Raw genomic sequence first — 62,159 nt, forward strand, 5'->3', positions numbered from 1 at the left:
TTTCCGTCAGGGGTTATGATCACCAACACATACAAAAGGTGAGAAAGAAAAAGGGGAGAAGGGTTTTATAGGGGAGAAGTGTGGGGTTTACGCTTCGTAAATATGAGAGACGGTCAGGGGTAAATTTGTAATTTTGGGAGAGGTTTACTTGGCCACCAAGTTGTGTAAGTACTTGCATTAATTTTGTGTTTTTTTCTTGCATTTCTGTAATCTGTCTGTTGAATTTAATTTCCATATAGGTATAGATGTATAGTTAAACAAAATGTGCAATTATGAATCCAGTATATCTATAAAATATACTATAAATTTACTAATTCAAACTTAAGGTTTATATACTTTTTTTATTAATAATCCTGGATTCATCATAACCTGATTTTGGTTTTCATTTGCTTTCCAAATAATTAAAAAATTGTTGTTTTATAAAATCACATGGAAGTAGAAATATAGGTGGCTATTTGACATTATTTTCTGCCTTTTAATTTCAAATTTCTATTAAAAATTAATTAATTAATTTTAAAAGTTGTTTCAAAATTCGAAACAAATATTATACTATTTTTCAATATTAGTTTAAGATTTCCTAATGAAAAATTACTTATGAATATGATACATAATTTACAAATTTCTTGAAAATATTTTCTCCCAAAAAAAGAAAAAAAGAAACATTCCCCATCCATCATATTAAATATAAACATTTTCAAGTTAATGATTTTATTTTTACTGAAATCAAATGAAATTTATAAAAAAATGGATTTTTTTTAAGCCGAGAGCCCTAAACAACTCATTTAAAAAGAGAGACTAAGAATTGTTATACTTTTAAATTTTTATGTAGATTATCCATTAAAAATCTTATTCCTTTCTGATCAATAAAAAAAAAGTTTTGAAAATATTTTTTTTCTGAAAAATGTATATCATCTTATGCATATCAAGATCTAAAGCTTTTCCGGAAGAAGGGGAGAGTTATTAAGTACAAATATATTTTGAAATTAAACTAAAACAAAAGAATGGAAAATGATGGTTTTTATGTTGATTATTATTGCTCACATAATTGTCAAAATTATCATGTAACAATTAATGAATTGAGAGAAAAAGGATGAAAACTTAACTATATAAATATTATATATTTAATATTATTATAATGATACAATATGAGAATTTAACATCAAAATATATATATATATATATATATATATATATATATATAAATTTATAAACAAAATTATTAAATGAGAAAAAAAAAAGAGTTTTTTGTTAAAATATCTAACTCCAAAACAGTCTAGGTAGTCATACATCAAAGTATCTTTGATTCTATAACAGAAACAAGACGTGAATTCATACGTCATTAATTATTGTTACAAATGAAAGGAAAAAATTAACCAAACGTAACATCCTACGTCACTCAATACCAAAAACATATTAAATTGAATAAATACTAAAAGAATGTTTAAATTTGAATTATTCATAAAAAAAAGCATTTGGGTGGCATTTTCATTTTAATATATTTTTAATATTATATCGTCATTCGTCAGTGATGATCCTGCATGCATTTTCTACATGCTCACCAACTTTACAACCAGAAATCCTGTGAGAAGAAATCAGAAATATACAAATACAAGTAAACCAGAAAACTGTAGTCATGTTAACTTGCAGAAGAGCAGAACCTATAATGTAAGGTATGATTATCACTTGTCAAAGTTACTTTTTAGCAAATGGATCTTGAAGATACCACTATATATACAAGCCTTATAGTTTGGTTCGTGAGAAATCAACAGGAAGTGGATTTGGAACTGAGGCTCTAGGTGTAAAACAAAATGAATCGATCTTTGATTGCATTATTATCGTTATTCTTAACTTGAAGTCAATTCTGGTTGAATATAATTTATCAGCTAAAAACGAACTAAACTTGTGTCAAGTTGTTAAAGGTTTCCCGCGTTCATTTCATTCAAATTGCTCTGATGTCTCTGTATTCCCCACCCAACTTTTTTAATATTTTAGACTAGGCTGTTGAGCATGAGTTTGGATTGGGCCGTCCCCCGTTTTAAAGGATCAATACAAACAGAAAACTTTCAATTTTTACAATTTGGAAGCATATTAGAATTAAATTTTACTTGCCAGGGTGAAGCATATTTAAATTGATTGTTTTATAGAATTCGATTTCAAATGAGTTTCATTGTAATACAAATATAATATAAATACTGTGATTTTTCATCAAAACAAAAATATTATACCATATAAAATATTAGAGTGCACATATATATAATTTAGGATTCTACTTTTACCGGATCGAAGAGATGTCAAATTATAAATTAGTACAATGTATAATATATTAATAATATTATATGATAGATAATTTAGGGACAGTGGTAATGGATGTAGGAAATTAAATTAAATTAAACTTTTTAAGTTTTAAATTAGGACAGGTCATACTCTTAAACACATATTTGAATAATAAATTATTATCATTATATCTATCAATCCGAACAAGTTTAAAACAGAAAACATGTCAGAGAGATGTCATGTTGAAATTTTATTCATGTATAATACTATATATGTAATATGATTGAATATTATAATTATATTGTAATTTATATATAACATTTAAAAAGTGTTCCCACACTCAAGCTTTTATCTTTACCGCCATTATCATGTCAATATTTGAAAAAAAAAAAAAAAAATCATATTTTACAGAATTTTAGTAATTACAATTATACAACTTTTACTTTTATTTAACTACTTAAATACACTTCATTTCGTGTGCAAAAGCTTGTAAAGCTTGTAAACTGAGAAAAATGATAGAAGCTTAAGCTTTCGTGATAATGTTGTGTGTATGGATGTAGAGAAAAGAATGTAATGGAATGAGGAAATATAAATGAAAATTTTGAAAAAAATTGACTAAATGCAAAATGGGATGAAAAGAAATTGGATCCTTCCCGAATTGGGCTCGTGATGTATATAGCAGAGGATACAAGGAATGGAATGGAGAAATGAAATTTATAAACAATTCTCATAACATAATTTAAATTTTATTCAATTCCTTCGAATTCATTCACCCCAATCGAATTTATTCACCTCAACCAAACACAACATAAGAGATGGTCCTCGAGGATATTAATATTATCTCTATCACTAATATAACTCGTCAACTTTTACCAGAAAAATATATTCCATACAGTTAACAAAAATGCCTAATCAGTAATCAACATAACTCTAAAGAAATAAAGAAATACAGCAGGCACTAATATTACAGAAATCGACCAAAAACGGCCTAAAGTTACTTTTAATAGATCTTATTTTACACAACAATACCTTTCATGCTTTTATAGTCCAGTCCAATCCAAGTATCTCTGAGGTATACATGTGACCAAGTTAGATCATCAACATTCTGACAAGATTCGTCGACGATATACCATGCCCAGTCCACAAAAAGTCTATATATTCTTACCGGAGGCATGTTGCTAGCCTCTCATCCAATATCATTTGAGCTTAGAGAGGAATAGACACACATTCAATCCAGCTCTCAGTATCAAGGCAGTTGTACGTTTTCGGATTTTCTGCCAATAGCATTGGTGACAGGCAGCACGAGCCAAGTGTTTCCACTCCTCTAAAACTGATTCAATCATATACTTAATACTTTTCACCATGCAGTTGGCAAAAATAAACATGCTACACATTATTATTTTTTTCAAAAGCCCAACCATGCTAATCAATTCTTCCTATTGGCAAGGTGGACAATGCACATACCAGATGATGTGAATGTAGTTTAACTTGCTTCACCGTAGCAACAAGAATGATGGAAATAATGAATGATTCAAATGTAGTTTAACTTGATTACTTCACCAGGCAGTTGGCAAATATACATATATACTATAAATAAATTTATTTATTTTAAAAACCCAACCAGTCTATATTCTTGCTATAGGCAACGTGAACATTGTAAATACTGAATGTTTTAAATGCACGAGTTCAAGTGGATGTTGCTAGCTTTTACTGGATTTTCCCCATTAAGTTGTACGATTAAACATAACATTAAACACATCCCTAAACAAGAAAAGACCTTTGTTATTTCACACTCATACATGATCACCGACTAACTCTTTTTTCCCTCAAACTTTCAAACTTCTGTTCATAATACCTGAGCAGGTTCTATGTACACCCATAATTTAATTTTTGTTGTTTACACTTTAAATTACAGGGTGAGAGTTCCAGGCTCCCAAGACATGTGGTCCAGTATGACACAGTGAGAGAGATTTATCATTAAATAATACCCTTTAGGCTAACTCAATTACCAGGTTTGTTTAAACGAAAACATAAACTCTGAATATTCTTAATCCATCTCAGTTTCTAGAAAGTAAATTTGAAGTGTAGTCCATATGTTGAGCGACTCCTTTATTGTAAATGAGAAAGATGTCTTGAAAATGATAAATTCCTTAACAAAAGCATCAAAATTAAACAAAAAGAAAATCGAGAAATCTACTATATACCACTGAAAACCACAGGATAATGTAATGCTGCAAAAAAGAAAATGCTTACTTCGTTCGGAAAAAAATTGTGTGCATCATCTTATTCCCGCTAATAATTTACTGCTGCAACTCTTTAATCGATCATATGAACATCTTATTTTGTACCTCTCTTCCATAGTCATGTTGATAACCTCTGATAACTGCATTGACACAGGATGATTTGTTTCATACCAGGAAAATTGAGTATTAGAACTAGACTGTAAAATTTGACAGCTGAAACATGCCGATAACTTAAAAAGCAAGCGTGTGCCACTAACCTCATAAATATTCTTTACATATATTGAAGTCCTATGATTACCAAACAACATACTTTCTATGCATTAACTTGAACACTAATTTATTTATTAACCACAAATACCCCGGTTTAGGAAACCAAAAATATTTATGGAGGGAATATATGCAAAGATTAACAACTCTACATCATATGAGCTTCTAATAAAATCTACCTAGCATGCCCTGAAATTCAGTGTGCATTAAAAAGCCCCAAAAATAACTTCATACACCACATATATCCCCATTTCCCACATAAAAGTAAAACCATCAAAAACAAAGGAAAGAGGAAAGTAAAGGAAACAACATAAGGCGATTACAAAAGAATCCAATCTAGATAGCACATGTAAAGCAAGGTACAATGGCTCACATCTATGTTACAATCTTAAAAGTTTATTATCAGTGTATTTAATGAGGGGGAGACAACATTTATCTCAACGAGGACATAATAAATGGTTTTAACACAAGAAATGCAGAAAAATAAACACAAAAACATGGTTGTCCATATATACATCAGCGAATCTTCACTTGTGTAAGGATAATATATGAAAGCAAATTTGTCTTCTAAGCAAGTCATGTGTCAAAATTGCCAGCACTATCCTAATCCGCAAGATCTATGATATGTTTTATGTAAAATTTGCCGGCCACTTTAAAGTGGAATGGCTAAGCAAGTACCTGTAGTTGAAGAATCTTCTCTGATATTTGCTGAATCTCTTCCTTACACAACAAAAGTTTTTGTTGAATTTTGATATCTGCAAATATTAGTAGTAGGACGGAAACAATGGCATCTATTCTACTTGAATAGCCAGTTAAATACTGTGTCCACAGCTGATTTGAACCTGACGAACTCTCTTCATTTACTAATGATCCCATTTTCTTCAACACGAGTTTTAAAAGTGTGTGACTCCGATGGAAGATAAACATGCAAGGCAGGAGATAATAATGAGTTCTCTTCCTCGAAACCATGGTGGCAGACTGAGTTTTATCTTCTGGAATGCACTATATAATCAATAAAAAAAATTACATAAGTTATGAGTTCCCAAATGACCAACAATACACTAAATAAACGAAACAAGGACCTTGAAAAGGCTATAATTGTTCCTCCATCCGATCTATGTGAGCCTTCTTCAACATTTTGCATGCACTTTAAAGGCATGTAAAATGTACCATAATAACATACACCTTAAATTGTGTGCAACCAGTTCAAAGGCTCACACAAATTGGGACGAGGAAGTATAACTGGTGGACTATCAAAAATCAGTTAGAGGGACACAATAAGTTTAAGGATACTTACCGATACAATATCAGTTAGGTATCCTGGAAGAAAACTACCAAGATTGATCATACTCTGTTCAGAAAGTCTCGTTGGTTCTGAGTCTAGTTTAACAAGCACTCTGAGCAATGCACAAATGTTGTCTAAAGGTGGATTGAGTAACTGCAAGAATAAACAAAGTTTAGTGGGATGGACTTGCCTGTTAGAATTTCAGAAAGAATGATGATTCTTTCCCTTCATCACAAAAGTAAGTTGAGTACATGATGAAGGTTAAGAGACTCACAAGTTGATCAATAATTATCTTCTCCAACATTTGAAACACAATATGCTCGTCACCAAGTTGCAACAGGAAAGAGCAGACAACGTTAGTAATTGACTTAAAAGTCCCAAAATTTGATTTTCCATCATTCTCCACTAGATCAGCACTCTTCTCTGCAAAATAATGCCCACTCTCTGTTATAAATAATGCTTACATTTAGCAAGATACACCTGTATCATATTATCATATCTAGCTTTAAACAACACGATGCATCTGGATTATATTGTGATACTCGACACTTGGACATTGGTGTGTGCACTTCAACACATATTTCAGGCCAAAAACGTGTATAAATATTAGAATGTTGCCAAGTCTCAGAGGAAAAAAAGTATTTTAGAAACTTTCGTTGGTGAGGGAGATTTTAAGGAAGCTGGGGTGAGTCAACAAGAACAGTTTGCTTTTAAAGTATTAAGCATCTTTGACAAATTTTTGTATTCGGGAAAAGTAAGAAATCTGACAATACTTGGTCAAATGATCACATCTCAGAAATCTTCATTACAAACTTGCAAAGCCTCGTAATACTAGGAGAGCCTCAGAGCATCGCCAGGAAACTTTAAGTCCCCTCTTTAAAATAAATATGCAAAGAATAGTGGTTGGTAAATTACACATTCATGTATGTATCATCTTCATAAACACTCCTTTAGTTCAATATTATTAGTAGAATTTCATACAATAAGTACAATATGAAGTGGAGATAAAGATATAGTGTCTTCTTCTATAGATTCTCATAGAAGGAACTTGAGAGTGGAAGGAGGCTCCTCAAAAATGTAAAAAGACATTACAAACTCTACCGACAAGGACAAGACATTGTCATATACATGGTCAGGATACTTTAAATGTAAAAGTAAAACTAAGTATATTGAGTGAGTGGTTCAGGAAAAATGTTGCTAGGAACTCTTTGGATTTACTTGCATACTAGATATAGACTATAAATTTGCCTTCTGGAATCACACGACATTCAGCTAATCACAATAAACTCATAAAACCACAAAATTCAGCTGATGGCTACACAGGCAAGAGGTTTTACAAAGTATATTATTCCAGTACCTGGATAAACTTTGTAACGAGCGAGTAGAGTTATAAAAAAGCTAATGTGATTAGCAATTTGTATGCGTCCAGCTTTGTAGGATGAATGCAAAATCTCTATGATCCGAAACAATATAACTGACTCTAGATTATGACCTGCAGTAATTTGGAAAAAGGAACATTAATACTGGAAACTTTTACACCAATATCTGTGTAATTTTTCAGCACAAATTTTCATAAGTACAGTTCAGAAGCAATTTCATCAACTATAGGAGGTTAAGAATAATTAAGATAGTTATGAGCATATGGGAGAGCATAATTACACACAATTCTACTGCCATTCATTCATTCATAAGCTGAACATATAAAATATTAGTATGTTACTCCTATATGCTAAAACATATAAAATGTTATACCGAACAAAATAGACTGTGGCTAATGATACTAAAGCAGTAATTCAGTATGTATTAAAGACCATTTAAAATGGTTTATTTAATTTGCATGTTGTCAATGCAAAACAAAGAGAATACTGTGCAGGAGAAAGGGATACTAAAGCCTCGAATGACTAGGAAGTCATCCAACGTGAAGCCATATTAAAATTTTGGAATTAAAAAGGATGTCTCAAACCACAAAATACGACAAGTATTGAAAGTTTTGGCAACAAAAAATTAATCAATAAAAAATCAACCAGCTAATGTTTTAGTACTCACATAGGCAACAGGAAGTTACTGACTGAATAATGGGCGAATCCAAAAAAGGGAAATAATAAAGGCAACACACAGAGAGTTCTTGAATATCTCTGGTGAGACTTACAAAAGGACCATAGCCTCCAGTTGCTGCAAAAGAAGAAGAAGAGGAATGGCATGAAACATAAGTAGCAAAATTAATGTGATAATTTTTTTAGTTAAACAACTTAAGAGGTTTAGATTTTACAATCAGCTATGCCTTTGCTGTAAAAATCTTTCAGTGTATACTGAATGTTATTGTATTCCTGCGAGAGAGAAGGATTTATCAAAGCACATTGTCCCAGGTGAAGTTGAAGAAGTAACACGGCCTGCAAGAAGTCGGTTGATATAAGGAGAAAATAGAATAGTAAAGAGAGTGACCACTTACTGTAGAGTAAAAATCATATTAGAAGCAGTTCAATTTGAGACTTAAAAAAAACATACCAATAATCTACTAAAGAACTTACCTTGGAGGATAATTGGTGTTTATCACCTAAATGGATCAGCAATGAAGGAAGCTCCCTTAGCCAAGTTATGTGATAAGCCAAAATTTCAGGATCAGTTGTCTCTAGGTACAACCAGCCTTTTTCCTGCTATTCACATGAAGAAACTTGCTTAAGAAAACTGAATATAATGAGTTTTAGGCAACTTTAATATGACTTCTGCATAAAAAGTTGCATGGCATATTAACCGAACAAACACAAGAGGGTGAAAAGGCAATTTTAGTCAATATATATACAAATATGAAGTGCTACTTTTAGTAACCCCAGCGAGCTGGACCATTCCCAACCAGGCCCAAAGTTTGTCTTGGACATGCCTTTATCTGTCATGTGCAACCTAGCCATCTTTGAGTGCTTAAAGATGTGCAAACATGATCACTTTTCTCAACCATGATCCTATGACAATACAACACATCTAGCAAGTAGCACCCATGGTAGTATTGATCCTAAGTGTCTCACTCTATGATTTCCAAAATAGTAAAGTTCACAGGACCATTTGAATCAGGATCCTCCAGAGATACCATGGATCATTCACGTCAGACATATGCTTGTGTATCTATATTCTATCCATATATCCATCTAACTATAATTATATAGGTAAATAAGACTATATCTAGACCTTCCATGAATTACTTTAAAGAAACGCACAAATGCAATTCCAATAAAGGGAGGAAAAATCTTCCATCTAGAACAAGAAACTTACTGGGTCTAAAAATTCTTCTATCGCAGAGATGCAAACCATTTTTAATGAAGATTCTGGCTTACAACTCTTGAAAACATTAGTGAAACCCTGCAATCATATTGCCACAAACGTTAAGTAAAGACTTTCAACTTACTAACTGGACAAAATTCCACATACCTGAAGAATACGTGATCTCCAGCTACCAGAAACTTGTTTCAAAAGCTTTGGTATGTATGCAACAAGTGATACAGAATGCTTATCATGAAAAACCTTGCCTAATTGCAAGCTCCCACATATCTGCAATTTGATATTTATTAGATGTATTTAGCCATCTTCTGTCAAATGTGTACAACACAATACAACACTTTAAAATACTACTACTATATACAAGGTCCATTTATAAGTATAAGAACAAAATTCTAAATTTTTCGAGCTGAATGATTCTATAGTGGGAAAAAGAAAAATATATGAGTATATCACCGTGTTATTATACCATAAACTGTGCAAGTTCTAATCATCACTCTATCTGACTGAGAATCATAATAGGTTCCTGGGAATTGAAGGACTACGAACCTAAGAAAAAATATAAAATTATAGAAGAGTTCAATTATTAAGATCCATTGATATATGGTGTTATTGGCCTACGTGCTGGACTGCTGGGAGAAATGTCGAAACAGTGATGTTCTATAATTTCTAGCAGCAATGTCTTTCTACAATAAAATCATACAGCTTGAGAAGCAGACCTTTTCTGATAATGCATTCTCGATAAACATAAGAAACTTTTCCAGCAAATCGGAGGAAGGGTAGATCCAGTCAATCAATGACAAAAAGATTTCAGAAATTATGATATTAAGAATAAAGTATCTATTATCTTCCTGCAAAGATAAAAAAAACCAAGTCAAAGGCTTAAAACTGGAGCTTCAGATGAGTTATATTATATCACAGAATCACTAATGTCTAAAAGCCATATACATACATACATACATACATGCATACATCACACACACACACACACACACACACACACACACACACACATATATATATATAATGGAGAGCCGACAAGGATAAGTACGACTACAGCGTCAATGCCCAAAAACTACATCCATCATTACCTTCTCTGAAAGCTGATGTGCTGGATAGAGGGGAAAGACATCCCATAATTTCTTTAGCATTACCATAATATTATCTTGACCATGATGAGATACATTCCGATGTGTATAAAACGATAGAGAAATTTGTAACTCATGTTGACCCTTGTCTATCCCATAAGCAAAAAACTGTACTATCAGATCTATACTTTGAAGTACGGATAGCATACAGTCAAATGATTGTGCATCTAGTTGTGGTGAAGTATGGACCAAAGGTACAAAATCGTGGAAACATCCGACCAGAATAGGCAAAATTCCATTAAGTTTCTTTGTGATGACAGAGAGCCCTACAAAAACAAAAATAAAGAGACAAAATATCAACATCAGGGGTACCCAAAAGAACCTAGAAACGTAGAAAAGGCCAGAAAGCAATTAGTAGGAACACAATAATTTGAAAGATAAGCACATATTACTCGTTATTTAATTGATTTACCAAGTATTTACATTCAAATTCCTAACAATTATGAAAAACTTTTTTAATCAATTCAGAAGAAAGGGGTGATGTTACTTGTTACTCGATATCATGCATAATAGACTGATACATTTGGGTCACTTGCAGTGCCACATGAGGAGGGCACCTGGAATATATCAATTTTGGAATTAAATATATGTCCCTAATATTTTGTAATATTTCTTCCTCTTTTACAAAGTTCATTGTTCTTCCCCTGAATTTGCAAAGTTGTAATTCTTGCTACAGCAAAAAGAGTTATGACAGATGCTAAGGTTTATCATATCAACTTACAACAGACCTTTGCAAAATACAAGTATAAATGTGCCAAAGAATCTAATGCAAAAACTTCGTAATAAACTAAAAGCAAATGTAATAGTTAAAATCATCCACCCACTAACATATTTATTAAGAAATGTATGATACCATCTCTGGCTATCTTAATCTATAAACACACAGTAGGGAGCTACTTTATACCACACGGTCAGAGCACCAGCTCATATTTCTTGCAAGGTTGCAATTTCATGCTCTATTTCACTCACTACTGGACTCATACCAACTTACAGCATAACTGTTCAAACTACAAGTATAGATGTGCCAAAGAATCGAATTGCAAATATTGTGTAAAAACCCTCGAGCAAATTTAAAACTTAAAATCACCCACCCATTTACATGTAATATGGAAAGTATCAGTACCATATCTGGCTTCTAAGAAAAAGAGTGTGTGTGTGTGTGGGGGGGGGGGGGGTGGGGGGGGGGGGGATGATGTACTTCACAATGCAGTCAGAGCACCAGTTCCTACTTCTTGTGAGCTTACAATTTCATGTTCCATTTCACTCACAACAAGACTCATATTGCAATTTAAAACATAAAATGAACAATCTCGAATCGCTAAAAGGTTAAAAATCAACCTTATATGTGTTTGTAAGTCCTTGGAACTACAAAAGCAGTCAATTAAAAAGTGTAGGATTGTCTGACTGTACACAACAAGCTATGAATATTAGCAAAACTCACCAGCAGATTCTTTAGGCACGTCAGGTTCATAAGAATGCAAAACACTATCCCCAGGCCTCTGCTTTTGGAAATTGACAAAATGAAAGATGAGTAAAGATGAGACATGACCAGCACCACAAAAGTATTGCATATAATGTCTGGAAATAGGTACTTGTTTCCGCCTTACAAGAGAATATATTGGATTAGCTAAACACCCTCACGTTTTTTATTTCTTTTTATTTGTTATTCAGATATAGCAAGCAAATTAGATCATTTTATACATACATTTGATAGAAAAGTTGTAAATCAGTAAACAGGGACAAGAAAGTACGCTATCAGTTGCTAAAGTGTCTCCTCTACGATTATGGGGTAAAAGCGATAAGCAGTATGTTATCCCCGCAAGAGCATTCTTGAGCTTGGCCTTGTCTTGTAGATAGAACTGGTTCTGTCTTAATATATCTTCATAGTTCTGAAGAATCTGTACAAATTAAACAAATAGTACATACTTAGCTTATCATTACATTTTGTAATAAGCAATATGAAGTATGACAAATAATTATAGACCAAAAAATAGTATGGAGTTACAAAGCTAATAGAAACAATTTTACTATAATTCATATTCATCAAATTCAAACTCCTCCAGAATACCACACTACAAGAAGCACAAAATCTCCTGCTAGTGCTGCTCTTACATCTAATTCATATCATATTTCATGTATGACACAATAAGACAAGCAAAAGAGAACAGACTGAAGGTGCAATAGTACTATTGATTATAACAACCAGTTCACTAGAAACTAACAAAAAAACAGAACAGACTGAAGGTGCAATGCAATGGCCAATGGTACTACTGATAATAACGACCAGTTCCCTAAAAACTAAATCAAAGGAAGAATTTTGCTTCAATTTGATCTTCCATGTTTCATTGCCAAAAGCAACTCCAATACTCAAGTAAGAAATCAGCCAAGACAACAGCATAACATGGTTCACATGTGTAACACGACAAAATTTCTACTAAAAAATACTGGGGGAAGATAGGGTACCTTTTCAGCATACGAGGAAAATGAAGTTGGGCAGTTTTGGAGAATAAGATCAAGAAATTTGAAAGCCATCAACCTAATATCAATTGCCAAATTTGTCATAGCACTAAAGATATAAACCATCATCAGAGATATGAAAGGCCCTTGACCATCCTATACAGAAAAAAGAAATATGATTAAGTCCAAGCGACACCTATAACGGCAATTAGTAACAATCACAAGGTCCAAAACACATAGGAAACAAGGAGAGTGTACAAAGCATGATCCACGATCGTATGATGACATTAACATCAAGTGAAAGCCATAAAATAGGAGAAGGCATCAGCACACTGGGTTGAATGCATCTATGCTTATCTCTCTGGAGGATATAGTCACTCAAAAGGCAATGATAAATCCAGCGGTATAAATGAAGTAATATAGTAGGAAATTTTATGCCAAAAGGTATATATATTTTTATAATAGTATACAGGCTTGAAAATTTTGGGCCATAAAGCAGTTGCAAGAAATGCCATTGTCAAAGGTTCTAGTTAACTAGTATAGTAAGGGAATATATGGCAGCTGCTACACCTACACTATAATACTTCTTCCCATCAAACAGAATAGAAGTACAAAGATCGAGATATGCATCATGCATTTGTGGACTGGAATTCTGTGTAGTAGATATTCAGAGAAACAAAATTTTTTTATTGGCTGAATGCAAAAACAATTTCCAGTTGCCATATAACTGGAGAGCATTGTACCCATTAAACAAAACTACAATGTCTCCAGTATGAGTATATTTTGAAAGAATATGGTAGACATATAAAAAAAAGTAATTGAGTTACCTCTTTGCACCCAGGGAATATAACCCCCTTAAAAATTTGATATAGTGTTTCACGAACCAGTTTATCATCATCACTGATGCGTTCACGCAGTTTCTCTATAAGAGCAAGTTTATGCAACCTCAGCTCATCTGGATTTTTGGTGAGTATGTCCTTTATACCAATCAACGCATCTTCACATGTATAAAAAATTCCTCGTAAACTTCCAAGCATTATTTATACAGAACATAAAAATTCTACAACGAAAACAAGCGATAAAAGTTTACTTTTAAACAATTAGTTTAGCCACCAAGCTTTAAACATAGAAAGAAGAATTTGAAACATATTTGGGTATTGATAAGATGTATTGAGTCGTAAATTAAACATCCTGTTTATTTTTACCTTTTTTTTGCTGTCAGTACTTCTTACTACACACATGCCAATCCTAGAAATGGAATTCGTTGTCCACTTATGAAGTAAATTGCAATGACTAGTTCACTACAAGTATATACTAACCATACCCCCACATACTTAATGATAGTTGAAATCACAACACAAAATTGATTTGCATAAAAATTAATTTGTTGTAAAATGGATGAGCATTTGTCTTTAATTTATACTAATTCAAAGGTTAACATGAACGAATAAAATACCTTTGCGAACTTTAGCATTGTGGTGAGAAGTTTGTTGCATAAGCTCTTTGAGTGTCAACCCTTTCTTGCTGACAGCTAAACCCGCCTTATCTGATGCTACACTTTGTTCGGGAAGTATAATAGCTGTTGGCAACACACAAAATTATATTTCCATCTCAAACACATAGATAACCCGGACTTCATATATCTACATATACTCATCGATGTTTTCATAATCATAATCAAAACAAATTGTATGAATAAATTATTATTTCAATCAATTGGACAAAATAGAAGACAATACCTTTGGATTTAATTTCAGTGTTGGTAGTATTCTTCGGCGGCGGTAGCTTTCGGCCAATTTTTCGTTTAATTTTCTGCAGGATATAAATAATAAAGGATATATAGTTACGAGTACTCATCTCGAAAATAAAATATGTTTGTACATCGTTCTAACCTTGAAATCGATACCACGCTTGGGCGGCTTCTTGGAAGAAGACTTGGGTTTCCCCATTGCAAGTTTGATTAGAAAGAGTCGCGAGTGAGGGATGTGTGTGTGTTAAGGGGTTTAAGAAATCAGGGTTTTAGGAGCAAACAGAAAGGGGGTGAATTTTAACAAAACAGGGCGGCCGCTGATGCCGATTGTAAACACCCAATGTCTTGCTGGCACTCTATAACGGGTGTGTGCAAAATAATGGTGTATTTTATTTCTACTCAAAAAAATGGTGTATTTTATTTAACATGGTAAATATTATTCCGTTATATGAGCCGGTTCATTTTTTATATATATTTTTAGGATTTTTGACTTTATATTTTAAATTGGAATTTTTTAAATTTTTTTATATAAATAAAAATATTTATATTATATTTTTATTCAGCAAAATACAAAAATATTAATTTTTGTTATATAGCCAAAACATCAAAAATTACGTGTGCAAGATCAAACGATTTATATAAGAGGTAACAGAGAGTATTTATTTTGCTGAATATAGCAAAAATTATTAAAAAAATTAAGAAGAAAGTGTTAGTCTTTACGAGAGGAGATGATCCTAAATATGACTTTGCAATCGTAAACTTAGTAGATTGCGGGTTATTTGGGTTAGTTTAAAATAAGTGCTTCTTACTCAAAGGGAAAAAAAAACTTTCACAAAATTAATGGTTCCACCACTTCACCCACTTTTCCAACTTTTCTTCACAAAATTACATTTTTTCTTAACCTCCGTGCCACTTCTCATATATATACTAGCCAATGGAGCCGTTTAGTTTAGCTTAAATGAAGTAATTTCTTGCTTTTAGTAAAAAAGTGGAGTAGAAGTAAGAAGTAAATAAGTTACTCCCTCCGTCCCCTTTTACTTGTCCCTTTTGAAAAAAAAACGCATATTAAGAAAATGTTAGGTGGATATCTTGTTTTCATACATATCTCTAATAAATGTAATGAATTAGATAGAGTTGTGTATATATATATGCTAGTCAAACATTGGAAGTTGTTACATTTTGAAAAAGCATACAAAAAGTTGCTTTGAAAAGAGAAGTGGACAAGTAATTTGGAACAAATTTTTTTTTCAAAAGGGACATGTAAAAAGGGACGGAGGGAGTAATAAAGTGCTTCTATTTTTTTAGATAGACGGATAAAAGCAAAAGCCAGGATTTGATTCTCAGAAATAAACACCGCCAACATGTATATAATCAACGAGACGGAGAAAGTAACCGCTTACTCTTGCGGCAGTATGTCACACTGTCTCGCGAGTAGCCCATTTGACAATGATAATAATCTTTATCTCAGGCTTTTAATTCGGCCCATGAAACAAAAGGGGAGCCGGGATGGGGGGAACAACACTCCCTCCCCCAAATTCAGACCAAGACTTCGAACCCTTAAAACCTCACCCAATTCTCACTTTTAACTCTCCAACCAGGTTTGATTATGCACATAATGTGTGTATCTATGTTCACACACACTACAATTACACATCACCAGCTGATCTTTCAAATTCTCTATGCAGGTGTTGCCCGGACATAATCACATGCTTGGCGCCTCCCTGGTCTTCAAGTCCATGTGAGTTTTAAAAGATTCACTATTTTTTTTACGATTCAAATTTTTTAATTTGCCCGCCATCATTTTTTTAATTCTCTAATTTATTTATTTTTCAATTTTGTGTACTTCTATCAATATTTTCTCACGAAGCAGTAAGCACGCACATAACTTGGTTCTACTTTTAATCTTTTGTTTATTTAGTAAATTCAGCACAATACCATTATTAGCACGGCGGCCATTAAGTTCACATTTGTGTTCAAGATTACGGTGCTCAGCAAGGCATATTTGTATGGAGGATAAGAGTAAGAGCGGCTCGAGAGGTGCTTTGGTTGTTATAGAAGGGTTGGATCGATGTGGTAAGACTTCACAGTCAAGCAGACTTGTTAAAAATTTGGATGAGTTAGGGTATCCGGCTGAATTGTTCAGGTTTCCCGATAGGAATACTGTTATCGGACAGATGATCTCGTCGTATCTCAATAGTGATTCTCAGCTGGATGATCGTACAATTCATCTACTTTTTAGTGCAAACCGCTGGGAGAAGAGGTGTGTTCCTGTATGACTTCCCGTGTTATTTCTGATCTCTACATTACACTTATTGACCGCAATCATATGTTAGTAAACATTTATTGTTAATTATTCAACCGAGAATTGGTAATTTAGTTTGAGACGACTTAAATTGATTCATGATCCAGATCTATGTGGTTCAAGCTTGTTTTGAACTAAACTCATGTTATCCATGCTCAAGTATTTTAAATGTTGAGGGTTACTCGGGCTATCTATTAAAGTCATTGTTATATCCAAAATTCCACATGGACTTAGTTGGGCTGAATTAGGCTTGATTCGGTTCGTCGAGGTCATATGGCCACTATTGGTCTACCTCTGTATGAGTTATTGTTGATGGACTTGGGCCGAGATTTGGACCTCTGACTTGAGCGCTCCAACTTTGACCTTCAACTTGGGCGTGCCTTACTTGGAAGGAAACCCCAACTTTGGCAGGAAAACTGATTATGAAAATTATGGAGTTATCCTCTTTAGATGGACTATGAAATGTGGAGCTATTTATGGCAAGGAGATGTCATCTTATATTTAGGGGACGTCATTGAGTTAAGTTGACCTCCATTGTGACGCCTTTCAAACCAGGGGTCTGGGGGTCACAAATTGACTCACAATAATATAACATGCATAGCGGAATAAAATAACAGTAATATATGACTAATGTCATATATAACAATAATAATGCATAGCGGAAATCAGCAGGTCAAGAAATTTCTTATCGTTACACAAGCTAAGAGATTGTTACATCAAAACTGCGAGGCTTGCTTGGCTAATGTCATAGATACTAATCGAGAAGTTTCACCCACAGAGAATATCCCAATGCTTAATGAGTTTTCAGATGTCTTTCCAGATGAACAGCCAGGGTTATCTCATGATAGAGAGATCCATTTGCATGCATGGGTCATATTATTGTTATTTTATTCCGTTGTGCATGTTATGTTATTGTGAATCAATTTGTGACCCCCAGATCTAGACCCCCGGTTTGGAGGGCGTCACATCCATTGCCTACTTAAAGACTTAGCTCATTATCCTGATGAGCCATACTCGTTGGGGAGTATCGAGATAACTTGAATCAAGAAGCTTTGCTCTGTATTTTAGTGAGTTAGTCATCAGGAGCTGGAAGGACTTGCTTTGAAGCCTGGTGGGTTATCCTCATTAAAGAGCAAGGATGTGTCCATGTAAGTCAGAACATGACAACTGTGGTTAATTAGGGAGAATCCAAGTCCGAGTGTAATTCGAAAGGCCTCGAGGTGATAGTCGCACCTCCAGGCCCATGTTTAGGCCTCACTTCTTGGATGACAATTACTACATATGGCTTGATCCCCGTTAATATGGGCAAGTATGCATATTGTTCATTCGACAACAACTTTTTCGAGAAACAACCACTATCGCAGATTTTGATTCCAGTTACAACCTCAAACTTGACTACCAAATTCCTATGTTAACAGACATTTATCACTAAAATAGAAAAAAGCTAAATAAATGTATACCATTATCCAGAAAAATCACCTAGATAATATTAGCTTTCTAATTTGTCAGTTGTAGATTTGACTGATCATTTTGGCACTTGTGTGAAATTCACAAACGTTGACTACTCCAATATTGTACATTGTGCAATAATATATTTATCACAATACCTTGCATTTGGACACTGTAGATGTTCTGCTTCTTTGATGATTTTCAAAAGTGAGAACATATTTGAGCTCTTAGTTGTCTAAGCCAGAAGAATACTTTATTATGGACATTTTTTTGCAGATCCCTCATGGAATCTAAGTTGCAGAGTGGAATAACTCTTATTGTTGATCGTTATGCGTATTCTGGGGTGGCATTTTCATCAGCCAAAGGACTTGATATTGAATGGTGCAAGGTTAAAATTCTTTTGTATTTCCATCAACATGGGGTTCATTATATTTTTTTGTGTGCATGATAAAACAGTGAAACACTAATGGCTTTGTGCAGGCTCCAGACATGGGGTTGTTGGCTCCTGATTTGGTGTTGTACCTTGACATATCTCCGGAGGTATTACTATAATTTCTCTACTTAAATTGGGAAAATTTAGGATGTGATTTTTTATGAATTATTACTGATTACTAGTTTCTGTAGTGTGCTTATGTTGTACTTAGTAGAGCTTTCCTATCTATCAACCTCTTCATACTGATTTTTTGAGTACTTATGATAGTCACCACATCCGCTGGTTTGTAGCGATTGGACATAGAATCAAGTCCTTGTGTTTAGGCAGAGCCAAGTGATCTTAGTTTACAATACGGCAAGATGGTGATTAGCGCTTTAAATATAGCTTATTTCTGAGATATCTCAATGACTATGGTTGTTGAGCTTTGGATGAAGTATTTCTTTTCCTTTTTCTCCCTCTTTAAAAAAAATAAATATAAACTGCGGTGTTGATCAAAGAATATCAGGCGGGAATGTCCAGATGTTCAGGAAAGACCTGTGTTACTTTTTGTCTATCCGTTACATGTTCAACTATCAAGTTGCAACCACAATGGATGCATCATGTGTGTGTCTTGCATTATGACATTTCTATATACTATATTCTTTTCCTTCTAATAGTTGTGGCTAGGAGGTTTGTTTACTTGTTAATAAATCTTTATTGAAAGTTTGAGACCCTTTTAACGGTGTGGTAGGCTGGTAGCTAAATGTGCAAAGAAACGATTCATTAGCAAGTTTGTTTGTTAATTCAAGCTAGCTTACAAACCTTGCGATGCACATTTATTTTATAATATTTTTATGATTATATATAAATTGGGTTAAATATAAGTTGGTCACTAAAGTGAAGCCAAATATCACATTCCTCGTTAAATTTACCAGGATACCATGAAAATCACCCAAGTCACTATAAATATCACACCGGTAACTTGTGTTGGCCAAGCGGGCGGTTCGAGCCTTGCCGTGCCGGTTCACAGCAGGTCCGTGCTCATTTTACCCGGGCACGGATCTGGCATTACTGGTAGGCGTGCGGTGCCGGGCTTTGAGCTGGGAAACGGTAACTCATGACCGGCACAGCGAGCCAAGCTGGGTGGGGGGTTGGCGGGTTTTGGATGGTTTCTGTTAGTTCATTTAAAAAAAAACTACCTCCGGTCCTTTTTATAAGTCAGTTAGACTTTTTGCACACAATTCTATGTCCTTTGACCACTTAGTAATTTTTTTTTTAAATTTTCTGTTTCTGAATTAAAATATGAGACATATATTTTTATTTTGAAAAAGAAAATTTTACAAATATTAATTCTAGGTATGTAGTCAAAAGGCCTAGATTTATGTGTAAAAAGTCAAAGTGACTTATATATAGGACCAAAGGGAGTATTCGTTTGTAAATTTTAACGAGAAATAGATAATTTTTTTTTAAACTGTGTTTAGTGAATTACAAATTGATTGTTGCTTACAATTTTAATAAATTTGAATTTTAAATACGTGTACAAGATAATAAAATATATTTTTAAAGTTTTAAAATAACCTCTCCTTTACAAAGAAGTACTGTTAACAGTAAGTTTAGTAAAAAAAGGTACACATTAGTAAATATTTGATACAGGGGAGTGTAAATCTTGTTTCTTGTTAGTTGTCACAAGTTTAGGCTGCAAACTGGCTGTGTCGTGCTGTGCCTATTCACTATTTTGGTATTCTCAACCCGTATCCGGCTTGGTGTATACTGTGCTTCGTGCCGCTTTAGTCCAGCCTGGTTTACTCATTTTTAATGTAAGGCTTACTAGTATGATATTTATACCAACTTAAGTGATTGAAATGATTAGTGATATCTTGCCTCCACTTCTGTGGTTAGTTTGATATTTAATTCTATATAAATTTTAATGATATTCTATTATAAAAATTACCTTCTCCGTTTCAATTGACATGTCCACTTTTGAAAAGAAAAAATGTTTTAAATAGTTGTCTACTTCAACTTTAAATCAATGTAGTTCATTATTTGTATGTTCAAGATTGACTTTATGCCACATACTTTTAATTTATATTTCCAAGATCAACTATATTCCAAATATTATATTTGGTCAATGCAATAAATATTACTATAAATAGAACCTCTACAGAAATTGAATTTTCTTAAAATATGTGTGTTTTAAAGTGGACATGCAATTTGAAACGGAGGGTGTAATTTTTAGTTGAAGTCAAATTTTAGTGTGAAGAATAAATTGTAATTTTAATAGGAATGAAATATAAAAAAATTAGTTATAATACAATTATAATATTGTGTTGAGAGTATTTAATCTTTAAATATTCTCATCAATTTGTTTTGAAAGATGTAATGGGTTGTTAAAAGGGATGCCAAAAACAAAGGGTTAACAAAACAGAAAAACCATACCTATGTTTGCTTATTGTAGTTTGTTTATATACTTAGGATAGATATGTAAATATAGTAGTGCACAAATACTAGCTTGCATTATAGTTATATGGTTCAGAAGGGCTTTGCTTAGTTATGAACCTTGCATGAGGAAGAATATTTAATGACATTCTATAAGAAATAACCAATTTTCAGAGCTGTGGTATGCAGGAATCTATAGATCAGATCAAAGGTTAAGTAACATTTAGCATTCTAGTAGATTCTAATTTATTGTGCTTAGCCTGCTTTTCTGTCTCTTTGCTCCTATTCCATAGTTTAATCTATTTGGCTAATTGGTAAAAGCTAATTGAAATAATCAGAAAGCTTCTGAAAGAGGAGGCTATGGTGGTGAGCGATATGAGCAGCTTGAGTTCCAGAAAAAAGTTGCCCAGTCATACCAGGTTCTTCAAGATGCCTCGTGGAAGGTAATATGTTCATTGTATCTTGTCTTCTGTTTTCCTGTTCTGTGATGTACGACTTCATCTTATTATCAAACTTAGACTCTTTTTCCTGTAGTACTATATACTACAAAACCCACAGGCAAGATCTAAGTTGAGTTTGGTGGTTACAAATGACATCCAAAGCAGAAGCCTTTAACTATGCAATGACTTTATGTTAATTACCGCAGATAATTGATGCTAACCGTACTGTAGAAGATGTCGAGGAGCATATGAGGGACATTGTATTGGATTATGTGAAGACATGCAGGAATGGAAAATCTCTCTCCCAACTCTGGTTGAAGTAAACCACCGGAAGAATCAGATACCCAGAAAATCGATTTACTTTTCAATTTTCGTGAATTCGAGTTGTATTAGTGAATGTTTTTGGTTTGATAATGGCTATTCTGATTGTTTTCTCTGCATCAACAACATTCTTCTCTTTGTTCTAAAGTATAAATTGTTTTGTAAATTTTTAAAGATATTATTTTGCAATTTCAGGTCTATACCAAGACCATTTATCAACTTCGTTAAGTTCTAATATGCTTGAAGGCCGATGCGGGGAGTGGGGACTGCAGTGAAGTTAAACTTCATTGTTTTAGCAAGTGTAACATTGAGGTTGATACTTTAGTAGTTTTGGCTGAACTTTTCTTACGTAAACAGGACTTATTTTGAGAATTTTTTTTCACATTTATATAATATATTTAATTATCATTTATTTAATAGATATTTAACATTTCTTATTTACAGAAATAAGTTAGTATTTTAAAAAAATATAAATTCATCTTCTTTAAGAAATAAGTCACTTATTTTTAAGAAGAAGTATGAATATTTATCTTAATTATGTCAAAATAAGATAATAAGATGAGTTAAACGAGATGAATGTATTTAAGGCATATTGTTTTACACTGTAGCAGTCAAAAGTTTTTAGGTGAAAACTTTAGACTTTAGGAAATCTGTATGTGGACTATGTGCCACCGACAACTGAATGGGTTAGGATAATTAAGATTGGCCATCAAGACTTGACGAGAGATGGAAGAACAGAGACAAAAGCGGCACGGCTTGATTGGAACAACCAGCCAACTTAAGACTAATGGCTCCAAAAATAGAATTGTAGTAGTCCATAATATTGAGACAGTGGTTTCAAATCTACTGGTATTGACGTATTGTGGTATACAGAAGACCCCTATTGTCTAAGTTGAATAAGCAGCATACTTACAAGCTACAGCTGTCGATACATAATTGCTTCAAAACTTGATAATTGAAGGGAGAAACAAAACGTAGGAAGAGGAGGGCCATGACCAGGCCTGTAAGGATGCATCTGCAATTCTGCATTGGCAGGAGAAGAATGCATGAAAGAAAAGATATCGAGCCAGTATGACTGATCTGAAAATTGTGACTTAACGTGATAAATTGCTAGGGTAAAGTGTCTCTATGAAAATTTTGATTTATTAATAACGTACTAGCCTTTAACCCGTGCGAAGCACGGGCGAGTATATAATTCGTAATTTATTATTTATAATTTAAATTTTAACATCATTTTATTAGTATTTTAGTATTAATGGATTAAATTTTAATTAAATTATATTATTCAACTGACTATATTTTCTCCCGATTATTTGAAAATGGATAAACCCTAATAAATATAGCGGATCGTGTAATACTTTTGAAAGATTCAGTAATCTAATAAATTGAATTTCAACATAATTTTGTAATTTTGGTTTTTTTGACAACAACAACTTTTAAGATTAGAGTTAAAAAGGGTTATGTAATGGTTCGTGTTAGTTAAAAAGAGTTATATGAATGTTATTGTTAAATATCTTGTATATTTATAATTTTATTTATAACATTATTATTTATAATGGATTGTTATGAGTGTTTTTAGTATTTGAAACTGTTTAACAATATAATACTAATAGACTCCACATTTGTAGACTTGTAGTACCAAAATGAGAGTACCAAACCAAAAAATATAACTAAAAACTTGTACTACAAATTATACCTATGTTGGCTTATTATAGTATAGTATAGATGAGTTATTGTAAATATAATAACAAAAATAAAAATTATTTATGATAATTTTTATCAATTTTTTTGTAAAAATGTTAAGTTACCAAAAAAAAAATTACCTCAAATTAATTTTTGGCTTTTATATCGTTTTTGGCATCAGCTTTAAGCCGGAGAGACAGGCTCATAGACAGTACGATGCATGCAAGTCATGACCAATTAATCATAAATTAACATAATGTGAACCAAAACCGTTCATGTAAGAGTAATCTTCTTCACATATCTACATTTTCACAGCTTAGCTTGAGGGGACCAAAAGAAACAGAGTACCTAATTCACCGGCCATCAGTTGATGTAAAGGAATCAGCAAATCCAGCAGGTCTTGATGGGATACTACCCCTACTGTCCTCCAGGTCCACAAAACTCAAGTCATTTCCTTCAGCTTCTTGCCATCCCTTGACCATTTGGTTCAGTGGAAGGCTGTAATCAATACCACAGTACTCCTCGATTTCATCTTTAAGTGGCTTCCATTTCTCAACTAGGGGACTCAGGACGTTCACTGCATGACCCATCTCAGGTCTTTGGTTGGGCTCTCTGGCAGTGCAGTGACCAGCCAATTCAGCAATCGTGCAAATGCTTTCAAATATTTCTTCTTTCATGTCGAGGGCTGGGTCGATTGCAGCTTTTAGCTTCTCGGTGCTGGATTTAATGTTCCAGAACCATGCTGCCAAGTACTGGCTTTCCTCGGGTCTCTCCTCATCAAGTGCCATTAATCCGGTTAACAGCTCCATTAGCACAACTCCGAAGCTGAAGACATCAGCTTTCGTTGTAACTTTACCCGTAACTGAATCAAAGTGATCACGAGTTAGAATTATATCTTAACATATTGGAAGACAATATTAAATTTTCTTTAGAGGATGATCTATTGATCTCCATAGCCATTCTTACAGACAATGTACATTTTAAAAAACCGTAAAGACATGGAAACAGGAAAGTGGCACATGTCAACTCTATCGGATCTCGTTACATATATGATTGTAAAATATTTCAATGATCTAATCATTTTGCAACAAGTGGAACTTGGTAGAGCAAGAAAGGACAGACACATTAGTAGTAAGAATAAGGAATTTTTACCTGCATATTCTGGTGCTAGGTACCCAAATGTTCCAGCTAACCTTGTAACCACGGATTTCTCACCATCAGGAGCAAGTTTTACTAATCCAAAATCTGAGATTTTTGCTTTGAAATCATCACCTAGTAAGATGTTTGAAGACTTAAGGTCCCGGTGTATGAAGCTTCGGTGAGCCAGAGTATGAAGATATTCCAATCCTCTAGCCACATCCAGAGCAATATTTAGCCTCTTCTTCCATGAAAGGGGCTCTAGTCCTAAGTTCTTCCAATGGAAGAGATGCCTGCTAAGCGCCCCTTGAGGCATATACTCATAGACCAGTATTCTCTCGAAACCCTCTATAGAGTAGCCTAAAAGTGATACCAGGTGTCTGTGGCGAACCTTTGAAAGAACGGCAATTTCAGCCTCAAATTCATCCAAAGCTTTGCCACTCGTGACTCCCGCCTCCATCCTTTTCACTGCTATTTTTGTTCCATCGTCGAATTCTCCCTTATAAACTACCCCAAAACCTCCACGGCCTAGCTCATTCTCTGGGGCAAAGTTGTTGGTCACTTTTCGAAGAACTTGAACAGACACGATCATATTTCCAGTGTCAGTGATATGTGAGTTCATTCCACTACTGTATCTGCTACCTAAACTGCTTCCTGTCAGTGTAGAAGCACTTCCTTGGTTGTTGCTTTCAACTACTACCTTGACCAAATTGTCAGAATCAGAGAGGTCCTTTGGATGAACCAGCAGGGAAGTGGGATTTTCAATAGAGTTTCTCCTCTTTTTACATAAATATATAGACAGCGGAAAGGCCATAAAAATCAGGATTCCAAAAGTCGCGACTGGAACCACAAACATAACTAGTTTAGGCCTTTTCTTTTTGCTTGGTTTAGTATGAGTCTTCAAACCTGCAGATTCAGAAGTTGAATTATTGTGAAGGGACATCGATTCCTCAGGGGATGGTCCATTGTCTGGAGGAGCAGTAGCACTGGACTTGTTGGAATTCAACAAAGGGTTTCCATTTAAGTTCAGTTTAACACTGCTATCAAACCTTGGTATAGGAGGGGAAAGGTTATTGCCACTTACATCCAACAATTTCAAAGATTTCAAGTTAACCCAGCTTGCTGGAATTCGACCTGTTAAATTGTTAGAACTAAGTAATATTTCACTAACCGAATGCAGGTTTGCAATTGAAGGACTCAAGTTACCAGAAAGATTGAACTTGGGAAGATTTATCATAGTAACTTCTCGATTGGCATTGCATATCAAACCCAACCAAGGTCCATCACACGGATTATTTCCAGACCACGAAGAAACAAGCCTTGGTGGGTAATTTACTCCATCAAGAAACTCCAGCAATGCCATAACCTCCGGGGCACAAGGCAATCCTGGATCATTTTGACAAAATGAATTTGTCCTGTAACTAGCATTAACACCTTTGAACCTAGGAATAGGACCCATGAAGTGATTATTATTCAAATCCAAACTCTTAAAATGTATAGTAGCAAGGGTATCAGGAATGAGGCCAACAAAATCATTACTATTGAGATTCAGTTCCTGTAATGAAGCTAAATCACCAATGTTCTTGGGAATCTTACCTGAAAAATGATTCCCATGAAGCCATAGACTAGTAAGTGAACTCATTGATGCAACTACATCAATAGTACCCGACATTCCATGGCTTGCACCCCCAGATTGCTCATTTAACCAAAGAATCCTCACAACCGACCCCTGAAATGTAACTGGTATACCCCCAGAAAGCCTATTAAAAGACAGTTTTAAAACCTCTAGCGACGACATTTGTCCCAAAAAATCCGGCAAAACTCCAGCCAAATTACAGTCCATCAAAGAAAGATTCGCCAACTGAGCTGAATTTTGCAAATCAACAGGCAATAACCAACCAGCAGTCTTATTAAGAAGAGGGTTGTTATCTAATGCCAATACCTCTAGACCATCAAGCCCTCGAAAAAAATCCGAGGGAATAGTATCAAAATTATTAAAATCCAAATAAGCATATCGCAATCTTGACAAACCACTAAAAGATGGCAAATTCCCAGTGAAGTTATTTTTTTGAAGGCCTACATTTGTAAGCATAGACAACTGATTAAAATTTTGAGGCAAAGGGCCCTTCAAGTTCAAACCTTGAACTTGAATTTGTGAAACTCTATTACCAGTACAAAATATATGTGGCCAACTAGGAGGACCACACGGGTCATCATTATTAGGCCACTTCAAGACCTCAGCATTTGACAATCCTTTACTAAATTGTTTAAGAATTGCAAGATCATTAGGGTCTGTAGTACTAATAACCAATGAAACAAGACACATACAAAGAGCTACAGTAAGCTTTATCTGATCAGCCTCCATCAAAATCAATGGTGAAACTCAGAACTGAAGTGTCGGTGGAAAAGCTTAAGCACCATGTGAGCTCTTAGCCTCTACTGACTTGTTCTGGAGACACCCTTTACAAAATCTTGGACAATAGAGTCAAAAAGGAGAGATTTTTAGTGGTGATTAGAGTTGTTCACTCTGTGTGTGTGTGTGTGTGTACATGTACATAAACAACACACATGTGAGATGTATAGAGAACTCAAGTGAGGGAGGAGAATGTAAAGAAGATTAAGGGATGGATTAACAAACATGGATAGATATATGCAGACGTGTATGCAAGTGAGCATAAACAGCGGATCTTATGAGAAGAATTCAAAACTCAAACTGAAACAGAAAGCAAATTGTCAAGTGCTGAGGCTCAGGGCATAAGAAAATTACACTTTGTGACATTATTATTGGTGCAGCTAAATTTAAACACAGCATTCATTAGAAGCTTCCTTTTGGTTTTAGTATTATTGTGATTTTGTCACATGTTGTGTGGAGTACGCGTGTCTTGGACTCACCGGAGCTTACCATTCCATGGATAAATACTTACTGTCACCTTCAAAAATAAAGTCGGTAAATAAAATTATACATTTTTCAAGACTTATAGGTATCTATTCTAAGTTACTCCTCTCTCCCAAAAAAAACCCTAATTCTCTCTGGCCTTTCTATTGTCGTAGCCGCCCGGGACTTCCATCGGTTTTCACCGGTGGAAAGCCCCGAATCAGTTAACTACTTTATTTTATTCTTAGTTTTTGAATAATACTTCTTCTCGAGAAATTTAGATCCATAGCCATCGGAGATTTCGTTGTCTCTCTTCCAAGCGGGTGAGTTGCAGTCCGATTTTTCTTATTTTTGTGGTTCTGCTCCAGATCTATTCTCGGGGGATTCTTAGATCTAAAACCATCGGAGATTTCGCTGGCTTTCTCCTCTATTTCAAGTGGGTGGATTTTCAGTCGGATTCCTCTTGTTTCTGTGGTTTCATCTAAGGTTGTTTTCTCTCCTTGGTGAGAGCTTTGTTTTTCGCTTCTTAATTGTAAGCGGGGTTTGATTTGGTGATGAAAGTTTGTATGGAATCGCAGTTCTGGTCGATAGCTCAAACGATAGCTCTATCGGGGCATGATGAAGAGGGTACCAGTAATTCAACGAGAATGCATGAAGCGGGTACTTGTATTTGTACATACATTTTCTTCAAAATATCGTTTAACTGTCTCTTTGTGAGAACAGGCGATTGCAATTTACTGTTTGTTCGACTCGATCATTGGTGTAGATGCCGTATGGCTTTTTATTATTAGATTAACACTTTTGTTTCAAAAAAGACTTATAGGTATCCAAAATTTATATTATTGGACAAAAAAATTTAGAATTTTTTTTATTGAATAAAAACTTCTTGAACTAATTAAATCCACATGCAACTCATGGATGATCTAGAGTTTGATTATTCTCATGTATATGTTCATTATTGTCATTTAAAACGGCTTGTGTTAAATAAATAGAAAAAAAAAAGGAGATATATGTGAAGAGACAAGAATCCAATTAAATTAGTGAATCAAGTTTGATAATTGGTTGGAGGCTTGGACCATCCCATGGACAGTCCGTGACATAGTTAATCATCATACGATTAAATTCATGTGGACATTAAAGTTTTGAGCTTTATTAAAAGGAAGTGTGCGTTTTTCATTTTTCTTATTTTTTTTTTATCAAGCATACAGTATACGGTTAATACTGTGTATGGTTTGAAAGAATTATAACCGATATTAATTACTTTAAAAAATAGTCTGTAATTTTGAATTCTAAAAATAATTAATCATTATATTTTTCTCTAAACTAATATGATTGATTTTATAAATTTTATCATATAATTTAAATACATGGGATTAACTCCATCTTGAGCACGATTGGATAGCCTGGGTTTATCCTCTGTCTTTCCCGGAAGATCCGGGTTCGATTCTCTTATCCGAATAGTAGTAGAACATATACTAATTTGTAAGGTATATAAGCTTCTATTGTCAAAAAAAAAAATATATATAAACTTCTATTGTCAAAAAAAAAAACTCCATCTTTAAGGTTGATTGCATTTTGCTACATTTATAATCACTTTTTTCTATAAGTGAGTCAAGTTGAAGTCATTAACTGAAACAACAGAGGATATCCTCACTTCTGCAGAGAGGATAAATACATGTATAACCACTCTTGGTCACATCTGATGCACATATCAACTGGTGGATGTTAAAATCTATAAAATAAACATAACACATGATCATGATAACTTTGAGACGTTAACGTTCACGTAATCAAGCCACTGCGATCATGGCCGGCGGATCAGACTTTAACCCATTACTATACACCTAATTGCATCGTACATGGATTATGGTCAAGAATCTATGCATGTGGTTGGGATCTCTTAGTTAAAATGTGGGCTGATTCTTGTATGATGCATGATTCTTTTTGTAATAAGTAATAACATAAAAAGGTCACGATTATCATCAATTTAGGTTTTTAACATTACTGAAAACGGATTTGAATATGCACTTTGCTTGGAGAGACTTTAAAATTATTACTTAAGATTTAATATAACTTGAAGTGATAATTCTATTAAAAATATTTTTTTGAATAATTTTGATATTTATTGGTTGTTACTGTAAAAAGTTAATAATAAAAATAAAATATTAAAATATTATACTCCCTCCGTCCCCCTTAGTAGTATGCATTGGGGGACGGGGACGCGGCACAGACTTTAATACTCCTGGAAAGTGTAGTTGTGTAATATATTTTTAAAATTTTCTTTTTCTGAATTAAAGTTTGGATGTTATATTTTTATTCACAAAAAAAAAATCTAAAAAATAAGTCACGGAACTATGTTTTATAAGAGCATTGAAATGCGTGTCGAGCAGTTGAAAAGAAACGTATACAATTAAATGGGACAGAGGGAGTACCAAACTATGAATATTTGATTACTACTGTACTGCTTCACAGAGGTGTACGTGGGAGTTGATCCGGTACTCGAAAAGTACTTTGCCCATTTGCTGTTAAATTGTCGGTGCTATTTTACGTTGAAAAGTCCTCCATGTCATTTATTTTTAGTGGCGTTCCTTATTTACATGTCACCACATTGCCTTGACACTAGTTGATCCAATAAATTACTAATCTATAACTATAAGTAGGGATATAATTTATTATCGTATTCTGTTTATTTAAAAGTAACTTTTATTTTAATATTATTCAGATGTATTATACTTTTTACTTTTTTATATTTTTTTCTAAACCAAAATTTGCTAATTAAATTTTAGATAGATAAATAAAGACTTTTTAAATAGTTTGGGGGGGGGGGGGTGTTTGCACAATCTTTTCATGAGGGAAACTTTACATTGTCGCACTGCAAAGCTAACACCTATTAAATTAAAATCACGATGCAGCTATATTATCGTGATAATTTTTTTTTCAAGTATTAAAAAATTTAAAATTAAAAATTTAATAATTAACAATAATTTAGTTAAATTTATTTTAATTATTCTTTTGATATTATAATACCAAATATCGCCTTTTATAGGAGCTGATTATATACTGCATACATGTCTACTGCGTAGATTCAAGCAAGAAATCAAACAACAAAAATCAGGTTTGAGTGAATTTATAATAACTTAAAATTAGGTAACGTGCCTGACAAAATAAAAATAAAAATTAGGTAATGTGTTATGATAAGTTTGAAATGTAAATTTAGAATTAATTTTTCCGTTAGAAATTTTTAAAATATAATAATAATAATAATAATAAATTTGATATATTTATTAGAACAATGATATTAATTTTAATCAAATAAAATTATAAACACAAATTAAGCTATTTAAAAAAAAAATACCTTCCACCTATTTTTAATGTTAAACCAAATTTTAATTTTGATTAATTTATTTGTTCAGAGTAAATTATAAAGGGTTTTTCTCATAAATACCTAAGTCTAAAATAATTTTTGCAAAAATACTATCATTTTTTAAAACAAATTGCGAATATACTATCTTTCAAAAAAAATTGCAAAAATACAGTGGTTGCATATGCAACCTTATCTGCAACTGCTGGCAACAGAAATGCAACTTTGAAAAAACTGGTTGAAAATATAATAAGTTGCAAGTGGTTGCAAAAGTCAGAAAAATGAGTGCCCCTGCGGACCAGTACTAATATCACAAAGCAACCATGAAATCAACTAAAGATAACTATGAAATCAACTAATAGCAACTATTGTCGGTGTATGCAACGACCGAGAAATGCTGTGAAGAGATGTCGAGATGATCGATTTGTACGGATCGGAGCTGTGAAGAGAGGTTTAGGATAGACACATCATCAATGACTATAGAAATGAAGAGATTTTCATCACCTGAAGTCGAAATCTACGACGAAAGTTGAATTTTCGGCATCGGAAAGCGGATGAAATCATCTAAGGTTTCGATTAAGGTTGAGGAGTTGAAGAAATCGAGGCTAAGAAAACGTGTTGGCATTTTCCTTTGAATTGATGATATGGTATTTTCCTCTCAATTGATGATAATCTGATAGAGAGAAAAAAAAAAGATAACAATTTGTTACAGAGGAGAAGAGTGAGGAGTGGTGTATTTCTTTGTCTGCCTCAAACCCCTGTAACTTTTGAGTCGCGTGATGTATAAATGCAAGTGTGGCAGAAAGATTTCGTATATTTGCAATGATTTTAATGAAACCGTATTTTTGCAATAAACATACTAAAACACAGTATATATGCTAAATACTCAATTATAAATTAGTAGTCAAAATTTGTTATTTTTTTATTTTGATTATCAGAATTTCGAATTTATAATATAATGAGTACTCCCTTGATCTTACACGTACATTTTAGTAAAATCACACCTATTAAAGAATTGTTAGTTATATAAAATTTTCGGTTAAATACCCCTAATTAATGTCTTAAAATGATAAGTTTTAAACAAGTCAAGTCTTGAAAATAGAAATTATGAAAATAAATTTTAAAAATCAATATCAAATATGTTTTGAAAGTATAAATCAATATGTAAAGAAGACATATTTTATTTTAAAAATAAACATTTTCTTTTTGAAAATATTAAAAATAAACATTAAAAAGAGGATAATAAATGTATATTATTTTATTTTATCAAAAACATGGTGTTTGCGTTAAAAATAAAGGACGATCTGTCGCGAATCATCTTTTGTCTAAGTAATCTGTTCGGATTTTGTTGCCCCCTATCAATTTACAAATTGCTAGTAGTACATTGTTTACGCCAAACACGGGATTAAATACTCCAAACATACTTTTTGTCCATCTCTTTATGTACCTTGTATCTATTTGGATCATGATCCACTAATTGGTGAAATAATTAATGCCGAAATAAGGACACTCTTGCAATCACACTTTAGAGCAATTCCAAGGGCTCTCTTCTCTAAACAAGCTCCTAAGTCTAAAATTTAGGAGTAAATCGAAATTTAGTGCTCCAATGGGCTCCTAGATGCTCTTTAAAAATTTAGGAGCATACTCTCTCTCCTTTCTTTTAAAGAGCATCTAGTAGCTCCTAACTCAATATTATATTATTTTTCCTTCAATCTTCTCTCTCTTTTAGTTAACTTTTTCCTCTCATTTATATAAAATAAATATAAAATGTGAATAAAGAGCCAAATATAAAGAGTAGAATTGGAGTTCTCACGTTTTCCGGTGTATTAACTTACTAGGAGCCACATTTTATATTATTGTTTAGGGAATGATTTAGGAGTACCGTTGGAGATGCTCTTACTTGTTTGAAAGTCTACTGTTCGGGAAAAAATTAAAGGCTTACGGTGATACAGAGGTTTAGCCATTTCAATCCGCCAATGATAGTGTTTGATAATTAGTAGATTGAAATAGAGATTTGAGCTCAAAAAGCTAATTTTCAGAAAGTTACTTTGAGCAACGTTTTCGTTAGAGGTTTTGGTATGTGTCATAAAAACTAATGAAATAGCTATTTACCAAACAGTTTTACACGAAACCAATTTTACACGAAACCGCTAATTCAATCCGCTAGTCAAAATATCTAATTCAAACCAATTTTACACGAAACCGCTAATTTAATCCGCTAGTCAAAATATCTAATTAAATCCGTTTCTGATTCTTAAACAGGGGCAGGTACGGGGCAGGTACCAAGCAATGCAGATGAAACTTGGAGACCGTATAATATACAAAATATACAACATTTAAGCCAATACAGATGTGGAGCTGCTGACTGTCTGACTTGTGGAAAAAAGAAAAAGAAGAAAGTGGCAACATACATACCTCTTCAAGAATTTCTTGTCCAGACAGAGGAGGTCCAAGATAATATCTAGCTTGCCGAGCAAAACTAAAAGAAGGAATGAATTGGTCTGAGCTGCATCACGGTCCTTCAGGTGCTCCATGCTCGTGAGATCCTTAATGATATTAATGAAAACACCACTGTCAATGACACCAAAAAAATATAGTTTCGAAAGGAGTTTAAGCGAGCTGCGCTTCTTCATGGCCCTTAAATTATTAGTACCAGCAACTCGGTGCTCCGGGGTTTTTCCACAATAGAAGATTTACGAGACCTTGAGCCAAACTAGCAGAGAAGTCAGTCTCTGATGAAGCAAAAGAACAGATCTGGACTGGATTTTTTTCTTTTGTGTGTGTGTTTGTGGGAGAGGGGGGGTTGGGGGTATCAGAAGAGCCGGAAAAAAGGAGGGCATAGAAGAATTATTCATGAAAGATACTCCTCCTTTCGTCATATTTAAATGGCTAGAAATGGTCTTTTTCGCCTCTCTCCTTAATTGTAACACGTAGCATAGAATTAGTCCTTCGTAAATTTTACGGAATCCATAACTGAAATTTCCAGCACTTACTTCACGAAGATACATGTATTAATCCCACTATCAAACACTCTGCAATCCTAATACCTTAATGAACCTTACCCCTAAAATCTCAAACTTGGAACTTTATGTTCCTTAAATCCTTCGTTTAAACAATTGGCTAGACCATGATTATCAAACTTTTGACCTTTAAACAACTCAGAATTTCTGATAATATTGATGGGATCTGTAAGGAAAAACTAAATATTACTTCTACATAAGAACTTCTTAAAAAGTGCCAAAATTCAACAACATTCTCACAAAGCATATCTTAGTGCAAGTTCAGAATGGATGAAACGTATAAGATATATCCGAGCTAGCTATTAAGTGAAAGTACCAAAGCTTAACGCCAGATCTTATTTCTATTCACCATTGGTTTATCATAAATTGCACTACTGAAGGTCAGTTAGTGTGCAACATAGTTGTACGGTACAACTCGTACCTTGTCACAACCTCCAGAATAGAAGTACAGATTCTTTCCATGTATTAACAACTGAAAACTCGGAAGAAGTAACATAAAACTAGATACTATGTAGTATGTCTGCTAAATATTTCTCAAAGAAATAGGTACCTGGACCACTGGTTGGATGTCTGATGTTCTAAGCTTGGCTTCACATATAGGGGTCACTGCTTCACTAACAAATTTGCTCAAGTGCAATTCACCCATTAAACGTTCACACTGTCTTCATTAATCTGCTTCAGTTTCTTAATAACTACGGTGCTTAATGCTGGAATCTAGTATCCCAAGGAAAACATCGGAAAAAACAATATTAATGGAAATTTGGCTGATCTATCATTAAGTAGGCTTGAACATTTATCCTATACCACATAAGAGATATATTAGTATATATCATATCTTGACTGGTCTTTTGGATCCAACACCAGAGAGGCTTCAGCAAAAAAATAAGAAAGAAAGATGTATTTGCTACAATCTTTTTATATTTCTTTGTAATCTTCGGTTCTAGTTCTTTTTGTAATCCATGTGGCTCACACATCATCTGCAGATTAAAATCCCATTAATTTTTCTGTTAATTATTTTTCAAGATTTAACATAGTGATATATGCAATGATTGTAGTGGCTAAAATGAGTCCCCGTGGAAATCCGGGAGTCACTAGATAGTTTTTGACGAGAACGGTGGGCACTTTGATACAAAACCAGAGGAAAAAATGGATTGAAAAATTAGTAATGAAATTCCAAGGTGAAAGAAAAGAGGAAAAAATTTACAATTTCTCATAACATAATATAGCTTTCATTCCATTTCCTCCCCTATCATTCACTCGAACCATACTCAACATAAGTTTTTTTATAATTTTCAGAAATCATACCAAGATATTTCATATGTTAAATTTCAATTGAAGTTTCTAAAGAAGAAATTATATACAGAACTGCTTATATTAATGGACAACAAGCTTGTCAGTATCAAAGAAAGCCCCATTCTGCAACTACTCACCAGGAATTTCAGGATTTCGGTTACTCTGACGAAGAGTCATTCTCAACTCCACTGATTTCTTAAATTCTTCAAGGCAAGCCCCGGCTTCCTGCCACCAAGCAAATAGTTACATATGTTGAGAAAACCAACTCCACAACTGATTAATTGGCCTTATACTCAGTGTTGGTATCACCGTGTTTTTGCAGCACAGTAAAAATAAAACAATTCGAAACTGTATGTAATATGGCTGTAAAGTTAGAGTTGATTATTTCTTCAAGAAATAAAAAAGTTTTCCTAATATGCTTCTGGGTTCTGGCAATGGCATGATCTCTTTAACATGCCAAAAACAAGAACTAAACAATCAATAATAATAGTCAATCAAACCCCTGTTCATAGATTGATCGACAAATTATGCTAGAAACATACATAAATAAAAGAATTTGATGGTTACAAATTTAATTCTTAGTAACACTATTTTCAGATGCAAAAATTATATTAATTTCAACAAAGAGCAGATTAGAGAGCAGATGTGAAAGGTAAAGTTAAAGATACATTAACAAGATTTAACGCAAATGTAAGGGAGGAACGGGGAAGATAGCAAATTAACACAGCCGTGCCTGTATATTAAGCGAGAAGGACTGAATATCACGATCAAAGAGGAAATAAAAGTGACCTAAAACAGCCATTACCGATAATTACATCAAATCAGAGTCGGAGAATTCAAATCATTTGCAAGTCCATGCGAATTTAATTACGGACTCGGGTATTGTCGTATGGGTAATGCTACCCAAATTATTTTTTCAAACAGGTGACTAGGTGATCTGTCAATTTCTAAAAAGATTTATGGTAAAAAATATTTGAAACATTTCTTGGAAAAAATTCAGCCGCAAATTAATAATGAAAATATTTAGGGATATTTCTATGGATATCTTTCCAGAAAAATTTTATCAAAACAATTCCCTAAAATTTCTACGAAAAGTTATCAGGAAAATTTTCAAAAAATCATCATGTATTTGTTTTCTTACAAGTGTTTTTCTAATTAGATTAAAATCCTTTTTTCCTGAAATTTATTTTAATAAAATTTTCTCGGGAAAAAATAATTTTGCACATAAAAGTTTTTGTGGAAAACAATTTGAATGAAAATATTTTACAAAAAGGTAAATTTCAAAAAATACATCTTTTAGAAAAATTTAAAACTACTTAATTGATATTTTTCCAAATTTTTGTTTCGGTTACCATTCTTCCCAATGGTGCTTCATTAAGATTTCATTGTCCTAATAACAGTATCACCAAATCCACTATGACACCACATTTAACAGCAGTATTTCCAAATTCAATGATGACATCTACATATGCACCACATGCTAATACTGAACTCGTGTTCATTTTTATTGTGGGGTGGGCATACTGTCCGGATGGAATAATATGTTTGTATACTTGTATGAATATAGAAATCATGTCATTTTCTGATTAGTGTGCAGTACGTTTACCCCATAAGAAGATTTGATTGAGTCCTCTCTGTTTTAACATACTTATGGTACCCGTAACTTGTGATTTGGTGCGACTCGAGGACCCTTGATAATGAAATTTGTAACAGTCGTCGGTGGATCCTTCCCTGACAAGTGGGGAGTAAGAGTGTCTCTTTTTCTACTACTCTGCATCAGATGGTTATGATTCTTTGATAACAACTCTCCGGATTTTCCTATATCTTGAAGGCATTGTTTAGGGAAACAGGCTCTACTTCTCGGAGTAAATGCAAGCCTTCCTTGGATTAGTTTTGCCACTGATTAGATCGGCATCAGATGCAAATGATTCTGTTAAAGTGTATTCGAACTTCTAAGAGAATAATATGGTATTATGAGCGAGTGGAAAAACATCTGATACCATATAATAACAATGCTAGCTGTTTCTGCTTCATTCATAGGATGGAATCTGTTTAAGTACACATTAAAACGACAACAAAATTATACCTCAATCCACATTCTAATCATCCTAGTCTATATACCCATCTGCAAAAATTAAATTTCGAAAAGAAAACAAAATACAATCTATGTGAGATAGCGTGTTTTAATCTAGTTAGGCCAACAATATATATGAAATTGTAGTTTTTGTGACCACAATTTTGTATTGGTCACAATCATGGCGCTTCTCTCTAGTTCCTGTGTACTGGATCAACTGTGCCACCACATTAGACAGCACTCTTACCAAATGCATTGCCTCCCTCCCCAGATGACATTGTACATACGCGCCACATGCCTATACTAAACTTGCATTTATATTGTGGGTTGGGCATGTTGTCCGAATGGAGTAATCTGTTTGTATATATGTAGAAACCATGTCGTTTTCTGGTTGCATTGGACCGTATGTTCACCCTTAAGAGATTTCATCGAATCCTTTTGTGATTATCATACTTATGGCGCCTGTAATGCTGTTGATTTGATGACCGTTGATATGAAATATATGGATTAGTCATCAGTGGATCCTTATCAGAGACAAGCGGGGAATGTAAAGTGTTTTTTCTTCTACCTAACATTGTTTTTGTATAATAACCTTTATGACACGAGAACAAGGACACCAGGCAACTATAACAGTTATGATTCTCTTGAAAACAACTCTTAAGATTGTGTTTTTACATCAACTGTGTCTAAAAGGGACACTTGCTCCAATTGTAAATAAAGAACAGAGCAATAAATGCCCTCGCAATGACTTCCACAAAGAGTTGCGGAACTCTCTATGACTACTGATATTCTGATATAATCCGGAAAAAAAAATCCGATGATGACAGATTGAGATTCTCTGGATGTGTAATTTCAGTACAATGTGTGAGCTGATGATCATAGTAAAGTGGCGATCCTCCTAGTACTACCAGATATACAAAACATATGATACCAATAAAAATAATAGTGCTTCTGTTCCATTCATAAGATGGAATCTGCATAAGTACACATTTAAGCAATATAAAAATTCTATACCACCCCCACAAAATACCTATGTTTACATTATCCTTATACCAATCCATCTACCCATCTGCAAAAAACAAAAATAATATACAATCCCCGTACAATAGTATGTTCTAATCTAGCTAGGCTATCTATAAGAACTCAAACGGTTCTGTGCCAAGTATATATATAAACCTGTAGTCTATGTAAAAAGTTTCATGTCCTTTCTTTACACTACTCTTTTCACTTTCCCTTCTTCCTAATGAAGGTACTTGAAGAAAGTAGTGAAAGTGTAGATCTTACTCCCCTTTTTAGGCCACAAAGTCTGGCAACAATTGTGCAGCAAATCTCTTGCGGTTTTGAATATTCATGTTCTCATACATTGTAGCTGAGTGTGATGATGTTGGAGTGTCTATAGCTCCAAACTCATTCGCTTCGCTAATATCCACTCCTCTTCCCATTTGCATGTTTTGGTTGGAAAGGAAGTTCTGATGAGTTCCAGACATTGAGAGGTTTTCGCCATGTGGGAGACCTAGAGTGAGAGAAACACCATTGCCTGAATAAGGCGCTGGAGTGAATTGATCAGCACCGTACCTTCCAATATCTCCCATTGGGTATGAGCCAAATCCTCGAATGTAGTTTGTTGGGCTTCCCATTAAGGTGAAACCGTCTCTGGTCTGTCTTTGATCATTGCCAAATTTCATAGACATTTGCTCATTATTTGTTTCTGGTTTGGATTCCATGTTCATGTACAAGGCATTACCTGAAACAGAATGCATCATATCGGTGCTCCTTAGTTTCTTCGGACTTCCTCGTGTCATTTCCTCCATCTCAGAGGATCCAATGAGGGTGAAACCAGATTGATTTCTGATGTTTGACCCGGTAGGAGAGGTTGAGATTGCTGAAGCTGATACCGTATTCTGAGAATTATGCCTTGTGAGATTGTCTTGGTTTTCAGTAGGACTTTTGTCTTGTGGGGCTTTACCTTTTGATGCCATTTCTTCATTTTGTTCACTTTTGCTTGTTTTATCCTCTGAACCATTCTGTTCTTGTTCCTTGATTTCCTCTGTGTACATTTCTTCCACCATTGGTTTCCAGAGGCGAACACGAGCATTAATAAACCAGTTGGAGACCTGTATTGTAATTGTACAGACATTTCATCATAAATTTCTACAGCAAATGTTAAAGCATAATATACGAAGGTATGAATTATGAAACATACCTGACTCCTGGTAAGCCCGGTTTGTTTGGCGAGCATGTGCTTGTCCGAGTCCTTGGGATAACTGAATATCAAGTCCAACAATAATAGTTTAAATAAAAGGCCTGGTAATGAGATGAATTGAAATGTGAAAAAGATAAGTATTAACACTTACGGGTGGAGGAAATGTTCAAACAGCCAAGCCCGAAGAACAGAAACAGAACGCTCAGGTAATCCTCTCTGAGGTCTCCACGCATTATGTTGGATCATTCCCAGCTGCTGTAAAGCTCTCTGTTGCCTGAGTTGATTGTCAACAAATTTAAGCCTCGATCCCTCTAATTTCCCTCCTGCCAAACTATTCTCTTCGCCTAAGCTCTTGCTTGCAGCTCGAATTTGTCCCATAATCGCGTCTTTGAGACACCTAAATTGCTTAGATATAGTTTGCAGGGCCAGAGCTGTGTAGGTCTTTGCCGAGCCAATACCAGCGGCTTGTTCAAACCAAGAAATCACTATCTGCATCTGGTTGTGGTACTGTCGGTACCTTTGCTCCACCTTTAAAATTTTCAAGAATTGAATATACACAAATAGAAGTCAATTATAAAGCTCCCAATAAAGTGCAATTAATCATTTTCAATTTGTACCCTCCTATTTATCTGATGCAAACGTAACTTCATCAAGATTAGACTCCATCGACTGAATATAACGGATGAACTTATAGAATCAAATTGGCTTGTGTGTATATATTACAATTAAACTAAACTTATAGGGTCAATTACAGAGTCTGAGAAAGGTAAAATATATGCAGACCATACGAGAATGACGGGTTTCATAAAATTTCGGTCTTTGACGCAGGAAAAACAGTAACGAAAATTGAAAACATACCCAATTCAGCAATCATATGTACGTACCTCATCAAGCATGTTAACAAGCTTTGCTTTCTTCAGCTGAATCTCCTGCCTCTCAGCTGTAGTCAGCTCCACGGGGCGTTTCGAGCTTCCTTCTCCACCACCACTTAGTCCATCTCCAGTAGCCACAGGTGATGAATTTTCACCATTCTTCATATTCCCATTAGTCGGCACAACCGGCAAATCACTAGTCTTAACTCCCTTTCCAACGTTAACAACTTCATCAAGAAGCTCCTGAGCAGCCTTCAAGTACTTAGAACTCAACAACACACTCTGCATGCCATTAACTCCATTCGAAACACCCGATACCGAAGACGAAGAGCCTCCATGAGGCCTCACATCCTCCCCACCACCGCCACCGCTTCTCGGAGAAATCGTCGGTGGATGACCCGGAGTGAGTGCTGGAGACGACAGTTCACGGTCAGTTCCAAAAGACCCAAACCCATGTTGCTGTGACGAAAGAGACAAGGACAGACCTTGCGGTGTTCGCGTGACATCACGCGCCGCCGTGAGCTCAACCGGATTGTACAAACTATACTGAAGCCGAGGCATGTACCCGTGCAGACCCGACATGTCATGGTGCGACTGAACCATAGACGGATGATGAGGATGATTATTACCATCTTGCTGAGGCGCAGCCGAAGCCGTCGCCGACAGCGGTATGCCGACAAACTGCTGAGTGGGCGGCGCGTGGGACATAGTCGAGTGGCCGAGCGAGTTGCCGCCAGTGGAGTTGGAATTGAGAAACATGTAGTTACCAGTTGGCGACTGCTGTTGCTGTTGTTGTTGTTGAGGTGTGTCAGAGTATCCAACGTTGTTGTTGTTGTTGTACCCGGGGTTCATCAAAATCAGTGTTTGTAATCCATCACCTTGGATTTCTGAATTCCCATGATAGTACGTCCCCATCTGATTTTGATCTTTCTTCCTCTGATGTCTATGTTTTTATATCTTATATCTTTTTATCTAAATCAAATAAAATAAACCTCTTTAATATGTGTGAACAAACATATTCGTTTATTAAAAAAAAAACACATATATGTGAGGTGTGAGGAGCAGGTGGATACCTGTTAGTTGATGATATCAGACTCGGAGTGGGTAAATAAATCGCAATTCAACTCTTCCGCTCATTCTTCCCCAATCTCTAACTAATTCGAAAACTGATATTATTGAAGGATCTGCAATTTTGCAAAATTAAACAAGAGGTAAGAATATAAGTCACACTTCCTTTGCTCAAAATCAATGACTCAGGAAACTCAGGAATTAAGATTGGAGAGATGAGAAACTGAATTAAGAAATGAGTAAATTAATAGTATTACTTAAATATGTAGATGGTGTGATGGAAATCTGAGGGTGCACGTGTTTCATATCATGATGATCATATCATCTGGCGAGGAGATAAAGAATTGTTTAGTAGTTAGCAGCGAACAATGACAAAATAGGCCATCCATCACACAGATTTGAAACACAGAGAAAGAAACAATTAGAAATGGAAGCATGCAGCTAGCCTAGCTCTATATCAATTTAATACTATCATTAAAATGCTTGTTTCACCGCACAGCCTCAATTATTTCACCCATACCCACTTGTCCACCTATCCGATTATCTATCTATCCATCTATCCTCTCCTCCCACAGATTCTACACGCAATTTAATATAATATCAATCTCTCTGCAACTACCTTCTTCTTCTTCTGCAGACTCAGAGAGAGACACAGAGAGAGAGATTATAATAGTTCAAATTGTGAAGAAACATCTGCTAATCTATATTCACTTACACATCCATCAACTCAATTCTAACTTTAATTGTAATAACATTAAAAAAAACATGGAGATCGATCAGGCTGAGATAAAGATAAAAAAGATTAAAAAAAAGAAGAAGTTAGTGTCTGGGGATCTGTGAAACAAAGAGGGAGGCTTTTTCGTGAGAAGTACCTGCGAATTGATCAAACAAGGTAACTGAGGTTCTTGTGATTTGACTCTCCTTTTCAAATCATTTGATGCAGTCAGGCTCCCTCCCTTCCTTCTCTCCTCTGATAATGAACTCTCTACTTGTTACTCCTACTATTATATATTTCTTTATTATCTCCTGCTCCAATTAACTTTTCAAGGATAGGTAGATGTGTAATGTGAATGTGTGAGTGTGGTCCTCTTTCATTTTTATTTTACATAACAATATTAAAAAATTAAAAAAAACACTGCTGTTAAATTTACATACATATATAGATACATAATATGTATCTATACACCATACCCTACTGTGTCAGAAGATACAAGCAGCTGAAAAACGAGGAAACGTACGTAGGCTTCTTGAAAGCTTATTCATGTCATTATTTAACCTAAATAAAATAAAATAATGATAAAAAGAAAAGAGGAGGAGGAGAATAGGGTGACGATAAGGATGATGATGAAGAAGAAGATTAGGGTTGTATTGGAGAGAGGGGTCCTCCTCAATTATTTATTATTCAGTCTTCTTTGTCTTTTTCTCACCATTTATTTTTTATTTTATTGGTTCACCATTTTTTGTGGTTGGATGGTAGAGTTTGAAGATAAAGCAATTAAATATCTAAGGAACAACAGGGCCAACCACTTTTACACCTACATACTTTAATGCCTCTCACACTCATTATTTCTATTCTTTCTTCCTTTTCTTATTTCATTTACGTGTATCACCTTTTATTTATTTTTTATTTATTTCAAAATAAATACGTTACCGGAATTTGAGATAAAAACAATACACCAACCAAGCATGCGCAATTTTTGAATTATTGCTAGTGCTGCCTCTCGGGCATTGGGTAAGGTCATATTCTTCAATTAATATACTTACATTCCCACCGATATTTATATACATCATTTTTATTCGGATGGAGAGATATTTGTAAGTTGTTCGAGTAAATATGTATTTCTGCAGAATAGATGATGAACTAGATTCCTCCTACAATATTTGTGTTAGACTAGCTTCTATAATTAAACGATGCGAGAGTTCTATTTTTGATTAATTTTCATGAGCATATTCTTAGTTAGATTTTTTTAATTAAAGAATTGCTGAGAGTGACTACTTATTTTATGTTATCGCTATTATGATCTGATATATGTGAACAGTAATTAATTCACAATACATATTTTATTGAGTAGATATACACTGTTCTATTAATTTTTCTGAAGAAGTTAGTTTACACTTTATATATCTAGGAATATTATTCACGTAATCAACTTTAATCCTTTTTATTTTATTTGTTGTTTGTTATTCGACATGCTGCATGTGTGCATGTTTGACTGGTCAGTAAACCTTTTGAGTTGTGACATTTTGCATATGATTTCCTAAGGGACCTTGAGGACCCTTGGAGTGGCACTTCATTGAGATATTGTTAAGGATAATCATTGTTGATCATGAAAGCTCATTTTTACACACTTGTATTTCTACTGCTTATCCTTACCAAGCTTAAAAAATTAGGTGCAGGTGCCATGTTTTGGGGCCTGAAAGGTACTCTTGTTGTAAAAACAAGATGCCAGTCATATAAATTTTTAATGGAAAAATGGTAAATTAATTAGACATGCATTTAATTTAACAAGGCAAAATAAACAAAAGTATTTAATATGTAAATAATTTCAGTCATGAAAACTTAAAGTCACTTGAATAATTAGCCATGTTGTACATTTGGTTAGGCCATGGGGTCTCAAAATCATCCATCTCCGTCACTCTCGTCCTATTTCAACATAAACAAACATATCCATATAATGAATAGTTACAGTCAATTATATGTATCAAATGTCTCTGATATTGATCATGTGAATAGCAGGTAGTTATATATTCAATTCAGTTATTTGAGTAACCCTTGAGAGTAACCCTTGATCCCAAGATTCCTTTGTAAAGGACTGCACGGTCTAACATCAACTGTATGTATCACCACCAACACAAAACAAATATTTATATGCATGTCTATAATTGCACAAGCACTTTCCTAGTTTTACCATGAAAGTTACTCATGTCAGTATTGGTACAACGTCTATTAAGTATCTATATATCAAGTGTGCGTTTTCAGACCTTTGCCCAAGAGTTTTAAGGTTATGTATTTTGGGAAGTGACTTTAAGGGTTTTATCCCGGTTGAGATTTATCTTTATAGAAAGGGAGGAAAAGTTTGTTTCGTTTTGTCAAACTTTTTTCAGGAGTTGATAACATGTCTTTGCTTGATGCTCCAAAATCAAAATTTGTCATAAATAAGCAACTTTTTGCTAAAGTGTCTTTTATGAAGTAGCTCTAATTTTTGATTTCCCTAAAATTATTTTTCTAATAATAGTAGCAAATTAAATAACCCATTATCTTATGACACATTGTAATTATATACCTAATTATATATAAGACAGAAAATTGCAATATTTTAACAAATTCGTAAAACACTAACTACAATACTAGTTCTTGCAAAAAATAAATAAATTACAATACTAATGAGCAAAATTTGTATATCATTTACAAATATGAAATAAAAACTCTAATTAGATAGTTAGATAGGTGACATGATTATGATATCTTTAAAAAAATAAGCTATATTAAAGCCCTAAACTAGAGCTATAATATATGTTTGCCGATATTCCATTTTAACAATCAGAGGTAGCTATAACTAATTATAAATAGAACTCCCCTGCATCGTTTTGTTGCATATGCAAACCTAAGGCGTGTATCCTGAGTAACCTATGCTAATATCTTAAAATAATAAAATTTTAGGATATATTTTTCTTTAAGTACATGCCGAAGTAGACAAAACTTTAAATATATATTAGACATAAAAAATTGTTTAGAAGCAAATATGTTTAATTTTTATTTTAAAAGAGCAACAAACCTCGCTTAAATATTTTGATAAATTACTTATTAATTGGTTCTATAAAAATAACATCAACGTCATTTTTTTATCTTTTTCCCGATATTATTAATGTTGAGAGTAATTTTTTTTTCCACTTGAAAATTTAAATTATGAATTTTAAAAAAACCAATCAAATCAAATTCCCAATCCAATTGAAATTCTATATTCAATTTTCTTGATATTTTAAAATCAAAAATCGGATTAAAATTTTGAATTATTTGATTTTCAAAATTTTGTACCCACCCGTGGAAATGTGGAATGGTCGTTGTGATCAAATATACAGCTACAAAAATCTCCAATGTTAACTTTACCTCCCGAATACCATATAATCAATATCTTAAAATAATACTCCCTCTGTCCCATTTAATTTTATACGTTTCTTTTTAACTGCTCGACACGCATTTCAATATACTTATAAGATATAGTTCCGTAACTTATTTTTACGATTTTCTTTTTCTGTATAAAAATATAACATCCAAACTTCAATTCAGAAAAGAAAAATTTTAAAAATAGATTGCACACTACACTTTGTAGGAGAATTAAAGTCCGTGCCGCCCCGTCCCCCAATGTATACTACTCAGGGACAGAGAGAGTATATTTTAAATAAAAGTTATATTTCCAACCTCTTAGTTCGGATTTTAAATTCAGGCAAAGAGACTCTTAGTTTTGGGTAGCTCTGACAAAAAGATAGTCTTCAAAAGATTGTTAAAGAATTGCAAAGTATCCTGATTACATGTAGCTAGGGTTTTATTTTATTTTCTTTTATAAATTAGTTTGAACTTTTCTTAGATACTGTTGATTTTGATTTTTGGTGTCTGAGTATTTTCCTTTTAATTGATTAGTTCAGACAATTTTTCTTGTCACATTGAATATAAACTTTTTTTCTATTTAAATTTTCTCTTTTCTTGGTATCGTTCATTCACCAGATTTAATGTTTTCATTCTTTTCTCTTGCCCCTCGACAGGACTAATCATTTTTCCGGATTGTTTTATATATGGTACGTTATGATGGGATTATTGCTAATTAAGCATATTAGATAGGTGGTTTTCTTATATTTGACCTCAACGTTATTATTATTATTTTTTACGAACAATAAGATTTTATTGAACATAAAACCTAAGAAGATAGTCAGGACAAACCCCCAAACTGACAACTACAACCTGATTGTGAAACAAAAATCGAGCTAAACAAATAGCCGCTTTGTTTTCAGATTGCTTAACAGATAGAATATAAATATTCTTGATAATAAAAATAATTACAAAAGTTTCTCGAGCAATCCAGTCGACACCAACATCACTGAAAATAATAGTATCACAATTGACCTGCGCACATAAAAAACCGGTGATAGACCCGTGTTCATATCCATCAGTTACACCAACTGAGGTTGGGGGTACAATGCCCCGTATATTGAACAATCCTTTGTTGTACGATGTGAGCTCTCGCGATAAGTACCACAATTCCAGATTTGAAACGGGTTGTCCAGATGTCCCAATACACCGTAGAAATCATTTTTCACGCAACATGACAACGAATCAAAAAAGCAACAAGACATACACTCTAAAATTGGGGACAATCAACAACCCAAAAAGATGGGTACGGTAACAAGATCACACCCAAAAAGATTTAGATCTCGATTTTATTGAAAACTATTATAATAGATATTAAAGATATAGAAATGGAGGAAACAGGATGAGAGGATGGATGTGATGGATGTGGTTTTGATGGAAGAAGGAGGCTGTGAAGGATGGATATAGTTATGAAAGGCGGCCGACTCTCATTATTGATTTGAAAATTATCATATTAATCTCCAACAATCCAATTTGTAATCGATTTTAGGCTACAAGTGTCTAGTTTTGAACTAAATACTGTTTTATATAATATAATTTATGAAAGTCGGTTATCATTCTCAAGTCTCCACAATTAATTGTATATTGTGTCTGGTGAAGCTTTCGGGCTTCCAGGTTTGGTCAAGGAAAATTTCCTATGTTAATATTCTTTCAACAATTTATAATTTACAAAATTATTAAAATTGTTAAATATGTTTCTAATCTTGAGTATAATTAGATACCATAGCTAATTAAAGGTTGGAGAGGACGACGTCGTTATCATGCTCAACTAATACATTGTTTACGAACAATTATGAATACCAATCTTGTCTGCTATCTACATACAACGAACATTATGCTAAGGAAACAATGCATCATGCATTGTTGAGTGAAAGATGTTGATATTTATCCTCGAATTAAAGCATGTAATCTTAAAGTTAATCAAGATACTTATGTAAAAACCAAACAAAAAGTAAAACGAAAATAGTTTGAGATGAGGTTTTCAAAGGGGTGGGACATGGAGTGCTTTTAATAGAGACAGCAGAAGTTGTTTCGTGGTGTTTGATTCTTTTCTATGTAAGAAAACCCGCACCAGTACGCAAACATTTATTGGACTTTTCCTATCCTCTCCCAGCAGAATATTTAAAAGGCCATCAAAATATATGTGAACAATAATAATTCAAGTTACCCTCGTTTATCAGCTCCGCGCTAGCTTACTAGCCACCTCTTCTTGTTGTCCAAAATACCAATGTCCATTCACTGTCTTTGTGGCCTCCACCGTTTGACGCGCTCTCTAAATCGAATTATATATCTAACCAACAATAGGAAAAATCGTGAGAAACCGGTTTATTAAAAAATGACCTCGATATTTCGATCTTATTAAAACTCAATTTTAAGGACTCTGGGTCTTATATTAAAATTTAGAATGTTTTTATTAGAGCTGAAATTTGCATTAGAGACTTCTGTCTACATATATATTTTCTCATAATTTTATTTTATGTTATATTTATTTACAGCTTTTTCCAATCTGCGGTCATAACCTAGAGCACACAACCCGTGATTTATTATATTTGCAGTTTTATAGTATATATTTGAATTATGTGGATATAAAATGTATTAGAATAATAGGAGTTTTTAATTAAAATATATTTTTAAATTATTAAAAAAGTGTTTAAGTTAATATATTTTTATTAGATATATTCAAGAATTCTTTTATTTAAAATGTTCAATAACTTTCTAATAGTTAAATCCGTAAAAATTCATGAAAAAATGTCTCGAAGATAAATGTTACGATCAAAATATTTAAATATGTTATGTTTATAACAAAAATATCTAATATCTATTAGAATATGTTCGTAATAGCTAAGTCCATGAAAAAATTAATTAAAAATTGACCAGAGATATTTGAGAATGTGGAAATATGTTTAATTAATGAGCCTGATGTGCCAAAATATCGACCGATAAAAATTGGCATGAATTATATGTTTTGATAAAATGATTATATATTTTTTAATTATAATAAATAGATCATTGGAATACATTAATACAGGAAGGTCATATACCGACCAAATGACCAAATTGTTAATATTTTTGACTATATGTTTGTTATACATGTGTTTAGGTGAAATTGTTTAAATTATGTCTAGTTGTAGTACATAGATTTATTAGAATATGTTTTTATTAGTTAAGCCCATGAAAAATTTAATAAAAAATTGACTCGAAAAGATTTATTTTATGACAATATTTAAATTATAAGAAAAGAGTCAATTAAAATATGAGTTCTTGATAGTAAATACTACGAAGAAAATTAGCAAAAAAAATACCACGAAGAAGCTAATGAAACATTGGCACGAAGAAATTCGTTTTTATAAGAAGGTTTAAATATGTTTTAATTATAATAAAATAGAAATGATATGATTAATTTTTAATATTTGTTGCACAAGGCCTTAAGCAAATTTTTAGTTTTTGCAGCATAAGGCCTTAACCATATTTTTCAACTATTTTTTTTAATTTTTAACACATTACAGATATCATGATATGTTCGTTTGCAATATATATAAGGTCTTAATCATATTTAAATTGTTCTAGATTATTAGACAACAACATAAATGAAAAAAAATAAAATTTGTGAATGAATCTCAATAATAATTTCACAGACATTAACATACATTTATCAAGTTTAAATGAATTCTGATAAATATTTTACTTTAACATATATTTAAATAAATTATAACTCAATTAAATAAGATTATATCTAGTTTTAACTAACTTAGAAAATTTTAATTTTAGACGATATGATTCTGCTAAAAAATTAATTGCGATATCATAATTAGTTTCAATTATTTTTTTGCAGAAAATGATGAAACTTTAATGTTTGATTTACAAATTAAATATCTGATTAATAATGAGATATGAAAATTATATATATATATATATATATATATATATATATACACACACACATAAATGTTCAGTATATATTAAAATAATCAATTATTGATTTGAACAGATGTGAAATCGCGTGAAGATGGCCAAAAGATCGAATTTTATGACGGGAACTTCTGACTTTGTATAAATGTGCTTAAATGAGTTAATTAGTGTTATTTTTTTTCGAAAAAGAGATTTCGATCATACAAAATTCAGATTTTTGTATAAAATATAAGAATAAGAATTTTATTTGAATTTTACTTGGTGCAAGAATCTTTGAACACCCAATATTTGGGTTTCGAACTCGTTATTGAAAACATGTACGTGATGGTAGTATTTATTAATCTAAATTCTTGATATCTCTTGGATAAACCGGTTGACCCAATATCTTTACTCCATCAGTTCGTTTTATATGAACTACTTTACTTTCCGTTTGTGTATATTAAAAAAAACAATTGTCCATTTAGAATATCACCTTAATATTATTATAACAATATGTGTGATACAAATTGAAGCCAAATATTTAACTTTTAAAAGTTTGTCGGTCAAACTAATTTAGATAAAATATGTTAAATGGAGTGTAAAACAATTCTAAAAAATGTATATTTTTAAATTGTCTATAAAATTAAAATTAAATTAGAGAAGGAGAAAAATAAAATGAGAAATAAAACAAAATAAATATAGTTTTGTTTTGGTGTAAAGAAAAAGGCCGTGGCCCCCGCAGACATAAACCCTTTCTTCCTCTCCACGTGCCGCCTCACGCGGAGCGCCCACCATCTTACTTTAATTTTAAAAAAATTGAGAAAAACAAGGACTAGTGTTTGGTTTAGACTTTTTGTAACCCTACTGGCCCACTCATCCATGGTTACTCGCGTCAAAACGACAATGCCCGTGAATACAAAACGACGCCACCTAAGATTCTTCCCCAAAAGCGGGTCCCACGCGTCTAATCAGGCTTTCCTGACTTTTCTTTCTGGTGAAAGGAGGAAGAGGCGTGTAGTGGTAACTCGACGAATAGGAGGGGCCCACGTGTTGATCAAAACGTCAAGAAAGCAGCCAATGAGAAGCGAGACGTATGTCACTCATCAACTGCCTTTAATTTCTTTTGGGGGTCGCTATCGGGACACGTGTCGGACGGTGTAGGATCGACCCCTACTTGGTTTTGTGCTAATCACGGTGGTGATTGATGTTAGCAATAGTCTTGGCCTTGTCTTGTTCCTAAATATTCTACTTATCCGTTTCGACCTCTTTTGAATTTTCGTTAGCTAGTGAAAAATGAAAATCAAAGAAGGACGATTCCATACGATTAGAATTCTGTTGGAAACAGAATTTGTGAGTATATATAAAAAATAGGATGATTAGAATTTTTAATATATAGGTAAATCAAATTTGAATTTGTGAATTTTTTAATTATTTAACTAATAATACTGTGTGTCAATTAGCTAGATTTTATAATTTGATTTATGAAATGAACGTGTTTGCCACTAATTAAGTATATAATTTTATATAATTTATATATATTAACGTCCTACTCTCGAGTTATAATTGGGGAGAAAAACAAATGAAAATGAAATAAAGTTAGGTAACTTTCACTCATGTTTATACTCTCCAATTTTTTAAAAGAAGAAAAGCAAGTGAAAGTGGATACAAGTATACCAACTTTCACTCTCAAAGTTTCACTCCAAAAGTGAGCTGGCAGTTTCAGATAACGGGTCGTGTTCGTGTCAGCAATCGGGTCGATTTCGAGTCGATTTCGGGTCAAGCTAAAATCACTTAAAATTGAATAAAACTTAAAATTGAAGTTATTAGAAACAAAATTCTAATTTTTGGTCATGTCGGGTCCAGTTCGTGTCAAAACGGGTGATTTTCGGGTCACTTTCGGGTTTTGTCTCAGTAAATCGGGTTACGGATTCAGGTCGGGTTCGAGTCGGGTTCGGATCGTGTCTGATATTGCCAGCCCTAAAACACATTTGCTTTCACTTGCTTTCTCTCCAAAAAAAACTTGGGAGCAGGGTCTAAGAAAAGGTACATCTTTAAAACTAATTTATCAAATTTAACAAAATAGTTCATGATTATTAAATATTAATTTTTATTTCATAACTTTTTATAATAATTATATAGTATTATATAGATGAAAACTTTCAAATTCATGATTTTGAAATTGATTGAAAATTTAAATGAGATCAATTTATATCCAATCACAAGGGCTGAGAAGGCCTTGTATTCTCTTTGATTGCATTAGTTTTTTCATTACATTCTCACATAGCTTATCAATTTAGTTTTATATTTTTAACATTCCTTCCGAGCACTAAAATGAGGGCAATATTTATCAAATTTAATTCGACAAAACTTAGGAATATATCATTTGTCTCTAGATTTGTAATTCAAACATTTTCTATTACTTTTTAGTGGACAGATTATAGCTGCATGCGGCTTATAAGGTCTTGAAAGGTTTTAATATATTTCACACTACATACCGACATGTATGGTTATACTACGAGGGCGTTTTTAAGCCTTGTTCGAGTCCAAGCGAGTTCGTAGAGTATAATTTGGCAAACGTAGCCGGAGAAGACGCTGAAAACTACGCAAGTGGCTGGCCAAACATTTATATACAGCTGCAACGTGCGTATTAAACCTTTCAAAATCTAGACATTCTTTTTACATCTCAGCTAGCTGTTTTTAGTTCTGGACTACACGGTGCCCAACATGTTTAGGTGTCACTCACATCCATCCATTATCATGAATATATATGCGCTTTCAGCAGTCGGAGAAGTTGAGAACAAAATTATATTGAACGATAACGGAAAACTGACTTTAAATTCGGACATGATAGTGAAGCAAGTCCCATGAACTCTGACACTGTCCAAATCATTAAATCTTACAATAACACAGTTTATTCACACACATAAATTTATGGATTACTTTTTGTGTACAATGCCGTCGGGGATCATTATTTAGAAAAAGAAGAAGCAATTTATTTTTTTTTTCGTTTTAATATTTCACGATGGGGTCCCGAATTAAGCCCGAGAAAAGTAGAGCAACAGTCGACATAATTTAAATAAACGTGGCAGCAAGTTGATTCGCATGTCAAGACAAAGATAAAGATTAAAGAGTAATAGCATGCTGGTAGAGCTTGACTTGGTTTAGTTTGAAAATTCCTGCTAAATTTAAGTAAGACGTGGCATTTCTACAACCAAAACGATACTAGGCTACTACTCCCTCCGTCCCTTTTTATCTGTCCATTTTGGAAAAAAAAACACATACCAAGGAATAATTGATTGCATGAACTTTTTCATTAAATACCTCTAATTAATATCTTGAAAATGGTGGAATACTCCTACTTTATGTCTTGAAAACATGAATTCAACCAAGTTTTAAATAAGTCAAGCCTTGAAAATTGAAATTATGAAGATATATTTGAAAAACTATCATTAAATTAGTTTTGAAAGTATAAATGGACAGATAAATAGGGACAAATTTTTACTTCCAAAGTGGACAGATAAATAGGGACGGAGGGAGTAGCTCCCAATATGTTTATCTTAATGGAGTAGGTTTTTTCTTTACACATTTCATATATCAGAGTCCTCTCTTCTCATCCTTTCTTTCCTTGACCATCTTTACTGCTCCTGCATTTCTGTTCACAATTTTGGCCAAAAGCTATTATTAGCATTATCAACAACAACATCAATTATTGGGCATCCATTATGACTTCTTCATACAATATTTACTGCTTTCTTCTTTTTCAATTATTTATTTTATTTGATATGTATTTGTACACATTCACCTTAATATAACTTCTTCAAAACAAACAAAAAACGCTCAAAGCTGTCAGCAAAATGATTTATAAAAAAAATTGTCTGTGCAAATTAAAGAGAGAAAATTGATTTCCTGTGGTGAAAAGGTCTGTGGCTGTACCTGTATAATATGGGTATGTGTGTGAAAGAGATGGGGGAAAAGGGTTGGCAATTTGGCATTTACTAAAGTTGTGCTGCACTATCTATTCTATATCCCATCAATTTTACCAAAAGGAAATGGATGGTGACTTTCATCCTATATAAATATTATTATATTTTACTTTTTTTTTTATACTCAAAATATAAATCTTTCAGAATACTGGATTGCACTGTATTTCCAGATAGTGGCTTTTAAAGTGATTATAGCACTCCCCGTGTTGCATTAATCTGATGCCTTCTAATTAGGGCTACCAAAAAGATAGACAAACAATAAAGTAGTATATATAGTTGAATTTTAAAATTTCTCCGCATCAGCCTTTTGTGTGCTGTGCTTGATTGGCATCCGTGTCTCTCTTTTACTGTGTATATAAATATAATACACTCTTGATTGTGTGTGTGTGTGTTTTGTTAGCTTTTTGTTTTGGTGATGAGGTTTATGAATTAAGTAATAGAGAGGTGATGGCTTTCTCCCTTGTGGAAATACATGCTCAGGTTTTGGAAGTATCGGTGCATGGGAAAGTATAGACAATTCTAGATCCTAGAACATATCATATCTACATAGAATACTTCACTATGAAAAGATCATGCAATCTCTTCCGCTAACTTTTTCTCGTGTTAAATAATTAGCCAACTACCACTTAATATTATTCAATAAAGTCCTTGAAATATACAACCATAATAATGCGAAACATATATATAGATATACATGATAGTTGAGTTTAAGCGGTTTTATTATGTATTAATTAATACAACACTGTACAGAACTGCATATTAGTATGATCGACTTGAAATTAGAAGCATAAGAGTGGTTGAAGCTCATTAAAGCATAATAAGGAGTCGGTGGCTTGCTGCATTATGCATGCATGTAAAAAATAAAATTAACAAAAAGATTGTAAAATTAATATATGCAGGAACTATCATAATTAAGGGAATAATCAATTTAAGTCATTGAGAAGTAAAGTTAAAGTATATATACAGTGTGCCAGTCAATTTAAATGATGCGGTTGTGTTTTTAGAAAAAAAATGAAAGTGACACATCGAGAGGCCTTATTAGTGAGTGATCTTATCGTTATCAATGTTATATATCTGTAGTTCAATCATGACATTCTAAAACTCTCGAGTCTTATCTAAGGACTGTTTAACACAAAAAAATCTTACTCCTACGAAAGTTGGAAGGGAAAGATATATTGACATCCCCTGCACGTTTTCAAGGGAAAGAGATTAGTCTCCTAGCAAGCAGTTCGCCATTTTCCTGTTTTGCACCAAAATTAGAATGCTCAAACTTCGCTTCTCTTTAGTTAAGTCACATATTTAATTACATTAAAGATGAGGTAGATTATTATTTCCGTGGACCGTCAGCTCAAAATATAAATTACTTCCTGGGAGTCTAATTTATCAAACATTAATTAAAAATTACATACATCATATAATCCAATAAAAAAGTCCATGATAAAATTTTAATTTTTGTTGAATAATGTCTCTGACCTTTTTCAGTATTTAACATTATGAAAAATAATTTATAACTTTCAACATTCAATCAATTTAATCACATGTAAATCAAATGAAGCTGAATATGATATTTTAAAATGGAGAGGAAAATGGTAATCTTAATTTAATGTTCCGTAGCTTGAGGCTTAGATTTTTTTTTATTTATTTATTTTTGACAGACTTGAGGCTTAGATTTATTTGCGTTATTGTTAATCGCGGAGACATAAACTCAGGAAAAAAAATCATTTAAACCCAGCTGGAATTAAAATATCATAAGGTCCGCAGAAATAATATATTTTAAGCCCACCTTAGATTTTAAAATATCATAACGAACTTAATTTTAATAAAGTTGATCCAAACCAAATCCGTGGGCTCCTAAGCTCAGTTTGGTATTGTGATGGGCAAGCGCATATTCTGTTCTGTAGGCCTCTCTGATCGGGATATTAGAAGATCGTAAAAGTACTTCTTTTAAAGGTATCAACAATCAAATTATTTATCCCAGGGCTTCTACCCTAGGTAGGAAAAAGAAATTAATTCGGCCCTCACCCCGTCACCCGTGCGGCCTGCCAAACAATTGCCCACCTCCAGCCAGAAAATCAGAACCCCAAAAAAATTCTTCATGGATAATAAGAATATGTAATTTCCTTAAGAAAAGTTTTTCTCTATCTTGGAATTAATATATTGGCATGCATGTGAGTTTTTATATTAATATCATATTTTCCAATAGTTATAATACTAATTTACGACCCGGTATAAGTTTTTAGTTACGTTTTATTTATTATTTGTTTGTCCTATGTTAGAATCGGATAACATAGTAAAAATAGGAAAAACAGCCGATCAATCATATAATCGAAAATAATCAAATGATTAATCAAAATAATAGTTAAATATATTCAAAATATTATAACTTTTTCTTTTACAATTTTATTATAGCTGTATGTCCAAAAAACTACTATGTAGTGAACCGGATTTCGGAAATCGAATAAGTATATCATTTTATAGTAGTTCGTCGGATGATTAATTGATTGCATTGATAATATTTCTTTTGGAGAAATGCATTGATAATATTTATAACATGAAATTAGAGGAAAGGATTTGTTTAGAGATATTCCTTTTACTCAGGATGCTAATTTAATCAAAAATTATTTTAGTATTGTTGAGATGTGTTTCAAATTTCAATTAATAAAAACCCTTTAAAAAATAGGCGTACGCTGAAGCCTTTGCTCTACATTAAGCCTTGCCATTATCAAACTAGTTTCCATCTTGTACATTCTTAGTTTCGGGACGGTACCATGATAACACAAAATATGATTCTACTCACCGCGTGTATTCGTAGCAAGCAGAAACCAATTGCTCTACAAGTGTTACATAACGTATTTAAAGTCTAATTTACATGTGTAACAATGTTGGACTATTTACCACAGCAACATGCGGTAAGAAATGAATAGCTAACATTGAAAGAGCACTATGAATTAATTCATGACAGGCTGATTCTAGATATACTTAGAGGGAACTGAACTATGTACACCTATATAACGGAACCAACTACCAGCCGTAAATGGGGTGTGCTACTTGTGGAGGCAGGAGATGGAGATCTTTAGAGTGTTGCTGATCATACTCAAGTGTCCCTGGTGTTGCCCCAGTACACAACCTAAGGAAGCTATTTCCTGTTAAAACGTAGTGTGTAAAAGCCATCCCTGCATCAACCATGCCTGACATGTTTGGCATTGAAACTGATTTACTCATCTTTTTATCAGAATTGGTCGGTTGTGAAGTACTGCTGGCGTTGGTCAGAATCTTGTCAAGATCAGAATACTCCATAAACCTCTGGGTAGCAGCTTCCCATGAAAGACGGTACTGTTGCTCCTGAGTTAGAGGCTGAGGTTCGTTAGCCATTGCTTCTCTGATTTTTGCAACAAAATCTTCAGGTGTTTTGTACGTCAAACAATTTGGAAATGAACGAAAAAACTCATTTGATGGATGTTCTGCACAAACAACAAACTTCCCCATTGCAAGAGCCTCAGCTGTAGCAGTGCAGAGCACATCACTGACACTGGGATTAATGAATACTTTATAACTGCAAACAAAAAAATTGGGTTACTATGCCAAACAACTCAATAATCAAATATAGGTGTTCTATTACAACCCTTGTTGCAAAAAAGTTAAACTCTAGCATTGAGCACTAGTATAGCAAAAGATATCTACATTCTACCCAATTACAGACTGAAATCAATAATCAAGACAAATATTAAAGAGGCACAACTCATAAAGGAAGAAGTTCTGAACAATCCTCACAATCTTTTCACATCAATACTTTTAATGAATGAGTTAAACACACACACACATTCCATACTACTCAGCCTAGTTCTTCAATTTTCTTACATGCAAACAGAGTGGAACTCAATATAAATAAACTCAATTAACTAGCAAATTACTTGGTAGAAAAGAAAAGTCAATATATTTATAATTAAAATGAGATTAAAAATACTTCCCTCTACGAGGAACGACAGGATAGAGATTGCTTAGTGCTTACCCGTGAAGAGAATCATCAGCATGGTCTCTGCCCTTCATAAATTGGAGATTTAACTCCAATCTTTTGGCTGTATTTTGAACTTCATGAGCATCCTCTCCATTTCCGAACACATCCAGTTTAAATCCATCAAGCTCGGTTTTATGCTTCGCTAATAAATCTATCAGTTCTCTGTATCCCTTTGCCCAGACCATCTTCCCTAAGAAGTATGCGCCCTTTGAGAAGGCAATTTGACCCGACTCCCTTTCTGCAGCCACTTTTTCACCAATCTTGAGGAACTGTGGATTCACACCATGTACATTGCAAATCTCAGACCTAGGTAGATCTTGTGTAGCACCTGAAAGTCGAAGAACCTGAAAATAAAAAAAGCCGCTCCAGAAAGTTAGAAAAATATGTACCATAAACTTATTCGCTAATAATTTCCTATAATCATATACCAGATAGCACAATTAAAAACAGCATTTACAGTTCTAGAAGGTTAGATCCACACCTTGTGGCAATAAGCTCTAGTGAGCAAATTGTTTACATGTTTTACAAGGAAAGCTTGAAGGGCACCATTCTTTTCTCTCTTGATGTACTCCAAGTAATTAGTGTGAACTATACCAACGACATGATTAAATTTATCAGTCCACCGTTTCCCATGATAATACCAGTTGAGATGTTCGGGTTCCTCCAGGATAGCAATGTCAGCATCTTTTGATGAAATAAACTGAGAAGTGTCCCCAGCAGGCATTATACTACGCCTTTCCTTTGAGAACTGAAACGTATAAGAACATCCCATTTAAATATTATATTTAACAGTTTTATTGAAGACCCTGAAGTGAATACTAAGAGAACTACCTTTCCTGGATAAAACGATATTTTAAAATCAGCCTTAAAACCAACCCTTTCCTCAAGCCACTTCCGTATATAAAGCTCTTGCTCTTCTGGTGAACCAAATGTGAGATTGTTTGGATAAACCAATTCTTGATCAGCTCTACAAAGCCATGGAACCAACAGGGTGACATTTTGCATTGCAGATTTGGAAAGATATGCTGCTCTAAACAATGGATTTACAGCTGTTCCTGTCATCCACGGTAGGCTAGCAGTTGTGACGATGGCTACATGCCGTTTCCCATCTGACGCATCACGCTTGGTAGAGTCAGTCCATAACCCACCCTCGTAACAGTGACCTGTGCTTTGCAGAACACTAGCTATCCTCATGTCTAATTCATCGTTGATGTTATCACTTTCAATAATGGAAGTTTCATCTGAAGAAAGAGAAGTCAGCCGAAGATGACTCTTGCTTTTACTGCACAAGCTCTCCACTATCTTGTCGGATATACCTGCCGCCAAAGGGAAAACAGAAATAAGAGAGAAATTGAAACCCAGGCATAATTATTAACATAATACAACTGAGAACAGTGAGAACCGGTAATTTGGATAAATCACCACTTATAGAGTTATAGTCGCACAAATCAAGTAGTAATTTACTTCCAAGTCACCAGTTTCAGTTATACAGATCAGTAATCCTCAGTTCTCACTACAAGTCAGTTTCACTGAAGCAACACTCTCTCTATATAAACGCACATTGAAAGTAATGATAATAAATACTATATTGTAGTTGCAGGATTCAACAATTAAAATTAGTTTATATTAGTAGATGACATTTGACCAGCTAAACTTGTAGGTTCTACAAACTTAAGAACACACAAAGCCAGATTATGAAGCCGTATTAACACTACCTACATCATGAATATATATAAATTTTTAACCAAGAGAATAGACGGACAGTTAAGAAATGGAGGCGATGCCCTTGACTAGATCGTTCGTGACAAAATTGAAGCTTATGGTCCCATGTATAATAAGTGTAAAAGAGATTCATAAGGTGAATATGTTATCATGTGTACCTGTATTCTACATTATACACTCATTTGGGGCTCCCAAATATTAAATACACGAGTATGCTCTGAAAGTCTGTGATCCTTGTTATTAACTCAGACTGGTCACCTCATCAGAGTTTGGAGAGTCTTTGTTGCAACCATTTCGTTGTCTCCTTTTTATTTGAAATGGTATCAAGTTCAATTAAGTTATTATGGCTTGCATCAAAACTTTGCAAGTAGACAAGCACAGCAGTAGACAGTAGGGGATTAAGTGTAACTTGTCCTAGCTACTATGGAGCACCCCCAAGGATACAGAACTCGGTCAGGTCATGTAATATAAGTCAGGAAAGTAGGTTAAGGACTCTATCTGAAATTAGATTTCATGTAAAGGTGTGAAAATAACCTAAAATAAACAGATGCCAGATCTACACATATAGTTGGTATCAATAAAAAAAGCACTGACTAGTGCTAAGAGAGAAACAATTTCTTCCTACAAGTATAAGCATCTCTTAGCTATTGTACATTGTAGTAATAGAAGTACACAACTTGTGAAAGGTATTGTAATCCACAGAAATCAATAAAGAGGTGATTACAATACGAGCCCATGGGATTATAATCCTTTAAAATTAGACAAAATAGTGTAGGTGTCCGAGCATTATAATCCCTTCAAACAAATATGGCCTAACGATATACAGTCATGCGAATAGATTCAACCAAGCTTAGTATGAACTTAGTTACCTCTGCTAACCCCAAGTTGATCTAAAAAGGGTTCAGACTGCCTAACTAGATGTGCCAAAAGTTCGGAAAAATCCAGAGGTGGAACTTCCTACATGAAAACAAGAAAAACAAACCATAGTTAGGCAATATAAATCTCGACACAGATTAACTATCATCTATCGTTCTAAAATCATTTTTCTTTCATTTCCTTCCAACACATCTCCAGCTAACAAGACAAGAAGCTTTCATCTAAAAGCTTACATTAAGTACTAAAAATAAGAACTTACATCAGCAGACACCTTTCCTTCATTCGTCTCCTTAAGAATTAATTTCTGAAACACAATTAAAAAAAAAAATTGTTAACAATATATCCAGAACCCATAATTCTAGCCAATTATACTCGAGCACAGTTAAAAAATCATCCACATAATTTACTATCTCAATCAAATTAACAAGAAAAGTCTCGAACCATACCAAATTACTTTTTAACTTCTCAACAATTTCACTCTTTCTAAACCCTCCGAAGAGCTCCGACGACGAATTCTTCTGCTCGAACTCCCTCAACCGCAACTTAAACGCCTTAATCGGCTCCCAATCCTTCGACAAACCTTCTTGACTCTCCCTCTCCGTCTTGAACCTCTCCCTAATCCCTCTCAAAAACCTCTCCCTCTCCTCAAACTCCTCCACCTCCGACACAATCGCGTTCTTAATCGCCGACAAATCGATCCGCAGCTTCGCCCTCGGGCTCCACTTCTCCAACACTCTCCTACTGAAGTCCGGCGACGAGTACGCCCTCCGAAACTCCGTGAATTTCGGCTGGAGCCTCTTAACGAAGTCGATTTCGGCCGGCGCGGAGGTGGCCGAGATGGCGGGAACGGCGAAAGTCGATCGCGAGGCGGACGTGAGAAAGTTCTCGAACTCGCGATCGAAGGAGGAAGCTAGGGTTTTGAATGACTTGGCGCGGTCTTTCATCAATTGGAGATCCGCGTCGGCCGAGTCTTTCACTTCTCTCCAGCCTTTCGTGATGAACGACAGCGCTTTTTCCGCTGTTACTGTTGACGTCGGAGATGCCGCCATGGGCGTGACTCTCGATGTACGGATCAAATTACTGCCAATAAGAAGAAGTTGTTGATGATGATGTAACGATATGTGTGTGTATAAATTTATATATACAGAGTGCGTTGTGGCTTGAAATTTAACGGCTGTGAAGTTGTTGCCCCCATTCGCAGATGTTTTTCGATAATTACGATTTTCATTCTTTTTATATATTTTCATTTGTTTTTCGTAGAAAAATGTTAGAATATTTTTTTTTGAGAAAAAAAATGTTAGAATATTATTTTATGTTTAAATACAACTAGAACTGACAAAAAAAAAATCGTAATCGCAACTACTTTTAAGGATTACACGAATAAAGACTTGTGCGTTTTATTTTTTTTGTTAGTGAAGAGTGTTATAAATAAATTTACAAAAGGCAATACTTTAAATAGATTTCTTATTTTATTGTTTTTCTGAAATTACGAGATACACCGTACACTTGGAGAGTTGGAGTTGCAATGTGAAGTTCTTTGTTGATGGCTAGATGTCGATTATCGACTTGGCTATCACAATCTTTGTTCAACGTATTCACGAACACTCTAGCGTCTGCTTGGCGATTTCTAGTCATTATTTGCATAGAAAAGACAGTCATTAAAGAAAATGATAATGTTTAATTGTGGTTTTGCACAACTGCACAAGCTTTAGACTTCTTCCTTTGTTTCTTTGAAAGTGAATTTTTATTTTATAATTTATTTTAAACTAATAATACAAACACATGTCCAATAATTTAATAATTTATTGAACTCGCTACTCAGAAAAAGCGCATGTCCACCATACATGTAGGATGAAACAGCTCGTGGGCTTCTGGATTTGTGAACCCACCATTA

At 33.7% G+C, this 62,159-nt stretch overlaps 5 protein-coding genes and 1 long non-coding RNA gene across 17 annotated transcripts; 1 reads left to right on the forward strand and 5 right to left on the reverse strand.

Moving 5' to 3' along the window:
• Positions 1-3,323: 3,323 nt before the first annotated feature.
• On the reverse strand, positions 3,324-15,018 carry LOC108228141 (uncharacterized). 3 transcript variants are annotated; one of them, XM_017403634.2, is made up of 20 exons: positions 14,834-15,018; positions 14,681-14,753; positions 14,398-14,520; positions 13,769-13,938; positions 12,948-13,097; positions 12,236-12,382; positions 11,926-11,983; positions 10,428-10,750; positions 10,056-10,187; positions 9,490-9,609; positions 9,334-9,420; positions 8,598-8,720; positions 8,339-8,459; positions 8,116-8,241; positions 7,427-7,561; positions 6,344-6,492; positions 6,082-6,222; positions 5,463-5,786; positions 4,528-4,657; positions 3,324-3,604 (listed from the first exon to the last, which is right to left on the reverse strand). In XM_017403634.2, exons 1-19 carry the CDS (start codon positions 14,888-14,890, stop codon positions 4,553-4,555), a joined length of 2,664 nt encoding a protein of 887 aa, XP_017259123.1. In that variant the 5' UTR covers positions 14,891-15,018; the 3' UTR covers positions 3,324-3,604; positions 4,528-4,552. The 3 variants fall into 3 exon arrangements, with proteins under 3 accessions (XP_017259123.1, XP_017259124.1, XP_017259122.1); XM_017403635.2 differs by having other exon boundaries at positions 8,351-8,459; positions 8,598-8,723; XM_017403633.2 differs by having other exon boundaries at positions 8,598-8,723.
• A 1,023-nt stretch (positions 15,019-16,041) lies between these two features.
• LOC108225060 (thymidylate kinase-like) lies at positions 16,042-22,270 on the forward strand. 2 transcript variants are annotated; one of them, XM_064078854.1, is made up of 7 exons: positions 16,042-16,289; positions 16,377-16,429; positions 16,619-16,951; positions 18,719-18,830; positions 18,923-18,982; positions 21,629-21,733; positions 21,937-22,270. In XM_064078854.1, the coding sequence occupies exons 2-7, from the start codon at positions 16,398-16,400 to the stop codon at positions 22,051-22,053; spliced, it is 759 nt and encodes a 252-aa protein (XP_063934924.1). In that variant the 5' UTR covers positions 16,042-16,289; positions 16,377-16,397; the 3' UTR covers positions 22,054-22,270. The 2 variants fall into 2 exon arrangements, with proteins under 2 accessions (XP_063934924.1, XP_017255359.1); XM_017399870.2 differs by having other exon boundaries at positions 16,043-16,289; positions 16,610-16,951.
• Positions 22,271-23,951: 1,681 nt separating this feature from the next.
• LOC108192935 (receptor protein kinase TMK1) lies at positions 23,952-27,645 on the reverse strand. The gene is made up of 2 exons (XM_017359472.2): positions 24,887-27,645; positions 23,952-24,596 (listed from the first exon to the last, which is right to left on the reverse strand). Exons 1-2 carry the CDS (start codon positions 27,234-27,236, stop codon positions 24,088-24,090), a joined length of 2,859 nt encoding a protein of 952 aa, XP_017214961.1. The 5' UTR covers positions 27,237-27,645; the 3' UTR covers positions 23,952-24,087.
• Positions 27,646-33,261: 5,616 nt separating this feature from the next.
• LOC108225324 (uncharacterized) lies at positions 33,262-36,335 on the reverse strand. Of its 5 annotated transcripts, none has more exons than XR_010284888.1 (3): positions 36,154-36,328; positions 35,558-35,645; positions 33,262-35,104 (listed from the first exon to the last, which is right to left on the reverse strand). It is a non-coding gene; the product is annotated as an uncharacterized LOC108225324 (long non-coding RNA). The 5 variants fall into 5 exon arrangements; XR_010284885.1 differs by having other exon boundaries at positions 36,089-36,328; XR_010284887.1 differs by having other exon boundaries at positions 33,262-35,645; positions 36,226-36,335.
• Positions 36,336-38,408: 2,073 nt separating this feature from the next.
• Positions 38,409-42,710, reverse strand: LOC108227378 (BEL1-like homeodomain protein 1). 5 transcript variants are annotated; one of them, XM_017402488.2, is made up of 7 exons: positions 42,510-42,710; positions 41,895-41,962; positions 41,643-41,753; positions 40,582-41,541; positions 39,849-40,225; positions 39,698-39,758; positions 38,409-39,608 (listed from the first exon to the last, which is right to left on the reverse strand). In XM_017402488.2, exons 4-7 carry the CDS (start codon positions 41,482-41,484, stop codon positions 38,787-38,789), a joined length of 2,163 nt encoding a protein of 720 aa, XP_017257977.1. In that variant the 5' UTR covers positions 41,485-41,541; positions 41,643-41,753; positions 41,895-41,962; positions 42,510-42,710; the 3' UTR covers positions 38,409-38,786. The 5 variants fall into 5 exon arrangements, with proteins under 5 accessions (XP_017257977.1, XP_063936030.1, XP_063936031.1 ...); XM_064079960.1 differs by having other exon boundaries at positions 42,257-42,513; XM_064079961.1 differs by lacking the exon at positions 42,510-42,710 and adding an exon at positions 42,353-42,469.
• A 13,714-nt stretch (positions 42,711-56,424) lies between these two features.
• Positions 56,425-61,463, reverse strand: LOC108227560 (digalactosyldiacylglycerol synthase 1, chloroplastic). Its single transcript, XM_017402773.2, has 7 exons — positions 60,712-61,463; positions 60,525-60,569; positions 60,259-60,346; positions 58,499-58,983; positions 58,149-58,415; positions 57,662-58,011; positions 56,425-57,205 (listed from the first exon to the last, which is right to left on the reverse strand). Exons 1-7 carry the CDS (start codon positions 61,312-61,314, stop codon positions 56,674-56,676), a joined length of 2,370 nt encoding a protein of 789 aa, XP_017258262.2. The 5' UTR covers positions 61,315-61,463; the 3' UTR covers positions 56,425-56,673.
• Between the last annotated feature and the right edge of the window lie 696 nt (positions 61,464-62,159).

The sequence above is a fragment of the Daucus carota genome, chromosome 6 (assembly GCF_001625215.2).
Source record: "Daucus carota subsp. sativus chromosome 6, DH1 v3.0, whole genome shotgun sequence".
NCBI classification, from domain to species: domain Eukaryota; kingdom Viridiplantae; phylum Streptophyta; class Magnoliopsida; order Apiales; family Apiaceae; genus Daucus; species Daucus carota.

Excerpts from the sequence above, each read along its gene's own strand:
- LOC108228141 (XM_017403633.2), bottom strand. The coding sequence starts at position 14,890 with ATGGGGAAACCCAAGTCTTCTTCCAAGAAGCCGCCCAAGCGTGGTATC. Across the intron at positions 10,188-10,427 it reads CACATCAGCTTTCAGAGAAG|GAAGATAATAGATACTTTAT; the intron begins GTAATGATGGAT and ends TTATCTTTGCAG. Across the intron at positions 8,460-8,597 it reads AACACCAATTATCCTCCAAG|GCCGTGTTACTTCTTCAACT; the intron begins GTAAGTTCTTTA and ends GACTTCTTGCAG.
- LOC108225060 (XM_017399870.2), top strand. The coding sequence starts at position 16,398 with ATGCTTGGCGCCTCCCTGGTCTTCAAGTCCAT. Across the intron at positions 16,952-18,718 it reads GCAAACCGCTGGGAGAAGAG|ATCCCTCATGGAATCTAAGT; the intron begins GTGTGTTCCTGT and ends ATTTTTTTGCAG. Across the intron at positions 18,831-18,922 it reads TTGATATTGAATGGTGCAAG|GCTCCAGACATGGGGTTGTT; the intron begins GTTAAAATTCTT and ends GGCTTTGTGCAG.
- LOC108192935 (XM_017359472.2), bottom strand. The coding sequence starts at position 27,236 with ATGGAGGCTGATCAGATAAAGCTTACTGTAGCTCTTTGTATGTGTCTT. Across the intron at positions 24,597-24,886 it reads CCTAGCACCAGAATATGCAG|TTACGGGTAAAGTTACAACG; the intron begins GTAAAAATTCCT and ends ACTTTGATTCAG.
- LOC108227378 (XM_017402487.2), bottom strand. The coding sequence starts at position 41,484 with ATGGGGACGTACTATCATGGGAATTCAGAAATCCAAGGTGATGGATTA. Across the intron at positions 40,226-40,581 it reads TTGTTAACATGCTTGATGAG|GTGGAGCAAAGGTACCGACA; the intron begins GTACGTACATAT and ends AAAATTTTAAAG. Across the intron at positions 39,759-39,848 it reads TTTGAACATTTCCTCCACCC|TTATCCCAAGGACTCGGACA; the intron begins GTAAGTGTTAAT and ends CTTGATATTCAG.
- LOC108227560 (XM_017402773.2), bottom strand. The coding sequence starts at position 61,314 with ATGGCGGCATCTCCGACGTCAACAGTAACAGCGGAAAAAGCGCTGTCG. Across the intron at positions 58,984-60,258 it reads TCAACTTGGGGTTAGCAGAG|GTATATCCGACAAGATAGTG; the intron begins GTAACTAAGTTC and ends CTTTGGCGGCAG. Across the intron at positions 58,416-58,498 it reads TATCGTTTTATCCAGGAAAG|TTCTCAAAGGAAAGGCGTAG; the intron begins GTAGTTCTCTTA and ends TATACGTTTCAG.